This window comes from Ailuropoda melanoleuca, chromosome 12 (genome assembly GCF_002007445.2).
Source record: "Ailuropoda melanoleuca isolate Jingjing chromosome 12, ASM200744v2, whole genome shotgun sequence".
NCBI lineage: Eukaryota > Metazoa > Chordata > Mammalia > Carnivora > Ursidae > Ailuropoda > Ailuropoda melanoleuca.
Genome location: NC_048229.1, coordinates 38,091,892 through 38,163,980, shown reverse-complemented (window position 1 = coordinate 38,163,980; position 72,089 = coordinate 38,091,892). Strand labels below are relative to the sequence as shown.

At 38.7% G+C, this 72,089-nt stretch overlaps 3 protein-coding genes across 8 annotated transcripts in view; 2 read left to right on the top strand and 1 right to left on the bottom strand.

Moving 5' to 3' along the window:
* Nucleotides 1-8,739, bottom strand: part of LOC100473998 (zinc finger protein 383) — a 21,673-nt gene extending 12,934 nt beyond the window's left edge. For 3 of the 5 annotated variants that reach the window (XM_011217406.3, XM_011217408.3, XM_011217407.3), the window contains exon 1: nt 8,390-8,739. The gene's annotated coding sequence lies outside the window, so the exon portion shown is untranslated. Of the gene's footprint in view, nt 1-8,351 lie in introns of all 5 variants that reach the window. The other 2 variants (XM_019793387.2, XM_034638387.1) reach the window with 1 other exon arrangement.
* A 6,128-nt stretch (nt 8,740-14,867) lies between these two features.
* On the top strand, nt 14,868-31,500 carry LOC105234727 (zinc finger protein 566). 2 transcript variants are annotated; one of them, XM_034638428.1, is made up of 3 exons: nt 14,868-15,002; nt 23,275-23,401; nt 30,738-31,500. In XM_034638428.1, the coding sequence occupies exons 2-3, from the start codon at nt 23,284-23,286 to the stop codon at nt 31,235-31,237; spliced, it is 618 nt and encodes a 205-aa protein (XP_034494319.1). In that variant the 5' UTR covers nt 14,868-15,002; nt 23,275-23,283; the 3' UTR covers nt 31,238-31,500. The 2 variants fall into 2 exon arrangements, with proteins under 2 accessions (XP_034494319.1, XP_034494320.1); XM_034638429.1 differs by having other exon boundaries at nt 14,870-14,926.
* A 12,163-nt stretch (nt 31,501-43,663) lies between these two features.
* Nucleotides 43,664-69,485, top strand: LOC100472979 (zinc finger protein 585A). The gene is made up of 5 exons (XM_019793385.2): nt 43,664-43,765; nt 46,476-46,692; nt 57,950-58,076; nt 58,333-58,425; nt 60,183-69,485. The coding sequence occupies exons 2-5, from the start codon at nt 46,615-46,617 to the stop codon at nt 62,513-62,515; spliced, it is 2,631 nt and encodes an 876-aa protein (XP_019648944.1). The 5' UTR covers nt 43,664-43,765; nt 46,476-46,614; the 3' UTR covers nt 62,516-69,485.
* The last annotated feature ends 2,604 nt before the right edge of the window (nt 69,486-72,089 follow it).

Genomic DNA, 72,089 nt, shown 5'->3' with positions numbered 1-72,089 from the left:
AAAAAAAAACCCAAACATACTCTTTTATGATCCAGCAATCATACTTCTTAGTATTTATCCAAAGGAACAGAAAAATTATGTCCACACAAAGACCTGCACAGCAGCTTTATTCCTAATTCCCAGAACTTGGAACCTTTAGTAGGTTAATCGTTAAATAAACTGGTACACCCAGAAAATAGAATGTCATTCAGTGATAAACAGAAGTGAGCTATGGAGCCATAAAAAAATAAAAGGAAGCTTAGATGCATATTACTAAGTAAAAGAAGCCAATATGAAAAGGCTACATACTGTATTACTCAAACTATATAATAATCTGGAAAAAGCAAAACTCTTAAGACAGTAAAAAGATCAGTGGTTGCTGAGTGCTCGGGTAGGGATAAATAAGTAGAACACAGAGGATTTTTGAGGCACTGAAACTACTCTGCATGATCCTATAATGATGGATACGTGTCATTATACATTTGTCCTAACCTATAGAATGAACAATAAATAACAATAAATAATAAATATAATAACAAAAAACAAATAAATAACAATAATAAAAACAACAAATAAATAATCTAAACTGTGAACTTTGGATGGGGCGCCTGGGTGGCACAGCGGTTAAGCGTCTGCCTTCGGCTCAGGGCGTGATCCTGGCTTTATGGGATCGAGCCCCACATCAGGCTCCTCTGCTATGAGCCTGCTTCTTCCTCTCCCACTCCCCCTGCTTGTGTTCCCTCTCTCACTGGCTGTCTCTGTCTCTGTCAAATAAATAAATAAAATCTTTAAAAAAAAAAAAAAAAGAAAGTATTTAAACTGTGAACTTTGGATGATTATGCGGTGTCAGTATAGGTTCATCAACTGTACCAAATGGGGGTGCCTGGGTGGCTCAGTTGGTTAAACATCTGCCTTCAGCTCAGGTCATGATCCTAGGTCCTGGGGTTCCAGCCCCAAGTCAGGCTCCCTGCTCAGCAGGGAGTCTACTTCCCCCTCTCCCTCTGCCCCTCCCTTCCCACTCATGTGCTCTCTCTCTGTCTCTCAAAGAAATAAATAAAATATTTTTTAAAAATTTAAAAAAACTTTTATAAAGAAAGTGTACTAAATGTACCTGGTGGGGGATGTTGATAATGAACGGGGAGGCTATGGGTGTATGGGGGAAATCTTTGCATATTCCTCTTGATTTTTCTATAAACCTAAAACTGCTCTAAAACCATAAAGTCTTTTAGGGGCCCCTGGGTGGCACAGCAGTTAAGCGTCTGCCTTCAGCTCAGGGCGTGATCCTGGCGTTATGGGATCAAGCCCCACGTCAGGCTTCTCTGCTATGAGCCTGCTTCTTCCTCTCCCACTCCCCCTGCTTGTGTTCCCTCTCTTGCTGGCTGTCTCTATCTCTGTCGAATAAATAAATAAAATCTTTAAAAAATAAAAAATAAAAAAATAAAACCATAAAGTCTTTAAAAAAAAAAAAGGTTTAGCTCTGAAGCTAGACTGTCTAGATTAAAAATAAATAATCCCTCATTACTCACCTTCTTCAAGTTTCCTGATACTCTGACTTACTTTCCTATATGAGCATAAATTGTTTAAAAGATGTATTGGTATTTTTCTTGAGGCTGCATAAAATGAATACCTTAACTTAAGGAGTTCTGACACCTTTGTGATGTTGAGTCTCGCTTTCCTAGAACACAGAATACCTTTCTATTTATTCAGGTCAATGTTTGTGTCCTTCAGGATACTGAAAAGTTTTCCTCATATGTATCATGCTCATTTCTTTTTCAGATTATTTCTAGGTATCTTATACCATTTTTATGGCTATTATTAATTATATTTATAAAATTATAATAATTAGTATGTATAAGATGTAATTACATAACAGAAAATTAACATATAAGTATGTATTTATTATATGTAAATGTGTTCTATGTTATTGTTTACTTATAATTGTTATACATTTCCCAATGCATCTTCCATCTATTTTTGTTTTAAATATAAAAAATTCTATTGATTTCTGGATACTGACTATGTACCTTTTTGAATTCTCTTATTTGTAACAGTTTTCAGTCTATAACAGGATGTTAAACTATGCCTCTCTCATTCTTAGTTTAGGAGAAGTCCTGAAGAAAAACAAGACAATAGGGGCCATGAAACTGCGTTCCACAACGAGAACCCTGGCCATCTTTTTTTTTTTTTTTTTGAGATTTTACTTATTTATTTGAGAGAGAGAGCGAGAGAGAGCACAAGTGGAGGGGAGGGGCAGAAGGAGAGGGAGAAGCAGACTCCTCGCTGAGCAGGGACCCCCATGAAGGGTTCAATTTCAGGACCCTGAGATCATGACCTGAGCTGAAGTCAGACTCTTAACAGACACCCACCCAGGCACCCTAAGAACCCTGGCCATCTTATGTATCGTGCAAAAGGAGCTGGCTGCAAACTGATTTTGTGCCCTTGGTTCAATTCAACATCTATTCTAAAGGTGTTTCAGAGATTGGAGAGTGTATGAGAGGAGGCTTTGAAAGAAAGATCTGTTTTAGATCTTTAATTTTTAGAAAGCACTGGTGTGCTCTGTATTCCTCCTACTTCACAGGGACAGAAAAAAGGGACCCCAGTGCTGCAAGGGTTCCAAGTAGAATGTGACAGAAGGTCTTGGGAAATTTTTCCTTGAGTTTAGAAGGCACAAAGACTGGGGCAACATTCCATCTTGGAAGTAGATATGGACCCCATAGTAGGAACTGGCCTGGGTCTGGCTTTATTCTAAGCCTACCAAAAGGATCTCCAGCTCTAGAAAAGAGCTCCGTGGAGGACTAATGCCCAGGCTGTAATCCTGGAGTGGAGCCACTGCCCTCTGCTCAGTGGTTGTGAACATGCCCCAAGGCAACTGAAAACCAGCATCCCTACAATAAGATTTTTCTTTCCCTCTCTTTTTGCTGCTCCCCACTTCAAGGAGTTGTCTAGTGAAACAGAGAAGTTTAGGAGAAGGAAAAAGAGAAGCAATCATCAAGTTTTCTCACTGGAAGCTTCTAGCTCAAGGAGCCAGGAGGTTAAACTTTTAAAACAAAAGTTTAGGGGTGCCTGAGTGGCTCAGTCGGTTAAGCGTCCACCTTCAGCTCAGGTCATGATCCCAGAGTCCTGGGATCCAGCCCCGAGTCGGGCTCCCTGCTCAGTGGAGAGCCTGCTTCTCCTTCTGCCTGCTGCTCCCCCTGCTTGTATGCGTTCTCTGTCTCTCTCTCTCTCGCTCTATCTCAAACAAATAAAATCTTTAAAAAATAAATAAAACAAAAGCTTATGGCATCAATTAGTCAGTGAAACAGATGTTCTAATTACTAAAATGAGACTAATTTTGCGATTGAAAGAAATCAGGGGACTGTTCATTTTCCAACTGTGACTGAAACACTTATCCATAGGCAGGAAATCAACTGGCCCAGAGAAGCTTGAGAGAAGTTATGGGGAAGGGGCACCTGGGTGGCTCAGTTGTTAAGCGTCTGCCTTAGGCTCAGGGCGTGATCCCAGAGTCCTGGGATCGAGCCCCACATCAGGCTCCTCCGCTGGGAGCCTGCTTCTTCCTCTCCCACTCCCCCTGCTTGTGTTCCCTCTCTTGCTGGCTGGCTGTCTTTCAAATAAATAAATAAAATCTTAAAAAATAAAAAAAGTTATGGGGAAAAAATAAAGCAGTTGTTTCCTATGGAGTACTAGTTTTCTAATGGATTTGGGGGAGGAAGGTAAAATAATACTGCTTATAGTGCCTTCTCCCTGATTTTACTGTGAATGCTTCTGGTATCTCACCCTTAGGCATTAGGTTAGTTTTGCCTTTTTTTTTAAATATTATTTATTTATTGATTTGACAGAGAGAGAGACAGCCAGCGAGAGAGGGAACACAAGCAGGGGGAGTGGGAGAGGAAGAAGCAGGCTCATAGCGGAGGAGCCTGATGTGGGGCTCTCCCAGATCGCCGGGATCACGCCCTGAGCCGAAGGCAGATGCTTAACCGCTGTGCCACCCAGGCACCCCTGCCTTTTTTTTTTTTAACCTTTTAATACAGAAATCTCCAAACACGCACAAAAGTAGAGTTTAAACAGTATGAAAATCCTCCATTTACCTATTAACTAGCTTCAGTAATTATCAGGTCAGGTAGCTCAGTCTGTTAAGCGTCTGCCTTCAGTCAGGGTCCAGGGATCAAGCCCTGGATCAGGCTCTCTGCTCGGCAGGGGAATCTGCTTCTCCCTCTCCCTTTGCCCCTCCCCACTTCTGTTATCTCTCTCTTGCTCACTCTCTCTCTAACAAATAAAATCTTAAAAAAAAAAATTATAAGGTCATGGGCAATATGGTTTTATCTAGACTCTCCTCCACTCATTTTAGGTTAGCTTTGATTTTTGTTTAAATAGCTTTATTGAGATATACTTCACATATTATATGTCAATCATTTAAAATACATAAATTCTATGTTTTTTACTATATCACCATGATGTAATTTTAGAACATTTTCACTTCCCCAAAAGAAAACCCATTAACAATCTCCTTTTCCCCCTCCTCCCTCAGCCCTAAGCAGACATGAATCTACTTTCTGCCTCTATGGACTTGTCTAACATTTCATATAAATGGAACCATAGGACATGTGGCCTTTTGTGACTAGATTTTTTCATTTATCACGTTTTCAAGGTTTATCCACATTGTGGCATGTTATCAGTACTTCATTCCCTTTTATTGCTGAATAATATTCCATTGTATGGATAGATCACATTTTGTTTATCCATTCATCAGTTGAATAGACATTTGGATTATTTCCATTTTTGGCTATTGTGAATAATGCTGCTATGAACATTCACGGACAAGTTTTTGTGTGAATATACGTATTGAGTTCTCTTGAGTATATACCTAGAAATGGGACAGCTAAGTCATAAGGCAACTCTGTTTAACATTTTGAAGAATTGCCAAACCATTTTCTAAAGAGGTTGAACCATGTTGCATCCCACCAGTAATTTCTCAAAAGCTTCATCTTGTTATTATCTCTTTTTTTATCATAGGTATCCTACTACATAGAAGTGGTATCTCATGTGGTTTTGATTTACATTTTCCTTATGACTAATGATGCTGAGTGAAATTAGTTTTTAAGAACTCAATTCTTCAGAATTCTTTTCTAAGGTAATATCCAGTATCATCCCTTACTTTCCAGAAGGCATTCCCATTCATGTGGGAAGAGGCAATAGCTCTTATTTCCTATTAAGGACAAGGAAATTGAGGATGGAAGAAACACTGTGAATGGCTAATGGGAGATGGGAACACATCCCCTACTATGATTGTGATTTGTCCACTGCATCTTTTCATTCTGTCAAATATATTTGAAACATTTTACAAAGGTATGTACATTTAGGACTATAGTATCTTACTGGTAGACTAACCTTTTTATTATAAATTATTGCTCTTCCTGGCAAAGCTTCTGTTCTAAAGTCTGTTCTCATACAATGAAGTAGGAATGTAAATTGATAAAACTATTTAGGAAAACTACCAGTGTATATTAATGCTGAATATATGCATAACCTACAACATAAGTATTTCACTCCTAGGGGTATACCCAACAGAGGCATTTACGTGTGCACCAAAAGACATGAAGAATGTTCAGAGTAGCCTTTTCCATAATTGCCCCAATATGAAATCTTGAAAACGACTCAAATGCCAGTCAATGATGGAATGGATAAATAAATAGTGTTATATTCATACAGCAATTTTCATTTCATACAGGAATTTTCAGCAGCAATAATAATGAATGATCCATAAAAACAGGATGAAACATGAATTAATCCTGCATATTCATACTACATAATATTATTATGTATTACAGTCATACCACCTGTGAAAAACAGTGTTAAACAAAAAAAGCCAAGCACAAATTATGTGATACCATTTATATAAAATTCCAGAACAGACAAAATTAATCTATGGCTGTAGAAGACAGAGTGATGGTTATCTTTGGGAGAGGTGAGTAGTGAATGGATGGGACAAGAATTGGGCTTCTAAAATGCTGGTAATGTTCTATTTCCTAATCTGATTTGAGATCTGGTTAAAGGAATATGCTCACTTTAAAAAATTCATCAAGTCATACACTTTGATTTCTGTACTTTTGGAATGTATGTAATACTTTAAAAACAATATGATATATCTTTGTATCAGCAAATAAAAAATGAAAATATCAAGTGACCAAGTATTAGAGAGAACAAAGATGACTACGTTGATAAACTGCTGGCAAGACTTTAACTGGTATAACCATATTGAAAACCAGTTCAGCATTAATCTAGGAAGTTTGAAGATATGGCCTGGCAATTCCATTTGCATGTTTATACCCTAGGAAAAGCATGCATATGTGCACCAGAGTACTTATAAAAATGTTTAGAGTAGCCCTTTTAAGTGAGCCCCAAACAAGAAATAATCAATGTCCAAATACATAGCTGTGGTTTATAGCAATAAGATTAAGCCTAAGAAATACAATACTGTGTGAAAAAAAGACTCAAAACAATATTACTCAGCACAATTTAATTACTATAAAATTAAAAAGACAAAACTATATTACTTAGGGATGTGTAGATATATGATAAATTGTTTGATTGTTTTTTTTAAACACCAACAAGAAAATACATTATCACCAAAGTCAGAATAAAGGTTACCTAAAGAGGTGAAGAGAATAGGTTTATTCTGGAGGCAGGAAGAACAGAGGCTTCTGGAAGGGCTGACACAAGTTTTTATTACATAGAGATTCCCTTTATAATTCTTCTTTTATTAAAGATTTTATTTATTTATTTGACAGAGAGAGACAGAGAGAGAGGGAACACAAGTGAGGGGAGTGTGAGAGGGAGAAGGAGGCTTCCTGAGGAGCAGGGAGCCTGATGCGGGGCTTGACCCCAGGACTCTGGGATCATGACCTGAGCCGAAGGCAGACACCTAACGGCTGAGCCACCCAGGCACCCCTCCCTTTATAAGTCTTAAACTGTATGTCTATATTTTAAGTATTTTTGTGTATGTATGTAATATTCAGAAATTTTTAACCAAGGAAAAATTATATAATAGCTATAAATTTTAGTGAAAACATAAAATATGAAATGATAAATGCTATGAGATTCTGATCTTGAAAATAATGTATATTGTATGTACACAGGAAATGTGTTAGAATGAAATTGATCAATAACAATGGTTATTATCTGTGTAGTAGGAGTTTACTTTTGCTTTCTGTAACTTCCCATTTTCCAAATTCTCTAAAATAATCATGTGTACGTGTGTATGTGTGTGTTTATGTGTGTGTTTAAAAAGAAGCAAAAGCTTAATACATTGGAGAAATTGAGCTGTTTTCTAAATTAGTATGTGAACACTATGTAGAAGGAAATGAGGGGAACTGTTGGGATCTGTGTGTCCACTACTAGAGCTTCCCATCGTTTTCTTTAATGGAAATTTGTCCAGGTCACATAGATGCGTCTATGCTAAACAAGGCCATCTAAAAGAAGAAAAGCCTAAAAAGGCAAACCCCTTGCGCCTTCTATTTGGTTTCCTCAACAGCCATCCCTCCTTCTTCCTCTGGGGACCTATCTGAGAAGAGCAGAGCTGAGAAAGGAGAAAGGAATCCTGAGATACCACCCCTTTATTGTAGCCCAGACTGACCAGAGCAGTAGTGGCTCTGAACTCACACCTACCACGCATGGAGAGGAGGGATGGAGAGAGGTCAGAGTCTAGACTGCTCAGAGCATTCCTGTATGAGCATGTCAGAAGGGACGAAGTCTCTGCTGTCCAAGACCAAAATCTTGTCTTGACCTCACACAACTCCTGGGACAACACACACTGCCACCCTGGCAACAGTTACAGGCACGCTCCAACTGCACACACGGTGCCACAAAAAGTTACAAGATCACACTCACACGTCCTCACAAAGTCACAGATACCCAGTAGGCATAGCGTTGCTAACAATCATACAATCACAACCACGCACACACATAACACCCCTCAGATAACACTCATGGCCGCATAATCACAGATTCTGTGCACTCCCCACCTCCTACACACAATGTCACACAAAACGAACGCACACACTCACAGACCCACAGGGGGGACAGTCACACCTTACACACGCGGAGCCGCACAGTCAGAACCACACACCTACAGCAGGGATATCCAGCCACACCTGCAAACAGAGGTCCGCGCATGGTCAGTCGCAATGACACACCCACCACAGGGACAATCACACCCCTACACGGTGCGCCGCACAGTCACATAAGGTCACAGTCGTGCACAAGGAATCCTGTTCCTCTGGTCCCTTCCCCCGGTCCGACGAACTCACTCGCGCCCGAGACTCCAGACCCGCTCAGACCGCCCCTTCAGGCTGCTCCTCCCCAACCCACGGACGCACCTGCGCAGCCTGGTCGAACCCTCAAGACAGCCGCTCACCTTGTAATTCCCCTTGCTAGGAGGCCGAGGGTCGGGCAAGCGAGTGAAGGAGCGGCCCTCTTCCTCCGGGGGCCTCTGGGAAATGTAGTCCGGAAGCAGGTCGACTCAGACAAGATGGCGTCTGGCGCTTCGATTTCCTGCTGGCGCATAAACCTGGGCCAAGCCGATATCTCTGCTCTCCTCTCCAGATCGTTGCCAGGGGTCTTCTAGAGCCAAGTGCAGTCTTCGAGTCAGGTTCCCACAGGAGACATCCTGGAGATAAGCTTCCTCCATAGGCTCTGCGAGTGCCTGGGACCCACATGTTTCCGAAGAAATAGAAAAATGTTGCCGGTTCCTACGAAGTTCATTAAAGCCGCAAGAACTTCTGGGAAATGTAGTCTAGAGGTGGAACGGGCGAGGCTACCGCCCATGTATCTTGTCTCAGATAACTGCGCTAAGCTTGCCCGCAGTAAAGAGTGGAGCCTCACCCAAGGCTCTTTTGGAACTTGTAACTGTTAACCTTGAAAGTAAAACTGTCAGTTACTTGACCACCAAAATGGGTTTGTTGGGAATAACAGAACTGCAATTCATTAAGTGAAAGCTCTGCCAAAATGGTAGACAAGTCCTGCTAACAAAGGAGAGGAGCAGCTCTTTCACGGAAAAGGAGGAAGTTGGGAAATTATTTTGAAGGAAATTCCACTGGAGAAAACCAGGGTGATGATGGTTTATCATTGGCTAAACTGCAGGGGTAGTCAATTTCTTGTAGGTGACGCACTGTACATCTTTCCCCTTTGGGGCTTGTAATTTACATTACATTCTTTCTTGTTGAGGGTCTTTCTTCCTCTAACTGACAGACCCTCTTTTAGCCTCCTGACTCTACTTTAGTGAGGTTTCCCCTTATTTTCACATAACCTACTGATACTACCTAGGATTGACTGACTACATTGCCATTTTTGCCTTCCTCAGTGGATGAGTGTGGAGCAAGACCTGGACACTGCTCAGGGAACAGGAACCTGGGAGTCTCAGACCTGAATCCCACAAGAGAAACTGAAGATGAGTAATCCAAAAGCCTGGAAAGGGGCTGATGGCAGGTTGTCTGGAATGTCAGGCTGCGTGTGTGTAAGATGATAATGGTGACTCAGAGAATGGCCCCAATGTGTATAAGGTGATATGTGAATTTGGATGAGTTACCTCATTTTCTTCATCTTGAAACTAATGGTACTTGGAGTGCATGTTCTGGTACCATCAATTTTACTTGACTTTTGGAAAATCAAAAACACATAGTTTCAAATATATATATATATATTTTTATAAGATCATATTTCTATTCCTTGCATATGGCTGTGGATCCCCCACCCTCCAATGCCTTAGGGATCTTGTTTTCATGTGTACAATTTCGGTCTCCTACAGCATTTGGAGTTGTATTTTATTTCTCTCCAGTCTTCTATGATTTGATCCCTGACTCCCCCAAATGGGGGGGGGGGTGTTGGACTTACCAGTATGACCAGTACAACAGCTTAGATATGAATCCTACCCCTTTAACCTCTTGGAAACAATTAAAAGTCACAAATGGGGGCCAAAACAGAAAAATCCAGTTTCAGTGAGATTCAAAAAAAAAGCCCATGGGGGCACCTGGGTGGCTCAGTCAGTTGGGTGTGTCCAACTCTTGATTTCAGCTGAGGTCATGATCTCAGGGTTGTAAGATCGGGCCCCATGCTCAGCCCCTTCAGCTTGGGATTCTCTCTCTCCCTCTCTCTCTGTCCCTGCCCCTTCCCCCCACCCCGCTTATGCTTGCTCGCTCTCTCAAAAACCAAAAACCAAAAAACAAAACAAAATGAAAAAAAACCCCAAAAAAACAAAAATAAAGAAAAGCCTGTGAACTCCAAAATACATGTGAGTACTTCCCAATACAGTTGACATAGGCAGAAGAATGTCCAGAGAGTGAGAGCTGGTAAGCAGAGGATAGAAGTGGTGCTTAGAAGCTGGTGAAGCCTATTAGAAAAGACTTCAGGGGTGCCTGGGTGGCACAGTGGTTAAGCATCTGCCTTCGGCTCAGGGCGTGATCCCCGCGTTGTGGGATCGAGCCCCACATCAGGCTCCTCTGCTATGAGCCTGCTTCTTCCTCTCCCACTCCCCCTGCTTGTGTTCCCTCTCTCGCTGGCTGTCTCTATCTCTGTCAAATAAATAATAAATAAAATCTTTTAAAAAAAGAAAAAGAAAAGACTTCAGAAATGGTGGGGATGGGAGGCGGAGCAGAATCACTTCAGGAAGACTAGGAGCTTACCTTGAAGGATGAACTTTGGAACGGGAAATGCCATGAAGAGAGTAGAGGTCAAGCAGAGTGATATAAGGTGGAACTCATGTGCCAAGATCGGGACAGTCATGTTTAAGGGAAAATTGATTTGAAAAACTAAAATATGTCTTTAAGATAAAATAAGACATGTGTCCAGAGAAAACCTCAAATTGCTTAAAGGAGAGAAACATCAACTAGTGTCAAGTTTATACTCAATAATATTTAGTACCACAAATCAGTCGAACAAAACTAAAGGGATAATCAAGGGAGTGAAAGCCAAAGATTTTTGTCCAGAGTCAAGCTGCAATTTAAGTATGGTTATAATTTAGAGTCATCCTAAAATAAGAATGTGAACTAAGGTGATTTGAGAGCCAAGGGTAGTAATATGAAGGTGAGTTTGTGCTAATAGAAGAACACAGAGGATGACAATTAAAATGTAAAAATAGCTAAAAACAAATCAACCCCCCAAAAGATACTAAAGTGTTGGCCTGGTATGAGTAGAAGAGAATGGAGGAAATAAAGTAGAATAAGTAGGACTTAATGGAAGAAGAGTTTGCATGAGAATTATTTAGTACAAGAAAGAAGACTATGGATGCAGCTATTACAGAGATGAGAGTAGAAAAGAACTATGAGGAAGAGAGTAAAATGGGAAATAAAATGGCTGGTTTTCAAGATTGTATGCTTCTGATTATGACAAGCCTGAGATTAAAATCCCAGCCCTGAAAATTACCATCTGTGATGTGTGCTCTGTATACAACATATTCTACATCATCAAAAATCTTGATAACAGTATTTTTTTTCAGGAGTGTCATATGAATCAAGGAAAACGTGTAAAGCTTACACAAAATAAGTCCTCAAAAGCTATTACATTAAACACTTACCAACTCATTCTTTGAAGCCAATATTAAACATAGAGTTACTGTATGACCCAGTAATTCCACTCCTATACATACACCCAGGAACACTGGAAATGTATATTCATGCAAAAATGTGCACACAGTTGTTCATTGCAGCATTATTTCACAATAGCCAAAAGTGGAAACAACCCAAATGCCTATAAACAGATTAATGGACGAAGAAAATATGGTATATGCATACAATAGAATATTATTTGGCATTGGGGAGCCTGGGTGGCACAGTGGTTAAGCGTCTGCCTTCGGCTCAGGGCGTGATCCCGGCGTTATGGGATCGAGCCTCACATCAGGCTCGTCTGCTGTGAGGCTGCTTCTTCCTCTCCCACTCCCCCTGCTTGTGTTCCCTCTCTCACTGGCTGTCTCTATCTCTGTCAAATAAATAAATAAAATCTTTAAAAAAAAAAAAAAGAATATTATTTGGCAATAAAAAATATATGCCTCAACACAGATGGGCCTTGAAAACTTGCTGAGTGAAGAAGCCAGTCACAGAAGACCACGTTTCATTTATAAGAAATGTCCAGAATAGGCAAATCTATAGACAGAGGGTAAATTCGAGTTTACTTAGGGTTGGCAGGGTTAGGACAAATTGGAAGTGATTGCTGGTAGGTCTAGGGTTTCTTTTTGGGGTGATAAAGTTGTTCCTAAATTAGATAATGAGGATAGTCATACAGTTTGGGGGTTACAATTTTTCCACATGCTTGAAAACAGCTGTATTTTTCCATTTATTAAAATTATGGCCATTCTAGTGGGTATGAAGTGATATATCATTGTGAACAAAAGGGTTGATGGAAGGAGGTAAGTGGGGGATGAACTAGATGGGGGGTGGGTATTAAAGAGAGCAGTTGTGATGAGCACTGAGTACTGTATGTAAGTGATGAATCACTGAATTCTCCAGAAATCCATATTACACTGTATGTTAACTAACAAAATTTAAATTAAAAAAACTTTTAGCTCTTGAATTTAGCAGTTTGATCCATTTTGAGTTAATTTTTGTAAATGATGAGAGATGAGGGCCCAACTTCATTCTTTGTAGGTAGCTGTGCTGTTGTTGCAGTATATTTACTTAAAAGCCTGCTCAATTTTTCTCAACTGAATCATCAATATTGATTGATCTTATAGATGTTTGGGTTTATTTCTGGACTCTCAATTCTATTCCATTGATCTATGTTCCCATCCTTGTACCAATATAATAGTGTGTGATTGTCCTTATAGTAACTTTAAAATAGAAAAGTAGGAGTCCTCCTACTTTGTTTTTCTTTTTCAAGGTTGTTTTGGTTCTTCTGGGTCTCTTGCAATTGCATATGAATTTTAGAATCAGCTTGTCAGTTTTTACAAATAAGTCATCTGGGATTCTGATGGAATTGTTTTGAATCTATAGATCAACTTGGGGAGTACTACCATCTTAACAATATTAAGTCTTCCTATCTATAAACTTGGGATGTTTTTCCATTCGCTTAAATCTTTTAAAATTTTAAAATTTATTTAACCAAATGTTTTGTAGTTTTCTAAGTTTTACACTTTTTTGTTAAATTTATTCCTAAGCAGGGGTGCCTGGCTCAGTTGTTTAAGGGTCTGCCTTTGGCTCAGGTCATGATCCCAGAGCCCTGGGATTGAGCCCCATGTTGGGCTCCCTGCTCAGTGGAGCTCATGTTGGGCTCCCTCTCCCTCTGCCCCTCCCCCTGTCTGTGTGCTCTTTCTCTCTCAAGCAAATAAAATCTTTAAATAAATAAATTTATTTATTCCTAAGCATATTATTATTTTGATGTTATTATAAATGAAATTTTAAATTTTATTTTCAGATTTTACATTGCAAGTGTATATAAATACAACTGAGTTTTTCTACAATTCAATATTTGTATATATTGTGAAATGATCACAATAAGTCTAGTTAACATCACTACACAGTTACTAATTTTTTTCTTGTGATAAAAATTTTTAAGATCTATCCTCTCAGCAACTTTCAATTATATAATAACTATTGTCACCATACTGTATATCACATCTTTAGAACTTATTTATAACTAGACCTTTGACCACCTTCACCCATTTTAGCCACCCAACACTCCTCACCTCTGGCAACCACCAATCTGTTCTCCATACCTATGAATTTGGGGTTTATTTGGTTTTAGATTCTGTGTATAAGTGAGATCATACAGTATTTGTCTTTCTCTGTCTGATTGATTTCACTTAGCATAATGCCCTCCAGGTCATCCATGCTGTTGCAAATGGCAAGATTTCCTTCTTTTTGTGGCTGAATAATATTCCACTTTCTAAATATATCACATTTTCTTTTTCCATTCATCCACTGATGAACACGTAGATTGCATCCATGTCTTGGCTATTGTAAATAGTGCTGCAATGAACATGGGCATATACATGTTTTTGAGTTAGTGATTTCATTTCCTTTGGATAAATACCCAGAAGTGGAATTGCTGTATCATCTGGTAGTTCTACTTTTAATTGTTTGAGAAAACTCCATACTGTTTTCCATAGTGGTTAGACCAATTTACATTTCCACCAACAGTGCATAAAATTTCCCTTTTCTCCACTTCCTTGCCGATGCTTATTTCTTGTCCTTTCATAATAGTCATTCTATCAGGTATGAGGGGATATCTCATTGTGGTTTTGATTTGCATTTCCCTGATACGGTGAGCACATTTTCATGTACTTATTGATCATATGTATGTCTTACTTATTAATAAGTTAATAATAACTACTTATTAGTAGCACCCAGCTAGTGCTGTCTCTGTCTGAAATAAATAAAATCTTTAATAAATATATAAACAAACAGGGTTTGAAATGCCCAGTGTTTATCACCTACTTGGCTAAGCACAGATCTCAGCCACCATAAAAATGCCTACCCAGGAAATCAGCCTCTAAGTACCCCTAGTAAGGACAAGTCCCGTGCCCAGACTCAGTGGAGTGCAAAGTGCTTTCCACCAGATTCCTGATGTTTTCATCTCCAGACCACAGTTTTCAGATAGCTCTGCAACTTCCCACATCAAGTGCTTTCAGGGACTTGGGAGTTCTTTCCTGCTTCTTGATGGAGAAGCTCCCACACTAGGCCGGTGGGCCATCTGGGAGCCCTCGCTCGGATTTTAGAGCGAAATTCCTGAAGAGTGGACAGGAATTCAGATCCCTCCCTGCGGGCGCCATTTCTCCCCCCCCCCGTGCAGTCTCGCTCCAGACTACACTTCCCAGAAGTCCCCCGGCGCTATTCAACTTTCCGCGACACCTCTGGGTCGGTTCTCACGGGGGCGGAACTTTAACCTCCCCGCCGAGAGCCGCTGGAGACTGCGATAGGCGTGGCTCCTCTCGGCTTTTTTGGAGCTAACGCTGGAGCGGCTTGAGGTGAAGCAGTCTCAACCCGTGTGGAAGCAGAGCGGATGCACAGCTTTAGGCCTCTGAGCTTGGAGCGGCCTGAGGGGTAGAGGCTGTGGATGTGGGTGGATGTGAGTGTGTGACGGTGTGCGGCGCCTGTGACGCTGGGTTTGACAATCACCATGTCCCCGTGACGGGTGTATGATTGTGACGTTGTGTGACTGAGTGTGTGTGTGTGTGTGTTTAGGTGCGGGGAGCCCATGGCTCTGCTGGTATGACTCTGTGTATCCCTGGTGTGGTTCATCTACGAGAAACCACGTGTGCGAGTGTGTGGTGCCTATGACTGTACAGATGTCGTGTGTGTATGCGAGGGGATGTGCGATTGTGACCGTGACCGTGGCATTGCGTGTATGGTTATGGAGTGCCTTCGACTGCTATTGTGACTCCAATACTCTGTCCCAGGAGAACCCTGTAACTCAGGACGGATTCTGGTCAGTCCTACCTGAGAGCCTCATCGGACCTCCCTCCTCTCTTGATGGGAGGGGCGGAACTGAGAAAGGGCTCGGGCACGGTTTTCGCAGGAAAATTTTAACATGCACTCTTAGCGGCAGCCAGCTCTGGCTTGAGGTTGAGAAGCCTACTCCGTGTTGTCTCGGGCCACATCTACTTGATTCTTGCTGTAGATCACGAGACGTGAAAATATGAAGTAGGTTGTGATGGTCCTTGCACGTAAGATGATGATCAGTGTATTCAAGTGATCTAAAGCAGTAGTTACTAAGATTAGAGTAGTTTCCAGGGGATGAAAATCTCCTTCAAACTTTAAACTACAAATTTTGCAGCTACTTGATTTTGTGCTTCATCCCCCCACCCCAGTACTTATCTGAGAATCACAAGGGAGGGACATGAGCTTCGTACCAAAATAATAATAGTAAAAACATTTGTTAATGAAAATGTGAAAGACCAGGCCCAAAAATCAAAGTCTTGGAATGACCTTTAAGATGATAATATCCAAAAACAACAGTGGGGATATGGTTAAGTTAATCCAGGCCATATCCATGTAATAGAATTTTTTCACAACTAATATATATTGTTTCAGAGTTTGTGTCATTTTTTTAATGTTCTGAACCAAGTCTGTGGTGTTTGCTTCAGTCACATTGATTTCTTAATGACCCATATTCCTGTCACAGGCATGTGTTTACAGTCTATTCGTAATTTTCTTTCCATTTAGGATGCGCCTACCCTATCTCTGGTTACTTTTTTTTTCACAAAATAAAAATAACCTTATAGTCTTTTTCTGATGGAAGTATTACAGACTTAATGAAAAATAATCAGAAACTTGAGATTATAAAGAATCAAATTTAAATTACCTATAATTCCACCATCCAGAAGTACTCATTTTCAAGAATGTATTTCCAAATTTTTACTTGCATGGTTCTATAGTATAATAGGGTAAGATGACTTACCTTCTGTTACTTGCCTGCCCCTCTCAATAATGCAAAATAGAGACATTTTCCTCTTTGTAGATAAGCACTATCATAATTAATAACTGTGTTGAATTGTGATCTTAATGTAGCATAATTTATTTGACTAGTTACCTAATTGAAGTCTGTCGTTTCCAGTAAATTTTTCCCTGTCATACTTCCTTATAAATACAGTTTTGTGCCCATTCATAATTATTTCCTCAGGATTGTTACCTAGAATTTGCAATTTTGCAACATGCAAGACCCTGTTCTAGTACTTGGGGAAGGACATGGTTTTCTTAATACATTTTAGTAATCATCCTCCATGCATATGGCCTCTTAATATACATCTGAAGGATCTCATGACTGAGGTTTTACTAGATAGTAGTAAATGACCCCTCAAGGTCCTGGAAACCTTGCTTCCAAATTCCTTAGAGACTTAAACTATCGCTAACCGCCCCCCCAACCTGAAAGTATATTATCAGCCACTCCTCACAACCCTAGTGCAGCTCTTTCTGCCCATGGGTACTATCCCTGTACTTTCATAAAACCGCTTTTTTGAGCCAAAGACGTCTCAAGAATTTTTTGACTCTTTGCTTTGAATCCCACCATTTCCACATCAGAGAACATATATGATTTTGTTTCTTTTAAATTTATTGAGATTTTTTTCTGACCTAGTATATCCTGGAGACTGTCCTATGTATAGTTGCAAAGAATGTATATTCCGCTGATGCTGTGTGAACATGGACGTATGGATGTCTTTTAGGTCTAATTAGTTTATACATGTTCAGGTCTTCCATTTCCTTGTTGATCTGCTTGCAGTGTTGTTCTAGCCATTATTAAATGTGGGCTGTTGAAGCCTCCAACTATTTTTGTTGAACTATCCATGTCTCCCTTCAAATCTGTCAGTGTTTGCTTCCTGTATGTTTGGGTCTGTTGCTAGTTTTATGTATGTTTATAATTTTTATATACTCCTGAGGGACTTTTGTCACTATAAAATTTCTCTCTTTACCTCTAGTAACTTTTTTGTTTATTTTAAAGCCTATTTTGTCTGATAATAGTATAAGAACACTGGTTTTCTACCAGGAATGTACTGTATGGTGACTAACATAATATAATAAAAAAAAATTTTAAANTTTTATGTATGTTTATAATTTTTATATACTCCTGAGGGACTTTTGTCACTATAAAATTTCTCTCTTTACCTCTAGTAACTTTTTTGTTTATTTTAAAGCCTATTTTGTCTGATAATAGTATAAGAACACTGGTTTTCTACCAGGAATGTACTGTATGGTGACTAACATAATATAATAAAAAAAATTTNTCCCTCTCTCGCTGGCTGTCTCTGTCTCTGTCGAATAAATAAATAAAATCTTTAAAAAAAAAAAAATAAAAATAAAAAAAAAANAACACTGGTTTTCTACCAGGAATGTACTGTATGGTGACTAACATAATATAATAAAAAAAATTTTAAAAAAACCACTGGTTTTCTTACAGTTTCTGTTTGTATGGTATATCTTTATGTCCTTGTATGTTCAGTCTATTTTAGCTTTGAATCTAAATTGTCTCCTGCAGACAGCATAGAGTTGGATCTTTTTTCAATCAGGTCTCAGCCTTTCAATTGCATTGTTGAATCTATTCACACTTAATGTTAATTATTGATATTGATAAAGCCAACCAATCTATCCATAGTCTCTGGTTTGTTTGTTTTTTTGTATCCTAATGAGTGTGAGTCATCCTAATGGAGTGTGAAGTGGTATCACATTGTAGTTTTGCTTTGCATTTCCCTAATGATTGAACATCTTTTCATGTGCTTATTGGCTATTTGTACATCTTTGGAGAAATGTTTATTCAAGTTTCTTGCCCATTTTTGAATCCGGTTGTTTGTCTTTTTGTGTTGAGTTTTAGGAGTTCTCTATATGTCCTGGATATTAGTCCCTTTTAAGACACAGGATTTGCTTGTATTACCTTCCATTCTGTGGGTTGCGTTTTTATTCTGTTGGGGATTAAGGAGTGTACTTGTGATGAGCACTGGGTGTTGTACGGAAATATTGAATCACTACATTGTACACCTGGCAGTAATATTACACTGTATTTTAACTAACTGGAATTTAAATAAAAACTTAAAAACAAACAAAAAAGAGAGTGTGTTTTGATGCACAGAACTTTTAAATTTCATGAAATTCAATTTGTCAATATTTTCCTTTTGTTGCCTGTGCTTTTGATGTCATATTCAAGAAATCATTGGCAACTCTGATGTTGTGAAGCTTTTGTACTATGTTTTCTTCCAAGACACACACTCTCTCTATATATATTTTAAAGTCCTTAAAACACCTACTTAACCCATCCCCCCATCTCCCTCCCCTCTGGTAACCATCAGTTTGTTCTCTATAGTGAAGAGTTTGTTTCTTGGTTTGTCTCTCTTTTTTTTTCCCTTTTATCATTTTTTTTGTTTCTTAAATCCCACATATGAATTAAATCATATGGTATTTATCTTTCTCTGAGTTACTTCGCTTAGCATAATACTCTCAAGCTCCATCCATGTTGGTGCAAATGGCAAGATTTCATTCTTTTTTATGACTGAATAATATCCTATTGTACATATACACTGCCTCTTCTTTATCCATTCATCAGTTGAGGGACACTTGGGCCTTTTCCATAATTTGGCTATTGTAGATAATGCTGCTATAAACATTGGGGTGCATGAATCCCTTCAAATTAGTATTTTTGTATTCTTTTTTTTTCAAAGATTTTATTTATTTGAGAGAGAGAGTGAGCAAGAGAGAGCACGAGTGGGGGGGTAGGCAGAGGGAAAAGCAGGCTCCCCACTGAGCAGGGAGCCTGATGCAGGACTCCACCCCAGGACCCTGGGATCATGACCTGAGCTGAAGGCAGACACTTAACTGACTGAGCCACCCAGGCGCCCCTTTGTTTTTGTATTCTTTAGGTGGATACCTAATAGTGCAATTGCTTGATCTTAGGGTAGTTCTATTTTTAACTTTTTGAGGAAAATCCATACTGTTTCTCAGAGTGGCTGTTCCAGTTTGCATTCCCACCAACAGTGCAAGAGAGTTCCCCTTTCTCCACATCCTGACCAACACCTGTTGTTTCTTGTGTTTTTGATTGCAGCCATTCTGACAGGTGTGAGGTGATTTCTCACTGTAGTTTTGATTGCATTTCCCTGGTAATCAGTGATGCTGAGCATCTTTTCATGTGTTGGCCATCTGTATGTCTTGTTTGGAAAAATGTCTATTCATGTTTTCTGCCCGTTTTTAAATTGGATCATTTGTCTTTTAGTTGTTGAGTTTTATAAGTTCTTTATATAATTTGGATACTAACCCTTTATCAGATATGTCATTTGCAAATATCTTCTCCCATTCCATAGGTTGCCTCTTAGTTTTGTTGATGGTTTCCTTCACTGTGCAGAAGTTTTTTATTTTGATGTAGTCCCAATAGTTTCTTTTTGCTTTTATTTCACTTGCCTCAGGAGACCTGTCTGGAAAGATGCTGTTACAGCCGATGTCAGAGAAATTACTGTCTGTGGTCTCTCCTAGGATTTTTATGGTTTTAGATCTCATGTTTAGGTCTTTAATTCATTTTGAGTTTGTTTTTGTGTATAGTGTAAGAAAGTGGTCCAGTTTCATTCTTTTGCATGTAGCTGTTGAATTTTCCCAACACTATTTGTTGAAGAGACTGTCTTTTTCCCATTGTATATTCTTTCCTCTTTTGTCAAAGATTAATTAATTGGCCATATAATTGTGGGTTTATTTCTGGGCTTTCTGTTCTGTTCCACTGATCTGTGTGTCTGTTTTTGTGCCAGCATCATACTGTTTTGATTACTATAGCTTTATAACTTAACTTGAAGTCTGAAATTGTGGTACCTCCAGTTTTGTTATTTTTTTTTCAAGATTGTTTTGGCTATTTGGGGTCTTTTGTGGTTCCATACAAATTTTAGGAGTGTTTGTTCTAGTTCTGGGAAAAATACTGTTGGTATTTTGATAGGGATTGCATTAAATCTGAGATTGCTTTGGGTAGTAGAGACATTTTAACATATTTGTTCTTCCAACCCATGATATACAGTTTTTGAATGTCATAGACTTTGATGTCTGCCTCCCAAAAGGGGGAAAATGAAACATGTAGGCAGAATAAAGGGACACTGGGCTTTTATTTTTTTAAAGGTTTTATTTATTTATTTGACAGAGATAGAGACAGCCAGCGAGAGAGGGAACACATGCAGGGGGAGTGGGAGAGGAAGAAGCAGGGTTCCAGTGGAGGAGCCTGATGTGGGGCTCAATCCCAGAACGCCAGGATCACGCCCTGAGCCGAAGGCAGACGCTTAACAACTGAGCCACCCAGGTGCCCCGGGACACTGGCCTTTTAAATCTCCTGGACTCTGAGAAACAAACTGAGGGCTCCAGAGGGGAGGAGGATGGGGGAATGGGATAGGCTGGTGATGGGTAGTAAGGAGGGCACGTATTGCATGGTGCACTGGGTCTTATATGCAACTAATGAATCATTGATCTTTACATCAAAAACCAGGGATGTACTGTATGGCGACTAACATAATAAAAAATATATTATTAAATGTAAAAAAAAAAATCTCCTGGAAGTCACTTCAGGTGGAGGGGGAGGGGCTTGCAACAAAGAAGGAGTTGTAGGAACAATAACCTGCTTCTTTGTCTGCATCTCTCTGATAAGAAGCAACAATCAGCAATGAGAGCAGAGATCCCCAATATCTCGGGGACAGGGTCCTTTTCTCTCACCCTGGCTCCTGGAAGCTATGTGCAAGCAGCTCTAGGAACACATGCACAGGAGCCTGCCACTTGCTTGGGGGTGGCCATTGGATATCCACTACTTTGCTAAGAGCTGAAATTGACCAAAAGTGACTAGAATTTATTATACAAGCCTTTCTCTGCAAGCCTTCAATGGACTCCAGAGTTCTTTTTTTTTTTTAAGAGAGAGAAAGAGCGTGCACACAATTGTGGGGGTGGTGCAGAGGGAGAGGAAGAGAATCTTAATCAGGCTCCACGCCCAGCACAGAGACTGACGTCAATAGGGCTCGGTCTCATGACCCTGAGATCATGACCTGAGCCAAAATCAAGAGTAGGATGCTTAATCTGTTGAGCCACTCAGGCACCCCAGACTCCAGAGTTCTAAAAGTTATATTAGATTCTGCCAGCACAATTGTTGTCTAGATGGTGAGACAGACTGCTGGTTCCTCCTACTCTGCCATGTCCCAGAATCTGAGATCTTCTATATTTCTTCATTTCAGGAGTGTTCAACAGCAGATTTATAAAAGCTTCTTTAAAGTGACTGATAATTTCGGGGCACCTGGGTGGTACAGCGATTAAGTGTCTGCCTTTGTCTCAGGGCGTGATCCTGGCGTTATGGGATCAAGCCCCACATCAGGCTCCTCCACTGGGAGCCTGCTTCTTCCTCTCCCACTCCCCCTGCTTGTGTTCCCTCTCTCGCTGGCTGTCTCTATCTCTGTCGAAATAAAATCTTAAAAAAATAATAAAGTGATTGATAATTTCAACCATCTGTGTCATTTTAGCATTTGCATCTATTGGTTGTCTTTGTCTTTACAAGTTGAAGTTTTTCTAGTTCTTTGTATGATGATTTTTTTTCCTGTGTGTCTGGAAGGCCATTCATTCAGGAGGTATAATGCTGGTCCTTATGTAGGAGACAGCCCCCTTATGTTCTACATTCCCTCATATGTCCCTTGTGTTTATGTATGTGAGTAGATGGCATGGGCAAGGAGAGTAGGAATAGGAAGGAGAGTGAAAGTAATAGTTCTTTTTTTTTTAATTTTTATTGCAAAAGGTAACAAGCAGAAAACTGTAGGATGTAAACATATAGCTTAATGAATTATTGTAAGGCAAATACTCTTGTACTAATGGGAGTCATATTTAACCTGATGATTCAGAGAGCTGTTAGCAAGTCTTATTTCTCACTGCCTTTTCTTTTCCTTCTTTAGTTTTTTTTAATGATTTTTTATTATATTATGTTAGTCACCATACAGTACATCCCCAGCTTCTGATGTAAAGCTCAATGATTCATTAGTTGCGTATAACACCCAGTGCACCATGCAATACGTGCCCTCCTTACTACCCATCACCAGACTATCCCATTCCCCCACCCCCCCTCCCCTCTGAGGCCCCCAGTTTGTTTCTCATAGTCCATAGTCTCTCATGTTTCATTCCCCCTTCTGATTACCCCCCCTTTCTTTATCCCTTTCTTCCCCTACCGATCATCCTAGTTCTTATGTTCCATAGATGAGAGAAATCATATGATAGTTGTCTTTCTCTACTTGACTTATTTCACTTAGCATTATCTCCTCCAGTGCCGTCTGTTGCAGCAAATGTTGAGAACTCATTCTTTCTGATAGCTGAGTAATATTCCATTGTATATATGGACCACATCTTCTTAATCTAGTCATCTGTTGTCCTTCCTTAGTTTTGTCTTCTCTGAACTCAGCCTGTCTCCAAGGGAAGAGGGAATAAAGCTGAAGAGAGAAGAAAGAAAAGAGTAGAACTGAATAGTGCTTGTAATCCTGAGTCATGGCTAAGGTTATTGGTGTTTTCTCTCTTTTTCCAGGATTACAACCATTTATTTCCAGGCCATTAAATTAGATTTCCTTAACCTGAAACTTTCACACCGAGCCCCATCCAGGAGCTTGGTTCAAGCTTCTTCCTTCCAGCAGTGGTGGGACTCATACTCTAGAGCCTCGCTCCATTCTCTTCTTTTTACACCTTTACATACTCATTCAATGAATCAATCAGCAAACCTCATGCTCAGTCTTTTAATAGGAGCACTTCTCTCAAGGAACCAGCAAGTCATCCCTCATCAGATTTGGGGTTTAGGGAAGTAGAGATATATGAAGAATTTCATAAGTAATACATAGCTTAATTTTTTCAGCAAGCAGTGATGTTGAGAGCTGTGGCTGTAGACTTCTCACAGGAGGAGTGGGAATTTCTGGACTTGAAGCAGAGGAACTTGTACAGAGATGTGATGTTGGAGAACTACAGCCACTTGGTCTCATTGGGTAAGGATGCTCCCCTCCCCACCCAGTAATTAAGATTCTGCATTATATACAGATCTGTGTATAGGCAACATTTGTATATGCATATATGATAGTTTTTGAATTTACATAACAATACATAAAAATAGTTGATACTGAAAAAAAACCTCTTCTACCTAGAATGCCTCAATCCTCTGCTGTAAATTTTCTGGATGCCATTCTGACTTTCTGCTTTTGAAGAGAGCAATTTGAACTTTGTAGAATTGGAAATGGGCAGTCCTTTTGTACTGTGGCTAAGGCTTCATCCTCCCCATCCTTTAGACAATCTTGACTATTTCTCTGAGTTTTCCACTTCTTTACCAAGGAATTGGGTCTGAAGTTTGGATATCCTTGGCATAACTAAGTTCTATTTCCTTTTTTGTTGTTGTCAACAGGACTCTCTCTTCCTAAACCAACTTTGATTTCCTTTTTGGAACAAGATAATGAGCCTTGGATTGTTGAGAAAAAGTCACCAAAAGTTCTATACCCAGATAGGTGAGGGAAATTTAGAGAGGGGGAAGCTGCTGCAGGAATAGACCACCTGCTCAGTGAGATGATAGCCCTTAGGCAAGATTGTCCAGAATGTTCTTCAAAGAGGGAGGTGTCCTGTTTTTTTCCCCCAGTGACAAGTGTTCTGGCTATAATTAAGATCCAGGTCTTTCCCTGTTCCTCTTTCTCTTTTGTTCTTGTATAGTTTCTCCATCTTCTGTTGTATGGATTCTTTTCTCTAAATATTACTCACATTATTTTAGCTACTTTCCAGTAATATGCTCCCATTTCTTTACTAGTCTCTCTTTTTTTAAACGATTTTATTTATTTGAGAGAGAGAGAGAGAGACAGAGCATGAACAGGGGGAGGAGCAGAGAGAGAGAGAGGGAGAGGGACAAACAGACTTCCCACTGAGCCAGGAGCCCAACTCGGGGTTCAATCCCAGGACCCTGAGGTCATGACCTGAGCTGAAGTCAGACGCTTAACTAAGCTACCCAGGTGCCCCTACTAGTTTCTCTTTGATTCAATGTTTTATTTATTAATTTTTAATTTCTCAGATTATAGATTTTTCTATTGTGGTAGAAAAAAACAACATACATAACAATTTGCCATCTTAACCATTTTTAGGCATTCAGTATAGTATTAGTTATGCACATAAGTTGTCCAACAGAGCTATAGGATTTTTTCATCTTGCAAAATTGAAACTCTATACTCATTAACAATCACTCCCTTTCCCCTCCTCCTTATCACCTGGCAATGATTTTACTTTCTAAGAATTTGACTGCTTTAGATATCCATATAAGTGGAATCGTGCAGTATTTGTCTTTTTGTGACTGAGTGATTTCACTTCATGTAATGTCCTCAAGGTTCATCCATATGAAGATTGTAGCATATGACAGGTTTCCTTCTTTATAAGGCCAAATAATACTCCATTGTATGTATATAACATATTTTCTTCATCCATTCTACTGTCAGCGCATTAGGTTGCTTCTAGGCTATTGTGAATAATGTTGCAATGAACATGGGTGTGCAAATATCTCTTCAAGATCCTTTTTTTTTCAAATATTTTATTTATTTGTTTGTTTGACAGAGAGAGAGACAGTCAGCAAGAGCGGGAACACAAGCAGGGGGAGTGGGAGAGGAAGAAGCAGGCTCAGGGAGCCTGATGTGGGGCTCGATCCCAGAATGCTGGGATCACGCCCTGAGCCGAAGGCAGATGCTTAATGACTGAGCCACCCAGGTGCCCCTCAAGATCCTGTTCTCAATTCTTTTGGATATATACCCAGAGTGGAATTGCTGAATCATACAGTAACTCTATTTTAATATTTTGAAGAACCTCTATATTGTTTTCCATAGTGGGTGCACCATTTAACATTCCCACCCACAGGGCATGAGGGTTTCAATTTTTCCACATCCTTGTCAACACTCATTATTTTCTGTTCTTTTTTTTGATAGCAGCCATCCTAATGAGTATGAGGTGATATCTTGTTATGTTTTGTTTTGCATTTCCCTGATGATTAGTGATACCTTTTCATGTGCTTGTCAGCCATTTGTATTTCTTTTTTTTTTTTTTTTGAGAAATATCTATTTAAGTCCTTTGCTCACTTTTAAATCAGGCTGGATTTTTTTAAATTGTTGTTGATTTATAGGGATTCTTTGTATGTTCTGGATATTAATTCCTTACCAGGTATATGGTTAGCAAATATTTTCCCATTCCATAGATTGCCTTTTCACATTAGGGACTGTTTCCTTTGTTGTGCAGATATTTTTAAGTTTGATGTAGTCCAATTTTTGTGTTTTTGCTTTTGGTGTCATATCCAGAAAATCACTGCCAAATGCAATGTCATGAAGCTTTCCCCATCCTTTCTTCTAGGAGTTTTAAGTATCAGGTTTTATGTTTAGGAATTTAGTCCATTCTTAGTTCATTTTTGTGTATGGTACAAGGTAAGGATCCAGCTTCATTCTTTTGCATGTGGGTATCCAGTTTTCCCAGCACCATTTGTTGACGAGACTATCCTTTCCCTGTTGGGTAGCCTTGACATCCTTCTTGAAAATCATTTGATGGTATATGTAACTCATTTATTTATTTTTGCTAGCCTACTTATTTTTTTAAGTTTTTATTTAAATTCCAGTTAGTTGGGAGGGAGGCAAGATGGTGGTACAGTAGGATACCTCATTTCATCTGGTCCCTTGAATTTAGCTAGATAACTATCAAAGCATTCTAAATACCCATGAATTCAGCCTGAGATGTAAATTCCAGTTAATTAACATACAGTGTAATATTAGTTTGAAGTGTACAGTTTAGTGACTCAGCACTTCCATACAACATCCAGTGCTCATCACAAACAAGTGCACCCTTTAATCCCCACTATTTAAACTGCCCTCCCACACCTCCCCTCTGGTAACCATCAGTTTGTTATCTATAACTAGGAGTCAGAATGGCTAAAATTAACAACACAAAGAACAACAGGTGTTGGTGATGCTTAAAGATGTAGCCATGGGATTTATCAAAGTGGAGCCAGTAGGTGGAGCGTGGGAGTGAGGAGACCGTCAGAGATTGCAAATAAAGGCTCAGTGTATGTTCTGAGGAAGAGGAGGTAAAGTAGAACTTAGATATGAAGGCTGAGAATTAGGAGAGTGCAGAGCCAGAAAACCAAGGCCTAATTTTCAAAAAGGTCAGCAGTGGCACACATCTGTGAGAAACAGATGAGGATAAAGAGCCACCAAAGGCTGTGGCATTTGACATGTCATCTTCAAGAACCATAAAGAGATTACAAAGGAAAACCACCAAATAATTATTCTTCATTTGAAATGTGAGGGATAGAGAAGAAATTGTTTTTCTTTTTCTTTTTAATTTTATTTATTTATTTGACAGAGACAGCCAGCGAGAGAGGGAACAGCAGAGGGAGTGGGAGAGGAAGAAGCAGGCTCCTAGTGGAAGAGCCTGATGTGGGGCTCGATCCCAGAATGCTGGGATCACGCCCTGAGCCGAAGGCAGATGCTTAACGACTGCACCACCCAGGTGCCCCAGAAATTGTTTTTCTTTATTAAAAAAATACATTTCTAAGATCTAAGGGGCATGTTTCAAATATTTTAGTCATAATATATTGCGAAGTTAAATGAGGCATATATTTGTTTAATTATGATATCAAAGGGCACCTGAGTGGCTCAGCTGGTTAAGCATCTGCCTTCAGCTCAGGTCATGATCCTGAGGTCCTGGGATTGAATCCTGCATCAGGCTCCCTGCTCAGTGGGGAGTCTGCTTCTCCCTCTATCCCTCCCCCCTGCTTGTGATCTCTCTCTCAAATAAATAAATGAATAAAACTTTTTAAAAATAAAAAATAAATAAATATGATACTGAGCAGCCATTTTATAACCTTTATGCACATAGGAAAAGAGGGAATAGAAGTGGCATTTTTCTTGCTTAAAGGAAATTTGCAATTTGATAGAAGTAAATCCTTGTTTTTGGAAATACAGTAAAGCATTATTCTTTTTTACTTTAAAAGTTTATAAATATTGGGTTGCCTGGGTGGCTCAGTCATTTGAGCATTGGACTCTTGATTTCAGCTCAGGTCATGATCTCAAGGTCATCAGATCAAGCCCCACATTGGGCTCTGCATTCAGCATGGAGTCTGCTTGAGATTCTCTCTCCCTGCCCCCCCAAATAAATCAATAAATCTTTTTAAAAATTTATAAATATTTAGTAAAATATAAGAAAATGCAAACTTGTAATTGTACCAACTAGAGAAAGCCACAGTATTGTACTGTGTGAACTTCACTGTATCCTGGATAACTTTCCTTATTTGTAAACATGAATCTGGATCCAATTTTTAGTTTCTTAGTATTCTGTTATATGGAATTTTTTCATATACTTAACCAAAATCCCAATGATAAATATGCAGATTATCTTTCAAAATTTGCTATTAAGACAACTTTACCACTTCACAGTTACTAAGATGGCTATAATAAAAAAGATAATAGCAAGTATTAGCAAGGATGTGGAGAAACTAGAACCCTCATGCACTACTGGTGGGAATGTAAGGTGGGGCAGCTATTTTGGAAAACCGACAGTTCCTCAAAAGGTTAAAAATACAGTTACCATTTTACCCAGCAATTATACTCCTAGGTATTTACACAAGAAAATCAAAATGTCCACATAAAAACTTATACATGACTGTTCATTGCAGCATTATTCACAATAGCCAAAAAGTAGAAACAACTCAAATGTCCATTAGCTGATGAACAGAAAAATAAAATATGGTATATCCATGCAATGTATTTGTCACTAGAAAGGAGTGAAGTACACCACAATATGGATGGCCCTTGAAAACATATGTTAAGTGAAAGAAGCCAGACACAGAAGACTATATATTGTATGATTCCATTTATATAAAATGTCCAAAACAAGCAGATCTGTAGAGATACAAAGTAGATTAGCTGTTGCCTAGGGCTAGTGAGATTGGGGACAATGGGAAGTTCCTGCCGAAGGATACAACTTTCTTTTGGAGATGATGAAAATGTTCTAAACTTGACTGTTGTGATGGTTGTACAATTGTGTAAATATACTAAAAATCACTGAATTATGTTCTCTAAGGGAGTGAATTGTATGGAGTGTGATTTGTATCTCAATAAAGCTGTTAGAAAAGAACATGATTTCCATCTTGGATAATTATTTATACCCTTCTCTGATTTTTAAAAATTATTTTTAATTACAAAAGGAATAAATACATACATTTTTCTTTGTAAAAACAGATATTACATTGATTGGCCATCTGTATGTCTTCTTTGGAAAACCCTCTGCCCATTTTTTAATCAGATTGTTTGTGGGGGTTTTGGTGTTGAATTGTATGTTCTTTAATGCTTTTTAATTTATTTTTTTAAAAAATTTATTAGAGAGCAGAGTGCACGAGAGAGAACACGTGTTGGGGGAGGGGCGGAGAGAGAGGGAGAAGCAGGCAACAGCTAATCTACTTTGTATGATGCATGGTATAACCATACAGTGTAATATTATTTGTCACCTAGAAAGGAGTGTACTTTGTTGATGTCTTCAAAATAGTTTGCCTTATCCACTTTCATCATTTTCATGGAATATTTTCTGTCTTTATTACAATCAACACTTACTAAAATAGCATTTAATTTTTTTTCAGGACTTTGCCCAAATTACTCTCTTCTGTTATTATAGAAATTTTCAAATGTTTGCAAAAGTAAAGAGAATAATAATAACATACTTATCACCAAGCTTCAAACAGTTTCCATTATTTCCCCAATCTCACCTTAAATTACTCTTAATTTTAGTAATTAACCTGTGTTAGGTGTTACAGTCATTTTAAAGATATGGAAGTGGGACTTAGAGATTGTAAGTAATTCTTCCAACAACACAAGCCTTGTAATTAGCAGAGCTGAGACTTGAAATCCAGTCTCTGTGATACAGTTCCTTGGATCGTCCCTCTACACCACTTTGTATTTTATTCCGTCATGCTATCCAAAGGTTGCTTTCACTTCAGACTGTCAGTGGCTATTGCCATTGGTGAGTCTACTTGTTTCTTATCCTTGGTGAACATCATCACATGCCAAGCAAATAAATGGTATTTTACACAGTCTCTACTCTAGACACAAAAACTACCTCCTTGTCATCTGCTCATAGCAGACTCATTGATCCCTTTGAACTTTCCCCAGGATATTTTCCACTTTGAACTGCCATCATCTTGCCCCATCAACTAACACCCAACATTCTTTTTATTACAGAATTTCTGGCTCACTAGCCACCGAGACACCCTTTGTCCCATTGGAGGGTATCCTCTAGTTTCCCCACATCAGCAAATCTGTATGTTCATAATCACATGAAAGTTTAGTTATATAATTTTGCCACAATGCACAGACTACCATAAAGATTCTATTAAAATAATGATTATGGAACTTAACTGTTTTCCCTATTAACTTCCTGATATTTTCCTATAATACCCTTCTCCTTCCTTTTCCTTAACCATCACCACTTAATAGTTACTTATTGAACACCTGTTACATGGTAGATATTGTGCTAAAAGCTGATTAAATAATAGTGAAACAGACATGGTGCCTTCCAATAGGAATTTTATAGTCTAGTGTAGAAAATGAGAAATATAAATGAGGGAAAAAATTGTGAGGAGTATGATTAGTCATCCTAGCACTAGGATAAGATTTGGAGTTGTCTGACACTGTTTGAGAGAGGGGATTTTTAGTGTTATCTGTAATTATATTTGCACTGAGAGCAGGATAAGAAGGAGCCAGCCATACAAAGATAGTACCTGCCAGAGCAGCAATGGAAATCACACTAATGTGGAAAAGTTTTTTATTTCCTTTTGGAACAGAGCATAGTGAACTGGGGGAGAGCATGGTTCCATGATATGTTAGCTAGGGCCAGCTCATGACATCACCTTAGAGTTAATGTTAAGCTATTCAAATGTGCAAAGGAAAAACTAAGTGCAAAGGAAAACCTTAGTGATTCTCCTTTTCAGACTATGTCAGAATCACTAGAGATTTTTCTTAAAGTCAAAGCCTATTCCTGTAGATTTTGATTCAACTGCTTTGAAGTGTTACTTGTATTTTTAACAAGCTTCTCAGTAATTCTGATCTGAAGCAACATTTTAGAAACACTTAGTTAACCTGCTTCTTTAATCACCTTCTCTGTCCATGTTCATCTTCCATGGTTATATTTGAGATCTTTCCAAGCTATCAATTTCTTGTAGGTAGTGTGTTAATATTCCTATTGTGTTAATATTCCTATTTCAGAAATCTTGTTCTTCCATGAACTGGAAAAAATGCATATTTTCTTTCTCTCTTTCTTACTTCTCAGATGTGAAATCCCAGTGTGCAACAAAGGAGTTATCATCAAAGGATGACAATTATGAAATAAAGTTATCTCACAGGAAGATAATGGAAAGACTTACAAGCCATGAGTTTGGATGTTCCATTTTTCAAGACAAATGGAAGTATAATCACCATTTTCAGATAGAACAGGGAAATCAAGAAGAGTATCTTAAAGCTGTGACAGTCACCCATGAAAATATGCAAAGTCTCAGTCAACAAATATCCTATAGTCTACATCAGATATATCATACTAGGCAAAAAACCTATGAATGCAGAGAATGTGGGAAAGTCTTCAATTACCACTCACTCCTAATTCTCCAAGGGAGAAATCACACCAAAGAAAAATGCTATGAATGTAAGGATCGTGGAAAGGCTTTTAGCAGTTGCTCAAAACTTACTGGACATCAGAGAATTCATAATGGAAAAAAACTCTATGAATGTAATGAGTGTAGGAAAGCTTTCCACCACCCCTCAAATTTCATTTGACATCAGAGAATTCATACTGAACAAAGACCCTACAAATGTGGAAAGGCTTTTAGACATGGCTCACACCTTACTGTTCACCAGAGAATTCATACTGGAGAGAAACCCTATGAATGCAAAGAATGTAGAAAAGCTTTCAGTTACCACTCATCCCTCATTCGACATAAAAAAACACATACTGAAGGAAAACACTATGAATGCAAAGAATGTGGGAAGGCTTTTAGCAACAGCTCAATTCTTACGGGACATCAGAGTTCACAGTGGAGAAAGACCCTATGAATGTGGGGAATGTGGGAAAGCCTTCTACCACCACTTTGATGTTTATGATTTCATTTCTTCTTTTTTTGAGTTTATTTTTGAAACTATTAAAATAGAAAACTGCTTTATTTTCGAATTTTCTTGTAGTTAATGCATTTAAGGCTATTAATTTTAGATCCCCATTTTAATATAAAGTTCCTTATTTTTTAGTTTTAAATGTTTCCTGATTTCCATTATAATTGCTTTTTAACATATGAAAAATTTAAGATTGTTTTGGGTCTCCAAATATAGTTTTGATTTTATTTATTTACTTATTTACTTATTGCTTCTAATTTAATTACCTTGTAGTCCAGCAGGTGGACTGTAGGACATTTCATCTTTGAAGTATGGGCAATTTCAGGGAACTATTCTGTTTGTATTGTCAAGAAGTATAAAAAAGTATTTTTGCAGAGAAGCTTTCAAAATACAGCTTATAAATCAAGATAGTTGTTAAATTTTAATATATTCTTACTGCTTCTGACTAATTAATCAATTGATGGACCTGTTATTTTAAAAAACCTATGATTGTAGATTTGTTAACTTTTTAAAGATTTTATTTATTATTTTTTCGACAGAGAGAGAGCAAGCCCAAGTGAGCATAAGCAGGTGGTGCAGCTGAGGGAGAGGGAGAAGCAGGCTCCCCACTAAGGAGAGAGCTGAACGCGGTACTTGATCCCAGGACCCTGGGATTGCGACTTGAGCTGAAGGCAGGCACTTAACCGACTGAACCACCCAGGCACCCCAGATTTGCTCATTTTTCCTTGTAATTCCCTCAAGTTGTAATGTATATATTTTGAGACTATATTATTAGAGCCATACATGTTCTTCCTTGTTCAATCTTCATGGTAGATTTTTTTATTATTTAGTACCCATTCTTCATCCCTATAAATGTGTTTAGTCTAATGTACTATTTTGATTGGTATTAACATTGCCGTATTTACTTTATTTTGCTTAGAGTTTGCATGGGACAGTTTTTCCTTTATTTTCAGTCCTTTTTTTTTCAACCCTTTCTTAAGGTTTATCTCTTATAAGCACCATATACTTAGATTTTGTTTTGTCACCCATTCTATAATCTCTGTCTTTTAATAACTGAGATTAATCTTTTTATACTTATTGTAATATTGATATTTGAATAATTTCTGTCATCTTGTTTTTTGTTTTCCCCTTAACACTTTCTTGTTTCATTTATTCTCTTCTTATCTTCTATGAGTTGATAATATTTTCTCTTGTACCCTTTTAAAAATCTACTCCTTTATAAGCTGTTGATTGTTTCAAGTACAGATTCTCAATCATATTAGACACAAGTTTCCTTTTCACAACAAATATTTTATTACAACTCTTTTGCTTTCCTAAAATTAAGTATACAGGTAGTATAATCCCTCACCATTCATAATGTTTTAAAACTCACTATAATGCCCTAAGTTGACATAAATAGGAGCATTAAAGGAAAGAAAATTATAATACAAAATGCCCAAAATGACAGCTACAAATGCAGACTTCCACACGCATTGGTGATGTGAATACTGTAAGCAGTGTTGCCACTGTTGTGATTTTTCCAAAATGATAGGGTTTATGATAAAGGTCTGAATATAAAGTGCAACTTTGCCTCAATTGTCTTGATAGTTGCATATCTTGAAAATTTGGTATGTATTAAAACCATCTAAAACCACTTTGTGTTTATATGTAAAATAGGTTATAGGCTCAGGTAATCATTAGTAGGTTTTTCACCTACTTAAATATCCAGCATGATATTAAAAAATTGTTGTGGTGATGTAAGACAATTCTTCATTGTACAGGGCTGTTTTTTGCATTTCAGGACATTAGCATTTGTGGCCCCCACATATTTAATGCCAGCAGTTGTCCCACAAATATCCAGCTGCCTACTCCTGGAGTCGTTTCACCCTCACTGAGAATCCCTGACCTTTATGAATGTTCAATAACATATTCAAAGGCATTCAAGACATAGGACAATTCTTCCATGTTTAGCAGACTTCTAGCATCCCCCCAACTAAATGCCAGTAGCATTTCCAATATCAATATTATAGCTAGAGGAGTACCTGGGCGACTCAGTTGCTTAGCGTCTGACTCTTGGTTTTGCCTCAGATCATGATCTCTGGGTTGTGGGATTGAGCCCCACATCAGGCTCTGCACTCAGGTCAAAGTCTGCTTGAGATTCTCTCCTTCTCCCTCCCCCTTTGCCCCTCTCCCCACTCACTCACATGCTCTCTCTAAAATAAAATAAATAAAATCTTTATTATTACATATAATAATATATATAATATTATATATAAGAATAAAATCTTTATTCTTATATATAATAATACATAATATAATAATGTATAATAATATAGCTAGATGATAGATGATAGATAGATAGATAGATAGATAGATAGATAGATAGATAGATATAGATATAAAACAACTAGAAACATCCTAGAAATTTCCAAAACACTCCATAGGAAGCAGTACTGCTCCCACTGAATTTTAATGATTGCTGTTATATTTCTTACCCGCAAAATTAGTCAAGAAAATTACTAACAACACTTAATGATATTCAGTATATTTATCCTCCTCCCAAATAAAGAAGTCAAGTGCTTGAGTGTGCTTTAACTACCTTCTGAACACCCTCTCCAAATTGTCAATGTCTAAACAGTGCTCCAGTGAAAATAAAATGTGAGCCACAGGTGATTTTAAATTTGTTTGTGGAGATATTTAAAAAGTTAAAAGAAACACGCAAAATAAATTTTAATAATACACTTTAACACAACATGTCCAAAATATTATCATTTCAACATTTAACTAATATAAAATTGTTAATAAGATATTCTATTAAGTTCTCAAAATCAGATATGCTTTTTATACTTGCAGGACATCACAGTTTGGACTAGCCATGTTTTAGGTGCCCTACAATAGCCACATATTGCTGATGGCCACTGTACTGGACAGCACAGATACAGAATGTTAGTTCTACCTTGTAAAAAAGACATGCATTAAACAGACATTATTTAATCTGTAGTTAAACTTAACAAAATATTTTGTAAATTTCTATGCTCATTTCTTCCTGATTTTTCTTCTTTACTATTCTTGCACTTGTGGTTTCTTGTTCATTCACACTTACTTACCCTTCTACCTGATATATTCCTCACCCACGGTATCCTCATAACTTGGTCCCTCACAGTCAGGTTTCTGTTCTTACCTCAGAATGGCTTTCTCAGAGTGCCTGGGTGGTACAGTTTGTTAAGTGTCTGACCTTTGGTTTCTGCTCAGGTCATAATCTTGGGGTCATGAGATCAAGCCCTGTGTTGGGCTCCATGCTCAGTATGGAGTCTGCTTCTGATTCTCTCTCCTTCTGCCCTTCCCTCTTGTACTTGCTCAAATAAATAAATAAATAAATAAATCTTAAAAAAAAAGAATGACTTTCTCTTGGTCAGTCATCAATTAAGAATACTTTCATCTGCTATAAACTACAAACCATGGTGACTTTTCTTCTATAACAAAAAATCTGTAGACAGACACCCCAGGTTGGAGCAACATGACCATTATGTCATCTGTGTCCCAGGCTCCACCATTTCTGCTCTGTCATCCTTAATGTGAAGTGTAATTTCTCTTTTACCGTGTCCCCATTTCCCCAGGCAGTAATTGTGGCTTTATTTTTTTTTTTTACTCCCCTTTCTTGGGCAACATCCCACCCTGTACTTCCACACAGAGTTTCCCTTTCCTTTCCCACTGGAGAATGAGATGCCATGCAGAATTGATCCTTGCGAGACTGATAGAGAGGCTTTCAGCATTCAAGTGCAGCAGGTCTCTGTAGTACCAGCTTCATGCTGTGTACCCAGCACTGGGTTGAGCATCCAACTCTTGATCTCAGTTCAGGTCTTGATCTCAGGGTCATGAGTTCAAGCCCCACACTGGGCTCCATGTTGGGCATGGAGCCTACTTAAAAAAAATTTTTTTTATAGTTTGCATCCTACTTTGTCATAGATTTGACCCACAGTGACCATTAGCACTGAACAGACCACTAAAGCCAACTTGACCTGTACAGCAGTCAAAATATAGGGGCGCCTGGGTGGCACAGTGGTTAAGCGTCTGCCTTCGGCTCGGGGCGTGATCCCAGCGTTATGGGATCGAGCCCCACATCAGGCTCCTCCACTGGGAGCCTGTTTCTTCCTCTCCCACTCCCTCTGCTTGTGTTCCCTCTCTCACTGGCTGTCTCTATCTCTGTCGAATAAATAAATAAAACCTTTTTTAAAAAATCTAGATTTGGTCATAAAGGCTTTTCCCAGTTTAAAGCATGCCAATAAGAACTGGAGAGTAGAAAATAGAAGCATTTTAGATGCATTGGTTATGGTAAATGCATGCAAAAAGCTAGGGAATAAAGCCCCCAATGACACAGGGACTTGTATTCATGGACTTTCTGGGATTCAGTGATCTGCTGTAGCTCTCCTCCCAAGGTGAAAGATAAGTTGCTGAACTTTACACCATATATCAGTTAAGACAGAGAGGCAATGCTTGTTCTCTTCGGATTTTGGAGAAGAGCATGCATCATATTTAGGTCTTGGGTCTATTTAGTCTGTGCTTTAGAAGGCTGTATGGTCTGAGTGGAGACCAGAGAAAGAGAAGGCTCTGCAGATGCAGGCTGCATTAGAAGCTCTTTGACCATTGGATCCTTCCAATGGTACTGAGAGTGTCTGTGGCCAATCATGATGCTGTAAGGAGTTTGTGGAAAACCCATGTAGGATAAACTATGGCAGAGGCCCCTAGGATTTTAGGGCAGATCCACACTCACTTTGATAAGAAATCATCATCCTTTTTACAAAATAGCTCTTGCCTTGCTATGGGTCCCTAGTAGAGACTACACACCTGATTATTATGGTACACAAACAACTGCAACCTGGGTCCCCATTATAAGTAGAATGTCATCTGGTCTACCAGGTTATTAAGTCAGGCAGGATCAACATTTCGTCATCAAATTGAGGGCTATAAATAGGACAGGCCCAAGAAAGTCCCAGATGTCTTATATCCCCAGTGTATATTACTCTCATTGACACTTCTACGTCCGTCCCTCAGAGCTTCAGATTCATGAAGAGTTCTGTATGACCAGTTGCAAAAAACAGTTGCCTGATCTCTAAATAACAGCACAAAATGCTGGCAACCACTAGAAATACATTGCTGGAGCTTTAAAACCTCTCATGGGGGCTTTATAGACTGACTGGGAAGGAAAATTCACCCAATGAACAGAACTTTAAGATCTAAATCTCATGCATGCTCTAAGTTAAGAGAGATAACATGAGGTATCTACACTGATTCTTATCCAGTGGTTAGCACTGAGGGTCAATGACTTGAAAAGAGTTCACTTGGAGTGTTGATAGCAAGTAGGTTTGGAAAGAAGTATGTAGAAGGACCCTTTGAAATGTATCCAGAGAGTGACATATTTGTATCTATTCTCTTTGTCTTACCACTGTAAAAGAAGTGCTTTGTGATTAAGAAGTGAGGGTGACATGCTCTATGGATATTAACTTCATCCAGCCACCCCGATGCTTGCTCATTGGGCTCATGAACTATGTAGTTATTCACAGTATTAAAAATGTGGATTTACCCTTACTAGGGATGGCTTCACATTTGTTGGTACCCAAGCAGTTTGCCACAGTATCATCATCACCAGGGTTATGCCATCACCAGGTTGACCAGTTAGCTAGATTTCATCCATTATGAAAGAGGTAAATTTTTTTTCTTTACTGGGATAGATACTCCATGGGGATTAAATTTGCCTGACATGCTTATGGCAGCAATACCAGCTATGGATATTATGAACTCCTTATTCATAATCACACTTCCCATATAGCACTGCTTTGGATCAAAGGACTTCTTTTATAGTAAAAAAAGTAAAGAAATTGGTTGATGCTCTTGAGATTTGCTGGTCTTATTCTGTACCTCATCACACACAAAGTTCAGACATTTTAGAACTCTATAGTGTTCTAAAACTGTTAAAAACTAAACAAGAGTACCATCAGGAAGACCATACCTTATAATGGTGGGTATTGTCCTCACATCTAGTACATGGTCTCATCAGAATGATTATGTGGTAGTTTTTAAGGGTCTAGGTACACAAAATGGAGACCGGGACAGCACTTATCAGTATTACATCTAATGATCTACCACCAAAATATTTGTTCCCTCCTATTTAAAAAATTATCATCTCTGGGCTTTGCTGGTTTGGAGGTCTTAACGTTCAGGGAGAAACTATTCCATCAAGTTCATTCCACTGAATTAGAAAATGAGAGTTCCACACAGCCATTTTGGTATTCCTCAAATCACTGAATAACATGATATAAAGAGGGCTCTGTATTTAATGATTAATTCTGATTTGTACGAGGAAATAAGGCTCCTGCTACTCAAATGACAGGTAACAGATTTTCCAGGTGAGGTTTTATTTATTTTTATTTTTTTAACTTTTAAAAAAAAAGACTTTATTTTTATTTGAGAGCAAGAGCAAGAGAGAGAGAACACAGAGAGAGAGAGGGAGAAGCAGACTCTCCACTGAGCAGAGAGCCTGGGGAGAGACTGCAGGGCTCAATCCCAGGACCCTGGGATCATGACCTGAGCCAAAGGCAGACACTTAACCAACTGAGCCACCCAGGTGCCCCTATTTTTATTTTTTTAAAAGATTTTATTTATTTATTTGAGAGGGGTGGGCAAAGGCAGAAAGAGAGAGAGAGACGATCTCAAGTGGAGACTCCTCACTGAGTGCAGAGCCTGAGCTGAGTCTTGATCCCAGGACCCTAAGAACACAACCTGAGCTGAAACCAAGAGTTGGTTGCCCAACTGACTGAGCCACCCAAGTACTTCAGGTGGAGTTTTAAAAGTTGTTGGCTCTACCTATATTTTCTTTCTTACTTTGTCTTATGCAGATTCATAATATATTAGAAGTTTTTTATTCCCTGTCACCCATCCCTCTGTTATTTTATAAGGGGCATACTGTTCATTGGTATCTTTACCAATTATTCCACAAGATACAGGACATCAAGATGGGATTGTGACAGAACCAGAAAATGAATGGACATCACCTAAATGTGAATTCAGATGCATTTACTAATATTACCTTGGACTCACTCTTTTGGAGACTGCATATTTTGACTTGTACAAGTTACAATTGTATTATTTGAGGGAGCATTTTTGTGTGTATATTTGGTTGTTTGTTTTATGTTGAGAAGGAGAGTACATGCAGATGCTGGGCAACAAGGGATGGACTGTAGTGGACATTTGCCATGCTTTCTGGCTTCCTGGCATATTTTGCCCACCCTATATTCAGGGGGCTTGCTACATTATGAGACCCATCTCCCAAAGTTCCTAATTAGAAACTCCCCTCAAAGTTAGGTACCTTTGACTCAGAGAAGAGTGATGTGGAGAATAAAGACATACATGGAATTGATTCTGGTGAGTGTCAAAGAGATGCACTAGAGGCTATAGTCCTAACTGCTACATCCCATATCTCTGTTAGCAACACAAGCTGTGGTACCTGTGCACAGTGGAGAAGAAGGTGGCTGTAGGCAATGTGGGCTATTGTAGAATCTTCCAAAATTATCTTGCTTTTTCCTTTGCCTTCCTCCCACCAATTCTCAAAAAGGAGCAAAATGTGTCCTATTAAAAAATGAATCAGATGATGTCACTCCTCTTCTCAAAACCCTCCCATGGGTTTCACCCACAGTAGAAGCTGATGTCTTTAGAATGGTCTCCAAGGTCTGCAACCTGGCCCCCTCAACACCTCTTTGACCTCATCTCCTTATCCCTTTTATCCTGGCTCACTCTACTCCCACCACACTGAATTCCTTGATATTCCTAGAAGTCTTTGCAAATGTGGTTTCTTCTTTCTGGACACTCTCTCCCTAAATATTCACATTATTCATATATTATTCATATTTTATAATATTCATGTTATTGACTACATGATTTTCCTCTTCTATGAAATGCCTCTTCATATTGCTTGCCATATATCTATTGGGTTTGTTATGCTTTACTCAATGATTTGGAGTTGTTCCTGCTACCAGTCTCCTATAGGCTCATGTTCTGTTAATCTGTTCCAGTTTATAACATCTTTTCTTTTTTGACTGCCATTTGATGAATAAAAGTGCTAATTTTAATATAGTCAAATGAATCACTATTTCTTTTGTGTTCTGTGTAAGAAATCTTTTACCACGAAGTCTAAAAAATATTTGCTGATATATTTTTTACTAATAGTTTTATTAAAGTTGTGTTTTGACATTTGAATCTTTAATCCTTCTAGGGTTGGTTTTTGTATATGGTGCCAATTCCATTTCCTTTATAGTTTTTGGCCTATCCACCTTTCCTTCATGTGGCAATTTCTTCCTCTAGGTTATCTTAGAAAGACTTTCAAACAAATTACTCATTTCATTAAGGCTTTCAAACACATTACTCAAAATAACCATAGAATTCTCTTGAGTTTCAAATTTTCTTTCTATAGAAATGTCCCATTTTCTTTCTAATGTTGTTTGTGTTTATCTTCTCTAATTTTTTTAGTCCTTCTTTAAAAATTACTGCATTCGGGGCATCTGGGTAGCTCAGTCATTAAGCGTCTGCCTTCGGCTCAGGTCATGATCCCAGGGTCCTGGGATTGAGCCCCGCATCCGGCTCCCTGCTCAGCGGGGAGCCTGCTTCTCCCTCTCCCTCTCTCCCTGCTTGTGTTCCCTCTCTTGCTGTGTCTCTGTCAAATAAATAAAATCTTTAAAAAAAAATGACTGCACTCTTTTACAGAGAACCAGCTCATGGTTTTATTAATTATCTCTACTAGGATTTTTTTTCCTACTTATTTTACTAACAACTGTTTATCACATTACTTCCTCGGACTTTAGTAGAATGTGATTGAATTAAACCTTAATTAATTTGTTTTCACTCTTCCTAGTTTTCTAATTTTAGGTGAGATTTTTTTCTGAGTATCACTTTGGCCCATCCCTTAGATTTTTCATATGCAAGTACTATCTATCATTTTCCTCTTCATTCTAAATAGATTGCAATTGCTGATGTTATGTTGTCCTTAACCCACAGATTATTCAGATGTGTATATTTTAATGTACATGCATTTGGAACATTTTACATATTTTATTGTCTGTTTTCAGTTTCTATTTTCATTTTTATTTTTTTTAATTTTTTTAAAAGATTTTTTTAATTTATTTATTCGACAGAGATAGAGACAGCCAGCGAGAGAGGGAACACAAGCAGGGGGAGTGGGAGAGGAAGAAGCAGGCTCACAGAGGAAGAGCCTGATGTGGGGCTCGATTCTATTTTCATTTTTATTTTNCATTTGGAACATTTTACATATTTTATTGTCTGTTTTCAGTTTCTATTTTCATTTTTATTTTATTTTTTTTTTATAAAGATTTTATTTATTTATTCGACAGAGATAGAGACAGCCAGCGAGAGAGGGAACACAAGCAGGGGGAGTGGGAGAGGAAGAAGCAGGCTCACAGAGGAAGAGCCTGATGTGGGGCTCGATTCTATTTTCATTTTTAAAATGTAGCCTGAGAGTATGACATATATGATATTAGTTTGGGGACTTTATAATCTCTTTATGGCCTACTTTTTGGAGAATTTTTATGACTGTTTCATGTACATTTGAAATTTTTTTCTTTTTCTGGTTAAAAATAAAAATAAAATGTAGATGTATATCAAGCAAATTACTTATGTTATCCCAATATAGTCTTACACCTACCTTCTTCTATTTGATCTGTTTCTGAAAGATATGTTAGTTTGTTACTGTGATTGTGGGTTCCTGAAAATTTCCCTATTTTACTAGTCTTTGCTATATGTATTTCAGAGCTATATTGTTAGATAACTATATTGTTAAATACTCTTGGTAGCTGTGTCTTATTAAAATATGGAACATCTCTGTTAATATTGTTTGCTTTGAAATCTGTATAATCTAATATTATCAACACACCTGCTTTCTTCTTGGTAATATTCCCTTGTAAATGATTTTTACATTCCTTTCCTTTTAGTTAAATTTTTACTGTAAAATGTTCACACAAATACTGAAGAAAACATTATAATGAACTTTATGTACCTATCATCTGCTTTCAACATTTACCAACATTCTGTTATTTTTCTTTTATCCATCTACCTCTCCTCAGTGATGTTTAAGCTAACATTTTGCTTGTTAGTATTTCTATATAAATATTTAAAAGATAAGTCTTCTTTCTAACATAATCACATTACCAATAAAATTAACAGTAATTCTTAGACCTCTGGTAAAAATGTGTGTTCAGTAATCGAATTGCACAGATTTTTTCCTTCAACCAGGCTTTAGGAGAATAAGGAGAACCTGGTGTAAGCATAGTCCAACCCTCTAACTGGACCTATTTTTAATCTGAATCCCAGAGAGGGACATAACTAGCCTGAAGGTACCCAGCAGGCCCTCACAAGAGCTTAGGTCTAGTTCCCTCAAAAAACTTCTGGGATGGACAGACTTTCAGTAGTTCATAGAACCTCCTACCACTGTCAAATATAAGAACTTCCTGGCAGAGGCAATATTTAGCGGGGTTTTGAAGAATGTTTAGGAGTACACCAGATGAAAGGAGTTGTGTCTTCACACACCCCCCTCCTATTTAAAGCAGCCCCCCCACCCCGCCTCCGGCCTTTAGGCTTCATTTACATCCCAAGGACATTATTACTTACGTTTTAATTTACAAATAAACAAAAATAGTTTTCTTTAGGTGCTTTTTGTCACACATTGACCATATTAAAAACCATTATTATTTTTATAATTGTTGCCTACTATTGGAGATTGATGGGGATTCAAGGCTCCATTTCCCTCCGCCAGCCCTTCAGAAGGTGCCGTCTTGCCCTGGTGGTATCCCTCAGGAGAGGACTGGACCACCTCGACTTGTACCCTATTTCCTCAGGTGGTTCCTCTCAGAAAAGGCTAAACTACCCTTCCTGCAGCAGATTGCCCATTCTGACATCTATCTTGCCAGGTAGTTTTGTCCAGGATGGGGCTCCCATTCTGATGTCTCCACATTCTCCCTGAGTGGTTTCTCCAAAAAGTAAGACTGTACTGATGAGGGAACAGAAGGCAACCCGAGGACAAAGCAGAAACTGACGCCCGCTACCCCGCCCCCCCACCATGGGATGTATGTGACATTCCTCAGGCACTCCTGGCTGCCCTCAAGGACAAAGAAATAGTTAACCTATAGATACCACAATCCCTCAGTTTACAAATGTCTTAGCAGTCTACAAAGACAAAGCATCTCTGTTGGTAACCTAGCTTCCAGAAGGGAATGTAGATACAATTGAACGTCCTTGTAGTCTGCAGCCTCCAGGAAGTTCCCGACTATCTTCATGTTAATGACTTACGAGAGGGAGGGGTAAAGGGCCTTGACTTGACAATGGCAAGGCCTCGGTATCCTGTGAGTCTTCTTTAACATATGAAAGTCCTTTCTCAACCTCCCTTTTTCCTTTCCTCCCCCAACCCTAGGGTATATAATCAGCCACCCCTCACAACCCCGAGCAGCAGCTCTTTCTGCCCACGGGTCCTGTCCCCGTGCTTTAATAAACCACCAATTTTGCACCAAAGACGCCTCTTGGTCATTGGCTCTGGACTCCATCCCACTGAACCTCACGTGTATTCCGTAACCTCATCAGTACTGTCCTGATTTCTCCCCTCATCCCCCATTGACTCCTCCCAGGATTCAGCCCTAACATATAAGACGTTTGTCCGTCTCCCTTGGTGATTTTTCTTCCCTGGCTTCCCTCATCCTTGTGGTTTCCCCCAGCAGATAATTGCTCTCAGAAGAGCGCCGTATACCTAGAGGCAAATTAGGTTTTCCAAATACAACACAGAGTACCAGACCCCATCGCCAATACCTCTCCCTCCCTGAAGGCTACCTCGACATTCCGTGTGACAATCCCGGCCTCGCTCTATGAAAACCCGCGGGAGGCCTATTCCTCCACTGTACGGAACGGACACGCCTCAGGGATGGCGGCTCGCGCGCAGAAGCACTACTGAGCGAGGCCATGTTCTCTGCCCGACAGCCTCTCTTATAGGAACTGCGCCATGTTAACTGTTGGCATATGAGGCTTCCGACGTACTCAGAGCATGCGCACTAGCTATGGTCCGGGAGAGGAGGTCCTACAGGCCAGACCGGAAGCGGAAATGGTCCTCAAAGGCTTTTCGCCGCTGGTGTCTGGAGTGTTTTCGCATTTTAACTCCGAGAGGTCTCCGAGGTAATTTTGGTCGCTCGTGATAAGGGATTCTGTGGGGTCAATGATGGGGTTGTTGTCCACAGAGTGAGTGATGGCGGTTTGGGGCTCAGTGGTGAAGAGTCTGTGGCGTCTGTTGCTGTGAGAGCAGTGATGGGAGTCTCTTGGGTCAGTGATGGGGATCTTTGAGATGAGTGTGGGATTTGTGGGCTCAGTGATGGGAGTCAGTTGTCATTGAGCTGTTTAGTCAGTTATGGGGGTCGGTGGGGTCTGTGATGAGCTTGCTTTCTAAACATTCATAAGTTTTGATGTGTAGCATATTGTTCAAAGCTAAGTACTGGGTTTTTTAAATTTTTAGTTATTTTTTTCCTTTCATCCATGAGTTATTTAGAAGTGCGTTGTCCATTTCATATAATGCCTCTGGGTAATGCTCGAGTTTAAAAATTACTTTACCGTCTAGTTCTTGGTCGGTTTTCATAAATGTCACATCTATTAGGTGAAAACAATGTGTGTTCTCTATTGTATTATTTCATGTATATTCTCAGTTTATTTTGTCTGCTTAATTAATTCCAGAGAAAGGTAAACTCACTGGAGTGGTGATTTGTCTACTAGCCCTTCCTTCTGTCAGTATCTGCTTTGTATATTTGAAACTATTATTGGGAACAGTTGCTTTTTTTTTTTTTTTAAGATTTTATTTATTTATTCGACAGAGATAGAGACAGCCAGCGAGAGAGGGAACACAAGCAGGGGGAGTGGGAGAGGAAGAAGCAGGCTCATAGCGGAGGAGCCTGATGTGGGGCTCGATCCCATAACGCCGGGATCACGCCCTGAGCCGAAGGCAGACGCTTAACCGCTGTGCCACCCAGGCGCCCCACAGTTGCTTATTTTTAATAATATATATGAGTAAATAAAGATACCATAACAATTCAAGCTCCCACCATTAATTTTTAAAATGGGTCATTTCCTAAATGCTTTCCAGCACTGGATTTTTTAAAATAAGTTTTTACTGGGCACCTTCGTGGCTCAGTCGATTGGGCTACCGACTCTTAATCTTGGCTCAGGTCTTGATCTCGGGGTGGTGAGCTCAGACCCTGCATTGGGCTCCACGACGGGGTTGGAGCCTACCTAAAAAATAAAATAAAATGAAATAAATAAGTTTTTACTATTCCTAGGAGAAATTATATGTAATTGCTGTAATGCACTTTTCCTGTTAGTAAAATTGGCATCTTTTTAGTAATTACCTTTTAAATTTCCTTTTTGTGAATTTTCATGTACTCTGTTCAGATTTTTTTTCTGGGCTTCTTTTTCCATATTGATTGCTAGATTTTTTTTAAAATTTAGAGATAACTTACTGTTACATATTGAAATTTTATATGTATATTTCTTCATTTTTATTTTTAAAGTGTACTTTAGTATATAATTAAGAAATATCACCTAGCCAGAAATACCTGTTCTTTCTTTAATAGCTTCTGGTTTTTCTCACATGTGTAATAAGGATCTCTCCCATCCCACCACAATGTTCATACAAACATATACTACTAAAATTTATTTAAATATATTTTGGGGTTTATAAAATACATATACTTAAATGTTTAGTCCTACTGGAGTTCAGTCTAATGTATAATGTGTGATGGGGATATAGGTTTTTTTTTTTCCAGGTGGATGGTCAGTTATATCAGTGTCACTTACACAATAAATGTCCTGTGCACACTCAGTTAGATGTTATTTTTGTTATATATATGTCAGTACTGTCTGAGCTGTTGTTGTCTCTGTTTGATTACATTGTTTTTATATTAAGTTTTAATATCTAATAGAGAATGGTAATTGCTGATATTTATTACATGCTTCTTGTGTGCCAGGGAGATGTTGAATACTTTATGAGCATCATCTCATTCAATTTTTATAACTCTATGAAATAGATACTTCCATCCTCATTTTTGAAACTAGCATGGAAGGCACTTCTTCATATTCTCATAGCTGAAAGACAGCAGAGCTGCAGTTCAGATTTTAAGTAATATTACTCCATATCTCATGACTAATTCCCATCACAGGTTTCATTAAACTTTATGTTCTCCACAGCACTGGTTCTCAAGGTGTGGTGCCTGGACTAGCAGCATCAACAGCACCTGGGCACTACTTAGAAATGCAAATTCTTAGGCCCTGCTATGGTCCGAATGTTTGTGTTCCCCCAGAATTTTGATGTTGAAATCCTAATCTTCAGAAATATCATATTAGTTGGTGAGGCCTTTGGGAACTGATTAGGTCATGGAGGTGGGGCACTCATAAATGATTAGTGCTGTTATAAAACATCCCACATAGCTCCTGAGCCCCTTATACCAGGTGAAGACACAGTGAGAAGGTGCTGGCTATGAACCAGGAAGAGGCCCCTGACTAAAAGGTGACTATAATGTCTCCTTGATCTTGGACTTTCCAGCCTCTGGAACTGTGAGCAATAAATTTCTGTTGTTTATAAGCTACCCAGTCTGTGGTATTTTATTACAGCAGCCTAACTGGACTAAAACAATTGCTACCCTAGGCCTATTAAATCAGAAACTGGGAGTGAGGTTCAGGATTTTTAACTGTATTCTAAGAAGTCCTCCAAGTGTTTTGAATGCACACGTAGGTTTGAGAGCCTCTGCTCTGTGTCTAGTTCAGGGACCTTCACCTTGGTGTTCACATGAAGGTTTGTGTGATGGATATCTAGTATCTGACCATGTGGACATTGTCTTTCTAGGTTTTTTTGGTGTCTCTGGGGAGCCCCTGGATTAGATCTTTCTCCAGACTCCAGCTTGCCTCTCTCCAGCAGCTCTGCTTGAGTTTACAGATGTCTACAAAGCTTTAGGCTCCTGAGAGAATAAAGTTTGAGACCTACCATGACCATGTCAGCTAATCGGACCTCTCCCCAGAAATCCCTGGTCCTGGATCCAGAGGAACGTGACAATTCATATGAGGTGAGAAGGATGAATTCCAGGGGGAAGGGATTCATCCTGGGAGTAGATATCTCCGATATGACACCAGAGCCTCTGGGCAGCGGCAGATGGGTCACAGGAAGCAACCAGACTCTTTTACTTCCCTGAAGCAAACCTTGATCTTTCTGCCAAGAATGAGCAACACATGGGTGTCTCCAGATCCAGAGGCCAATTGTATGACAGTGGTGAGGTGGACTGTCAAAAATTGCCTTTTCTTTTGTTTTCATGCTATGTTGATCTTTGGCTGAGGGTAATATTCCTGATTAGAAATCATTTTTGTGCACAATTCTGAAAGTATTTCTTTATTTCTTCTTAAACTCTTTCTCCCCACATAAGTAAATATTTCTCTGTTCTTTTTTTTAAATTTGTTTTTTAGATGTTGGTTCTTCATTGATCTATTTTATGAACTACTTCCAAAAACATTAATCCAGGCAGACAAAAAATATGAAACTTTGCTATAATGTTGATTTTCCTCTGTAACCAAGAGCATTAAATTAGAAATACAAAGTAAAAGACTTTTTGTACAGCGTTGGGAATAGACTTAATATCTGAACTGTACATTTTAAAGTGGTAAATTTTATGTACATTTTACCACAGTTTTTATTTTTTTTTATTTTTTATTTTTTAAAGATTTTGTTTATTTATTCGACAGAGATAGAGACAGCCAGCGAGAGAGGGAACACAAGCAGGGGGAGTGGGAGAGGAAGAAGCAGGCTCATAGCAGAGGAGCCTGACGTGGGGCTCGATCCCATAACGCCGGGATCACGCCCTGAGCCGAAGGCAGACGCTTAACCGCTGTGCCACCCAGGCGCCCCTTACCACAGTTTTTAAAAAATAGTTTAAAAAAAATAAAAGGCTAGCAAAAGAAACCCTCGTATCTGAAAACTTTAAATTTTTTTCTACATAAATATTCTTTAAAGGGAAAACCATAAAGGATCTTAGAAAATTCCTTGAGTTTAATTTCAATTAAATAAAGAATTACATTTTAAAGTTTATGTAGCAAAGCTAAACTCTAGATAGAGGGGAAAAATATAGATTTAAAGGCCTTTTTAAGGAATCCTGGAAGTTTTGGGGAGAAAGACCTAAGGTATGAGTAACATTTAGAACTGAAGAAGTTAGAAAAAGAATTCAATGAATATAAAATAACAATAAGGACTAGAAAATAACAATAAGATAAAGGAAGAAATTAGTCACGTAGAGAACAAACATAATTGATGAAGATGTTCGACAGAAGCATAAGTGGCTTCTGAATGTGGTGATCAGGAACAGGGAGTAAAGATACACTGGGGTATGTAACAAAACAGGAGAGATGGTTACTTCTTTATCAAAGATTAAAACAATCTTGAATGAATATTATACAAAATCGTACAAAAATATGAAAACCTAAACAAAAGGGATATACTTTTATAAAAAAATAAATGTCAAAATTGGTAAATACAGATGGTTCAGAAGGCCTTGAAGAAATTAAAGTGTTTATCAAACAATTCCTACACAGTCAAAAATGGTGGAAAACGTCATGTGGATTAAGTTGATCTTTATGCCAAAGTTTTAGGTAAAGTTGATATCTAAAATTATTCCCAACTTTGTTTGTGGTGTTTGTTTTATTTTGTTTACTATGTTAGTCTTGATGCCCAAACCAGTCAAGAACAGTAAAAGAACTGGAAATTATGAACATAGATTCAGAAGCCATAAATGTATTAACTAACTGAATTCAAGAATACATGAAAACAGTGGTCAAATAGGGTTTATCATAGGGACACATGTGAAACAGACATTGTTTTCTCAGCAGTCCACTCCAAAGTTAAAATAATAAAATATATCAAAAATAATAAAACTGCTATATATCAAAAGATAAGATATACAGCAAAACAGTGTTCAGAAATAATTTAGAAAAATAATTTGTCATATGCAAATAAATATAAAAATCTAGATGGAGTGGGTGAATTTCTAGGAACATATTAAATTTCTCACCAGATCTTCACTATTTACCACATTTTCACTTTTAGATATTAAGATTGTCATTTAAGCTAATTCTACTTTTAATAAAATTATGATTGCAGCTTTGGAGAGATTTATTTGCCCTGGTGTTAAGTTCTGTGTAAAGTGTGTGTGTTTGCAAATTTTATGTTCAATATTTCTGAATGTTATATAGGGATGTGAATGTTTCAGGATACAGAATTTGCTGTCTTATCAATAAGCTATCTTACATAGTTGTGAGGTTTGTACAGTGTGTTTTGTTTTGTTTCATTTTGTTTTTACTTTACCTGTTGGAGCTGAGAGAGATTGTTTCCCACCACAAATATATTTCTGCCTATATTTATCTGTAGTTTCTGTTCATAAACTTCGATGCTATGAAATTTGGTGTGGTGATAGTAATGACGTCTGAAATTAATTTTGGATTGTTTAATATTTTTTCCCTAAAATTCAGCTCTGATATTAAGATGGAGGTTCTTGTTTCCTTTCAGTTGGCATTTCCAGATAAGTCTTTTGCTCATCCTTTTACTGTCATCCTTCAGAGTCCTTGTGCACTTGTTCTGTATACCAGTTTGGAAAGATGTATTTTGCGTACATTCCTGATAAAGATACTTTTTATGTATCTTTCACCTTATACTCTGTATTCTTGCTTGGGTTCTGTGTCCCTTCTGGTAATTTTGAAGGTTTGGATTCTTTTCTATATGGTTGGTTCTTTTAATGTGATCTTTATCACATTAACATCTTGAACTCAATTTTTTTTTTTTACTATTTCAAGTTTTTATTTAAATTCTAGTTAGTTAACATATAGTGTAATATTAGTTTCAGGAGCAGAATTTAGTGATTCATCACTTACATGTAACATCCAGTGCTCATCACAAGTGCCCCCTTAATCCCCATCACCCATCTAGCCCATCCCCTGCCCTCCTCTCCTCCAGCAACCCTCAGTTTGTTCTCTATAGATAAGAGTCTCTTATTGTTTGCCTCCCTCTCTTTTTTTTTTTGAACTAAATCTTTTAATCTTTTGTTTTAGACAATATCTATTAAATTTATACTGTGACTGGGGCGCCTGGGTGGCACAGTGGTTAGGCGTCTGCCTTCGGCTCAGGGCGTGATCCCGGCGTTATGGGATCGAGCCCCACATCAGGCTCTTCTGCTGTGAGCCTGCTTCTTCCTCTCCCACTCCCCCTGCTTGTGTTCCCTCTCTCGCTGGCTGTCTCTATCTCTGTTGAATAAATAAATAAAATCTTTAAAAAAAATTTATACTGTGACTAATGATAAAAGTTCTGTGCTTCCACTTCCAGGATTCTTTTGTTTGTTAGATGGTTTTTATTGAGCTCTATTTTTTTTCTATTTTCCTTTAAAAGTCCTTATTTCCATTTCATGTTGCTCACTTGTCTTAATCTGCTCCTTGCCACTTTTTGTGTTTTCACATGGTGTTTTATTGCTTTCAGAGAGACCTCCCATTTCTGTGTTGCTTTTCATTTGCACTTCTTTACTGAGTTCTGCCAATTTATTTTTTTTTAATTTACATAACCATTTTCTTTAGCCTGTTTGCCCATTATTTCTTCCTTGGACTCTTAGATTCCTATTTATTTTAGGTACTTAATTGTTTTAGTGAATTCCTTGAAATCATGGTGAATGTGTTTTCTTCTATATTGTGGCAATTTATTTCTAGCATGTTCCTTTTAATTTCTTTTTTTTTCCTCTCATTCTTTTTGCTATAGTATTGTTGTACATCAGGAGATGTTTATTATTATCTTTGAGGAGATTTTTTCCTGGACAAACTGTTTATAAGAAGCTCATTCGGAGGGCGCCTGGGTGGCTCAGTCATTAAGCATCTGCCTTCGGCTTGGGTCATGATCCCAGGGTCCTTGGATTGAGCCCCACATCGGGTTCCCTGCTCAGTGGGAAGCCTGCTTCTCCCTCTCCCACTTCCCCTGCTTGTGTTCCCTCTCTCGCTGTCTCTCTCTGTGAAATAAATAAAATCTTAAAAAAAAAAAAAAAGAAGCTCATTTGGTAAGGAGTCAAAGCTATTAATATGACATCTTTATACCCCATTAAATTCTGATGACATTGGGTTTGAGGGCTGGGGTTTTGGTATATGTAGGGTATCAGTATGAAAGTGTGTGAAAGAGAAAAATTGGAGCACATGTATTCTTCGCAAGTATATAGGGAACATTTTCAAAGAAATGACAATGTTTTAAGCCCCATAAACAGAATCAGCACATCACAAAGAAGCAAACTCATTTCTGACCGCAATTAAATGAAGAAATAAAAAAATCATAATTTTAGATATTAAAAAATCTAAGATATACCTTCCACAGATATAGATATACTTTCTCTATCCTTGCCCTTCCTGTATGCTCTTTCCCTCCCCTGAATATGGTGGCCTGCCCTGTATGTACAACTCCTGAATCTTCATCTCCATACTAGCTCTCTATTTAACTACTTAGCGTACATCCTCGTATATGTCTTATCACCTAAATTTCAATATGTACAAATCAACAGTTGTACTGAATAACTGATAATTGAGTCCCTTTTTCTCACCTTCACACCTGATAAAAATTTTATCTCATTATAATCCCTTCTATAGCTTTACTACTCCAGCCTTAACTTTGGGTAAGTAAGAAATTCATATTGTCTCACATGAATTGTGCAGGGATCTCATGACTGACTATCCACTCATGCCTATTCTGAAATGCTCTGTTTTGAGAATACACCTTCTTCAGTATATTTTTTAAATCTTTTTTATTTTTTTAATTAATTATTTATTTATTTTTTGAGATTTTATTTATTTATTTGACAGAGAGAGAGAGACAGCCAGTGAGAGACGGAACACAGGCAGGGAGAGTGGGAGAGGAAGAAGCAGGCTCCCAGCAGAGGAGCCTGATGTGGGGCTCAATCCCAGGACCCTGGAATCATGCCCTGAGCCGAAGGTAGACACTTAACAACTGAGCCACCCAGGCGCCCCTCTTTTTCATTATTTTGAAACAAGTACAGATCCTCAAAAGGCATTGCAAAATATAGTATAGTGGTGGTGCATGATTCTTTTTGCTCATTACTGGTTGTAATTTGTTAATATTTTGTTGAGGATGTTTGCATCTAAGTTCGTGAGATATATTGTCCTGTAGTGGTCTATTTTGTGTTGTCATGTCTAATTTTGATATCAGAGTAATGCTGGCCTCACAAAATTATTTGGAAAGTGTTCTCTTTTACTTTCTAGATGAGACTGTGTAAAAATGACTCTGTGTAAAAAAACAAAAACAAAAAAACCTCTTCTTTAAATATTTAGTAGAATTCTCTGGTAAAACTACCTGGGCCTGGAGATGTCTTTTTTCAGGAACTTTTAAATTAAGAATTTAATTTAATGGTTATAAGATCATCATCCTTTCTATTCCATAATAGTTGTCTTCTGATAGTTTGTAGTTTTTGAAGAAGTGGTACAATTCTACATTGTTGGGTCTATTAGCATAGAGTTTTGATAGTCTCTTATTTTCCTTTAAATGGCTGCTGGATCTGTATTTTTTTTTTTTAAGATTTTATTCATTTATTTGAGAGAGAGAGCATGAGTGGAGGGAAGAGCAGGGAACTCTGTGTTGAATGTGGAGCCTGATGCAGGGCTTAATCCCAGGACCCTGAGATCGTGACCTGAGCTGAAACCGGAATTGGACGCTTAACCGACTGAGCCACCCAGGCGCCCCTAGATCTATATTGATATTTATTTCATTACTGACACTGGTGATTTGTATTTTCTTTTTATTTTTGCCAGTCTCTTGACTACTAGGTCAGTCAAGAAAGCTTACAATTTTATTGATTTTTGTCAAATAACCGAATTGTGTTTTATTGATTTTTCTTGTGTTTTTTAAAAATTTTTTTCAATTTCATTGACGCCTGCTCTTTATTATTTTCTTTCTTCTGCTTGCTTTGAGTCTGTTTTGCTCTTTTTCTAGTTTCTTGAGGTAGGAATTAGATCAGTGATTTAACAATTTTCCTCTTTCCTTTTTTCAGTTGATTTGTGCTTGACATATAACATTATATTAGGTTCAGGTATATAACATAATATGGTGCTTGTATATATTATGAAATGATCACCACAATAAGTCTAATTAACATATATACAATATAACATATATACAATATAGTATTACTAAGTATAGTCACCATGCTGCAACATTATAGCCCCGTATTTATTTTATAACTGGAAGTTTACCTTTTTGACTGCCCTCACCCATTTTGCCAACTACCCATCCCCCACCTCTGGTAACGACTAATCTGTTCTCTGTGTCTGTGACTTTTTCTTTTTTTAAAGATTTTATTTATTTATTTGACAGAGATAGAGAGATAGAGACAGCCAGCAAGAGAGGGAACACAAGCAGGGGGAGTGGGAGAGGAGGAAGCAGGCTTCCAGTGGAGGAGCCTGATGTGGGGCTCCATCCCAGAACGCCAGGATCACGCCCTGAGCCAAAGGCAGACGCTTAACGACTGAGCCACCCAGGCGCCCCTGTGTCTGTGACTTTTTAAATTTTGTTCTGTTTCATTTTGAGATTTACATATAAATAAGATCATATGGTAATTGTACTTCTCTGACTTATTTCTCTTAGCATAATATCCTCAAGGTCCATCCATACTGTCACAAATGGCAAGACTTCTTTCCTTTTTTACGGCCAAATATTACATTTTGTGTGTGTATGTGTGTGCATGTGTGTGTATGTATGTGTATCACATTTTCTTTATCCATTCATCCATTGATGGACACAGGTTGCTTCCATGTCTTGGCTATTATAAACAGTGCTGCAGTAACATGGGGGTACATATATATTTTTAAGGTTTATTTATTTAATAAATGAGGGAGAGAGAATCGCAAGCAGATTCCATGCTGAACACAGAGCCCAATGCAGGGCTTGATCTCATAACCCATGAAATCATAACCTGAGCCAAAACCAAGAGTCAGATACTTAACCGACTGGGCCACCCAGGCATCCCTGCATATATCTTTTTGGGTTTGTTTTCATTTCCTTTGGGTAAATACCCAGACACGTAATTGCTGGATCATATGGTAGTTCTAGTTTTTGAGGAACCTCTCTACTGTTTTCTATAGTGGTTGCACTAGTTTACTTTTTTTTTTTTTCCTAAAGTAGGCTCTATACTTAGCATGGAGCCCAGTGTGCAGGTTTGAACTCATGACCCTGTGATGAAGACCTGAGCTGAGGTCAAGAGTTGGCCACTTAACCAACGGAGTCACCCAGGCACCCCTCCCCCCAAGTTACATTTTTACCTACAGTGCACAAGGCTTCCCTTTTCTCTACTTCCTCATCAGTAATTGTTATTTTGTTTTGTTTTGTTTTGTTTTGATAATAGTCCTTCTGACAGGTATAAGGTATCTAATTATGGTTTTGATATGCATTTCCCTAATGTTTAGTGATGTTGAGCACCTTTTCATGTACCTTTTGGCTTCCTGTATGTTTTTGGGAAAATGTCCATTCAGATCCTCTGCCCATTTTTAAATAGGATTGTTTTCCCTTTTCTAATGTAAGCATTTAGTGCTATAATTTCTCTTTCAGCATTGCTATATCTGCATCCCACAGATTTTGATACATTGTATTTTCAGCTTCTTTCAGTCCTGTGTATTTTCTAAATTTCTTCTGAGAATTCCTCTTTGACATACAGGTTTAGAAATGTGTTGTTTAATTTCCAAATGTTTTGTGACTTTCTAGATAGTTTTTGTTACTATTTTGTAATATAATTCCAACAGATTTTTCTGTTGTCTTTGTTACTGATTTTTAGTTTGATTCCATTATGGTTGGAGATACTATGTATCATTTCCATTCTTTTAAATTTGTCGCCATTTGTTTCACAGGCTAGGTTATGGTCTGTCTTGGTCATTGTTATATGGGTGCTTGAAAAGAATGTGTACTTGACTGCTGTTAGTTGGAGTATTCTATAAATATCGATTAGATCCTATTGTTTATTCTATATCATTGATTATTTCCTGTCTGCTGTTTCTGTAATTGCTGAGTGTGGGTATTCAGCTCCCTATAATCCTTTTTTTTTTAAGATTTATTTATTTATTTGAGAAAGAGAGAGGAAGTGTGTGGGGGGGTGAGTGGGGGGAGGGGCAGAGGGAGAGAACCCCCAAGCCGACTCCCCACTGAGCACAGAGCCATCATGGGGCTCCATCTCATAACCCACAGGATCATGACCTGAGCTGAAACCAAGAGTTGGACACTCAACTGACTGAGCCACCCAGCGCCCCTTCTATAATCCTTTTTTAAAAAAACGTTTATGACTCCAGGTAGAAATAGCCATTCCTTCAATTATGCATTTACAGATTAAACTTTTTTTAATATGGAGGATCATGTTTTTAAAAAATATTTTATTATGAAAAGAAATAAATGTATACAAAAGTAAAGAGAGTAGTATATGGAGCCCTTTATCTGTTGTGCTTACCATCTAGCTTTAGTAGTCATCAATATTCTGTCATTCTAATTCCATCTAAAACCACCCTCCTGCCCCTTTAGCTGCTGGATTATTTTAAAGCAAATCCCAAACACCTCTCTTATCTGTAAATACTTTGACATGTATCTCTAAGAGATAAGAATTCTTTTTTCTTTTTTTTTTTTAAACATAACCAGTAAGTCATTATCACACCTAAAACAACTAATTTCTAGATATCATCTAGTACCTGGTTATTGTTTGAGGCTTTTTGTGTTTTTTTAAGATTTTATTTATTTATTTGACAGAGAGAGAGAGACAGCCAGCGAGAGAGGGAACACAGGCAGGGGGAGTGGGAGAGGAAGACGCAGGCTCCCATCGGAGGAGCCTGATGTGGGGCTCGGCCCGAGGACTCTGGGATCACACCCTGAGCCGAAGGCAGATGCTTAACAACTGAGCCACCCAGGCGCCCCTATTGTTTGAGTTTTTAAAAATGCGTCATAAATGTCTTTTTAATGTTGGTTTGTTTTAGTGAAGGGCCAAAGTCTACAAGTTGGATTTGTTTAGTATGACTCTTAATTCTCTCTCTCTCTTTTTTTTCCAAGATTTTATTTTTAAGTAATATCTACACCCAATGTGGGACTCAGATTCACTATCCTGAGATCAAGAGTCACCTGCTCTACCAACTGACCCAGGGCACCCCTTAAAGTCTCTTTTAATAAAGAAAAGATTCCTTTCCACTGTTTTTTTATTGTAATTTATTTTTTGAAGAAATGAGCCATTTGCTGCCTTCTGGATTTAGCTGACATTTCAGTCTTAATATTGTTCAATATGTTCTTCTTTCACTTTATGTATGATTTGTTTCATCGGAGGCTTAAAAGATTCAGGTTGGATTTTTCTTTTTCTTTGATAAGAATACTTAATGGATGTTACAATGAAATCAATTACTTTATCATTTCAGGAGGTACATAATTTTTGATTCTCTCTCTTTTTGTAATGTTAAAATTGATCATTGGATATAGATGTTATTAGCTGGTCCATCCATTGTAAACTTCTCTTCAGCCTTTCACTTGAAACAGTTAAGCAACCATTAATGATTACTGAATAAATTCATTATTTCATAGGAATTACAAAATTATGATATTCTAATTCTGTCCTAACTTATTCATTTATTAGCTAGCATCATTCTATAAGAAACTTTTCCTCATCATTTATTTGGTTATCCTGCAATAGGGATCTTACATGAAAAAAAAATAATATAAATCTAATTAATTATGTTTACTGAAAGTAAAAAATCCTTACTTGTTCTGTGATCAAACTGTTTTTTCCATAACCACCTTCTAGACATAACACGTAGACTTCTCTCCATTATATAGAGCTATTTAGTGTTCCCCAAACTGATCATGTATTTTCCTGTCTCCTTACCTTTACTTGTTTTCTCTGGGAAATGACCTTCCCTACCCTCCATTTTGTATTACATTTATCATGTTTCTTTTTTCCTTTTTTTAAAAAAGATTTTATTTATTTATTTTTGCGAGAGAGAGCAAGAGTCCACACACCAGTTGGGGGGGCAGAGAGAGAAGCAGACTCCCCGCTGAGCAGGGAGCCCAGTGTAGAACTTGATCCTAGGACCCTAGGATCATGACCTGAACCATGGGCAGATGCTTAACCGACTAAGCCACCCAGACACCCTACACTTATCATCTTTCAACTTAAATTCAACTAATAAAAAGTTATAGCCCCATGTCAAATACACCTTTCCCTTTTTTGGGTTCTCAGTGTGTTCTACGTAAGAGATTTACTTTTTGACACTTTAGTGAACGTGTGTCTTCTTTTTTCCTCCTTTTAAATCTTAGGACTTTTAAGTTGCTAGAAGATTAGAAAAATAATTCATTTCTTTGTTCCCAGGACTAGCATGATGACTGTTCCTAAATTGCTCAGAAACTGTATCACGGGTCATTCATCCACTTGCTAGAACACTAAAAGAGAGCCTATTTCATTCTTCAGTTTTGAAAAGTAATAAACTGACTGTAGTGTAGAACAAATGACAAATTCTTTATTGGATTTCTTTCTTCCACAAAATATTGTGTAAAACTAGATATTCAATATGCACCCTGTATGAAAAACCATTTTTTAAAAACTCCTGTATTACACAGATGTATGTATTTATCAAAACTTCAAATGATATATTGTGGATTTGTACATTTCATTGTGAGTAAATTTTACCTTAAGAAAGGTAAACAAATATTGCATTCTGGTTAATGATTTGCATTCTTAAGTATTTAGGACAAAGTGTACTGGCATTTACAGTTTACTCTGAACTGTATATAAGTAGGGTGGATTGATGGATGGATAAAAGGATGGATAAATGTGTGATAAAACAAATAGACTAAAATGTTAATGATAGATCCTGAGTGGTGGATATACAGTTTTTACTATGCAGATTCTTTTAAATTTTCCATATGTTCAAAATTTTCCATAATAAAATGTTAGGGAAATGGGAGGTGAGTTTTTAAAAAGAGGAAGTAGGGGCACTTGGGTGGTGTAGTCGGTTGGATGTCCGACTCTTGGTGTCGGCTCAGGTCATGATTCCAGGGTCATGAGATCAAGCCCCACATCGGGCTCTGCACTCAGAGTGGAGTCTGCTTGAGAATCTCTCTCCCTCTCCCTCTGCCCCTCCCACTCTTGCTCTCTCTCTCTCAAATAAAAAAATATTTTAAAATTAAAAAGAGGAAGTAAATTAACAACAAAACCCACATTCCATATTCCTAAATATAGTCTTTCCATCCCCCAAAGCTAACTATTCACATTGAATAGGAATGTGCCCTTACAGGGATCGGTGTCCTTCAGGGATGTGGCTGTAGATTTCAGCAGAGAGGAGTGGCAGCATCTAGACCTTGCACAGAGAAGCCTGTACCGGGATGTGATGCTGGAGACCTACAGTCACCTGCTCTCTGTAGGTAAGCACAGTCACTTGGGTCCACACAGAGTGTTCCCATTCTCAGTTGCTGAATGCTGTGAGACATCTGAAGTATGATGGTTTTGTCCTTGATTTGTCTAGGATTCTTTATCCCCTTGGGCATTCTGAATGTTACTCTGTTCCCAGAAATATATGGTTACGTTACTGAAGAACAAACTTCATTGAACAAGACTTTATTGATTGCGCTTTGAAACACAATTAGCTGGATCCAGTCCTTTATCATTTCTTACAAACAGGGTTTGAAGTTCCCCAACCAGAAGTTTTCATGTTGGAGCAAGGAAAGGAGCCATGGGCATTGCAGGGTGAGAGCCCACATCAGAACTGTCCAGGTGAGTGAGTGTGACCCAGACAGATGGGAGAAAGGGAAGCAAATCTCAGCTGCCTTGAGAAAGACTGTCATCTTTGAAATGCTATTAAGGTGACTCTTTTGGAAGGCTTTAATTTTTTTTTGTATTGCTTGAAGACCCTTGACATTGGCCTCTCAAATAACCAAATGGCTTCATCATGCCTATTCATCTTTTTCATTAGCTTTTTGGAATCTGGATCACATGCCAATCTGCCTCATTACAGGTTTTCTTCATTATGCTCCTTTTCTCAAACATTCTTTATCTTTCTGCCTTCCCCATGGTCCAGGATTCTTTATGCATTCAGGCATTCATGGATCTTCTTTCTTTCAAAGTTACTATAAGGCACACACTCCCACTTCTGGTAGTCCCCTGTCTTTCTTTCCACTATGGAATGCTTCAGAACATTAACTCCAACCAGCCTCTCTTCCTATTTCCTCCATAGGCACTGACATAAGATTTCTTGTTTCCTTATTCCCCATGCCTTTCACCCAACTGATGACTTGGGGGTAATTGTCTCTTAACCTTTAGGAGTACTTTTCTGATCTTTCCTTCTGATGTGGGTTGACTTCACCCTAGCTGGGGTCTCTTTGCCTCATTGATTTTTGTAATTGTTTTATTTCTATACTTCGCATGATGAAGTTTGAGCTTAATCATGGTCCTCATTCAGGGCACACTATCATCATCAGTCTGGGTAAAGATTCTCTATTACAGTAGTTGGCCCTATTTGTAATTTCACTTTCTGCAGTTTCAGTTACCAATAGTCACCCATAATCTGAAAATACTAAATGGAAAGTTCCAGAAATTAACAATTCATAAGTTTTAAATTGTGTGCCTTTCTGAGTAGCATAATGAAATCTCTTGCCATCCCACTCCATCCTGCCTGGGAGTTGAATCATCCCTTTGTTCAGCATATCCATGCCCTGACCATTAGTCAGTTAGTAGCCATCTTGGTTATCAGATTGACTCTTATGATATTGCAGTGCTTCTGTTCAAGTAACCTTATTTTACTTAACAGTGGCCCCAAAGCACAAAAGTAGTGATGGTGGCAATTCCGACATGCCATAGAGAATCCATAAAGTGCTTCCTTTAAGTGAAAAGCTGAAAGTTCTTGACTGAATAAGGAAAAAAAAATCAGGTTCATTACTTTCTGAGGATCCAGGCATCCACTGAGGGTCTTGGAACATGTCCCCTTCAGATAAGGATGGAACTCCTGTATTTTCTTTTTTGATTTATTACCATTTCTTTTCCCCATACCCATCTCACTTCTCACCATAGGCAATTACTTTATATGATGGAGACATAGTTCTTAATGTATGCATATTTTAAAATTTAAAGTGACTTCGGGTATTATTAATTTATATAAATGTTGCTGTGCTGTATATCTTGTTCTTTGCCTTGCTTTTTCCACTTCTGTCCATGGTGGGTTATGTTCATAATGTTTATTTACTCTAGCCAGTGAATTATATCCCAGAATGTTTCCTATTGCCACTGTCACTAGCCTCTTCATCAGATGAGTCACCCTCACCCTTTTCTCTGTGTTCAACATGGATGAGCCATATGACACTCCCCTCTAGCCTCTGCTAACTCAAAGACTAACTGGTCTTCAAGCTAAAACATCATTCTCCGTTGAGGAGAGTTTAGGTTTTAAATGTTACAGCAGAGAATTTCTGAAAAAGCTTCTTTCTACATTGAGAAGGAAGATGATGCTACAAGTGATATTTTGTTGTATTTCATTCTAGAAGAATTGTGGCAGATTGGTGACCAGAGAGAGAGCTATCAGCAAAGAGAAAACAAAACTTTAAGAGATGTTGCTTTCATCAAGAAAATTTTTACTACAAAGGATTATGAATATAAGGACATTAGAAAAATAATTCATGTGAGCCAAAACATTCTTCCACCAAAAAGACCCTATCAATGTGACTCATTTGGAAATGCTTTGAAGCATAATTTAGATTTACACAGTCATTATAGAAACAGTGCATCAAAGAACATTAATAAGATTACTGAATATAGTAAAATTTCTTCCTATACTGACTCTGAGTGTTCTCCAACAGGAGAGAAGTTATGGGACTATAATCAATATGGAAAAATCCTCAGCTATAAACAAGCACCCTCTCAACATCAGAAAATTCATACTGGGGAAAAATCTTATGAATGTGCTGAATTTGGAAAGATCTTCACCCAGAAGTCACAGCTCAGGGTACATCTGAAAGTTCATACAGGAGAAAAACTCTATGTATGCATCGACTGTGGGAAGGCTTTTGTAAAGAAGCCAGAATTCATTACACATCAGAGAAGCCATACTAGAGAGAAACCCTATAAGTGCAGTGAATGTGGAAAAGCTTTTTTCCAAGTATCTTCTCTCTTAAGGCACCAGAGAATTCATACTGGAGAGAAACTTTATGAATGCAGTGAATGTGGAAAAGGATTCTCTTATAACTCTGATCTCAGTATACATCAAAAAATTCATACTGGAGAGAGACACCATGAATGCAATGATTGTGGCAAAGCATTTACACAAAAGTCCACACTCAAGATGCATCAGAAGATTCATACAGGTGAGCGATCCTATATATGTATTGAATGTGGACAGGCCTTCATCCAGAAGACACACTTGATTGCACACCGAAGAATTCATACTGGAGAAAAACCATATGAATGCAATAACTGTGGGAAGTCCTTCATTTCTAAGTCACAGCTCCAGGTACATCAACGAATTCACACAAGAATGAAACCCTTTATATATACTGAATATGGGAAGATGTTCAACAATAGTTCCAACCTCATTACACACAAGAAAGTTCAAATTAGAGAGAAGTCTTCCATATGTACTGAATGTGGTAAGGCCTTTACGTACAGGTCAGAACTAATTATACACCAGAGAATTCACACTGGGGAAAAACCTTATGAATGCAGAGATTGTGGAAAAGCCTTTACTCAGAAGTCAGCACTCACAGTGCATCAGAGAATTCATACAGGGGAAAAATCATATGTATGCATGAAATGTGGACTAGCCTTCATCCAGAAGGCTCACTTGATTGCACATCAAATAATTCACACAGGAGAGAAACCTTATAAATGTGGCCACTGTGCGAAATCCTTTACTTCCAAGTCACAACTCCATGTACATAAACGAATTCACACAGGAGAGAAACCTTATATGTGCACTAAATGTGGGAAGGCATTCACCAACAGGTCAAATCTTATTACACATCAGAAAACTCATACAGGAGAGAAATCCTATATATGTTCTAAATGTGGAAAGGCCTTCACGCAAAGGTCAGACTTGATTACACATCAGAGAATTCATACTGGAGAGAAACCTTATGAATGTGGTACCTGTGGAAAAGCCTTTATGCAAAAGTCACACCTCAATATACACCAGAAAATTCATACTGGAGAAAGACAGTATGAATGCCATGAATGTGGGAAAGCCTTTAACCAGAAGTCAATACTCATTGTGCATCAGAAAATTCATACAGGAGAGAAACCTTATGTATGCAGTGAGTGTGGAAGAGCTTTTATCCGGAAATCAAACTTCATTACCCATCAGAGAATTCATACTGGAGAGAAACCTTATGAATGCAGTGATTGTGGGAAATCCTTCACCTCCAAATCTCAGCTCCTGGTGCATCAACCAATTCATACAGGAGAAAAACCATATGTGTGTGCTGTTTGTGGGAAGGCCTTTAGTGGCAGGTCAAATCTCAGTAAACACCAGAAAACTCATACTGGAGAAAAGCCGTACATCTGTTCTGAATGTGGGAAGACCTTCAGACAGAAGTCAGAGTTGATTATACATCATAGAATTCACACTGGAGAGAAACCTTATGAATGCAATGACTGTGGCAAATCTTTCACTAAGAAATCACAACTCCAAGTGCATCAGCGAATTCACACAGGAGAAAAGCCTTATGTATGTGCTGAGTGTGGGAAGGCTTTCACAGATAGGTCGAATTTAAATAAACACCAGACAACACACACTGGAGACAAACCCTATAAGTGTGTAGTCTGTGGGAAAGGCTTCGTCCAGAAATCTGTGCTCAGTGTCCATCAGAGTATTCACACTTGAGAGGAACAGTATGAGAAAACCTCAGTGAAATCGGATCTGATTGTACATCATTGAATTTGTTCAGCAGAAAATATGCATATTATCATAAGTAGAAATACCCCATCAAAATGTCATGCATTACTCTATAGAAGAGGGCCCTGAATGAAGGGGGCCCTTCCCACATTGTTAACACCTTCATTAAGTCTTGAGGCAGTCATACTGGAAGAAAAGTAATTTTGTCAATTTGACAGATTAGAAGAAGGCTTTTCATGAAAAATATGATGGAACGGGCACCTGGGTGGTTCAGTCGGTTGAGGGCCCAGTTCTTGATCTCAGCTCAGTTCTTGATCTCATGGTTGTGAGTTTGAGCCCTGTGTTGGGCTCCAGGCTCCGTGCTGGGTATGGAGCCTACATAAATATATATATATGTGTTGGAACATTGTTACCAAATTCTGCACAAGAAAGTTTATGTTATGTCGTGTTAATGATAATTCTGTTTACTGTGGAATAGGTAAAGTGCCAAAAAGTTGAATGGTAGAACAACATAATATATACAATAGTGACAGACCCTAAGTTCTGTGAGATGTTTGCTGCAGAACACATTGTCTAACAGTGTCAGGTGTTTTTTTTTTTTCATTCTTCTGTTGAATCTAACATGGTTGTGTGTATCCAGCCCCCACTGAGTATTTCCATCAAGAAAGAGATAACTCAGTAAAAAAGTTCTTTATGTATACAGACAGATCTCAAAGTGTATGTTGACCCATTATCCTCTAGCATCATGACTTGTAACCCCCCTTTATCATCTACCAGTAAAGTGTCTTTGACCCTCATGAGTCCCTAGCACATTGTCTTCTGACACCCATAAGTGCATTAGTGCTAAACACTGTGTCTGCTGAGGATGCTGTGTTTGCCAGTATCTCATTTAGCTCCCAGCATAACATTTTGTGAACCTCCCTTACCCTCAGGAAAGTTTCTGAAGTAAGAATTTTCATGTCATTTTGGTCAACTTTTCATCCAGTCTCCCTTTTACTGTCATAGTTCTTCCAGCTCATTTGCCTTCCTTAATGACCTGACATTTATAATAATAACAAATCAGTAACTCATATTAAAAAAAACCAACATTTGTTCAGTCTTTTCTGTGTCCATCTTCATGCCATGGGCTCCACAAGCACCTTCTCCCCGTGTGCCTCAAACATATCAGTTCAGGTCCTGCCTCAGGGCCTTTGCACTCTCTTTGAAGAAAAAGGTTCCTCATATCTGTGTTGTTAGCTCCTTCATGTCTTCCAATGGCACCTTTTCACAGAGGCCCCTGTGCTTTCCTGCCTGGTATAAAATTTTGGCCCCCTTCCCTCTATCCTTTATCCTTCTCCATAGAACTTATTGCCATGATACCTTGTATATTTTGTCTCTGGCTCCCAAACTAGAATGTTTTTCCCTGTTTTGTTCACCACTGTGAGCCTTGACCTGTGCCTGACAACAAGCATTGCATAAATGCACATCGTGGAGTGTTGACCCTGTTCATCACAACTTCCCTTTGATCTTTTCTATATTGCAGCATAAGATGCTGCAATGGGGAGAACCAACTTGCCTAAAACACCATCTCTAGTTTTTACCTGGGCTGTGCCTCCTTCCTGGCCCTAAAGCTGAAACATCACCATAAACCTTTTGGCCTGATGCCAGCCACTTTAAAGAAGGGAAAACTGATACAGTGGAAATCCCACATAGATGCTTGGTGTTCCAGGATTTCTTACCATGATTCAGAAATACCACAGTGAGCTCTGAAATCATTGTAGAAGAGCCTGCGCACTTTGCCCTAGTGTGCATAACCTTACCCCACCCCAGACCCTTACCTATGGACCCACTCCTCATGCTCTGACAGGCCCAGAGCTAATGGTATGAAGGGGCTGAGAGCAAACAGGGCATAGGTGTTCAACCCAAAACTGGCAGCAGTGGCCTCTCAAATGCAGGCAGAGTGTCTGACTGAACACTTAGCTGCTGGGCAGCCAAATTGGAACCAGCAGAATGGTTCTTCCAGGTCAGTCCACTGGTAACAACTGGGAGTGGGAAGTAGTGGGGTTGTACAGAGATGCTCTCGCCTTTGTGAACAAAAGCATAGTGGTTGAGGATTGGGACAGAACCTGGTCAAGGGGGCAAGCCTGGGAATTCCCCCTTTAACCCTCTCACTTAAATTTCATAGTGCTTTGTGACACATCCTATTACTCCACTTTAGATCAGTGTCTGATTCATCTTTAGGTCCCTTTCACAGTATCTGATGATTCCCCCATACACCTTTCTCTGTCTATGAACAGTGTATGGCGGGCAACCTGTTAACCCCTTTATCTCATCCAATACTGTATCTGGGGCTTCTCTAAATGTCTTGCAACCCACAATTCTGCCCCAACTTAGGACAATGTTTGCTGACCCCTCAAGAGAGTGTCTGGAGACCCCGTTATCCTACCCTAGCACAGTATCTGGACACCCATTATCCCTCTTTTACTCCACTACTATGTTTATCACCCCTCCTTAATTCCAGGAAATAGTGTCTGGAGATTTTCTCATTGCCTCCTCTACAGTTACCTCCAGCATAATGCCTGTTACTTCACTTGTGACAAAGTCTAGCAGCCTCCATACTTCACATTTATTCCTACTTTCATGTAAGTTAGTGACGGATGACCACTTACTATAGTCCTTAGAATAGGGAGCTGTGTTGATACACCACTCCCCATCCAACTACTAATAATATCTTCTGATACTTTCTCTATACTTCTAGTAGGATGGTTTATGATCTCCCTCCATTACTTGTCCATCACAACAGTGGTGACTAATTACCTCCCATTTCCCCACCTAGCAGAGTCTGTAATGATCCCCAACTCAGCATGTGGTGATGCCCTCAGTAACTTCTCTGAACACTGGTAAGTGCCATTAACCTGCTTCCCTCCCCACAGGTAAGGGCAGTGACTGATAATGCACCATAAACTCCACATTGACCTGCGTTTTGGAGCCTCCACTCCCCCCACTTTCTGTAGGACCTGCATTAGTAACCAGCAAAAAGTCTGTTGATGCCCATTACCCAGTAACACAGTATCTGTGACCCGTCTGTTAAATCCTGGTAGTATTTGCTTTTCCCCTATTGGTCCCCACTAACATAATGCTGATTCCCCATTGCCTCCATTGCTTCATGAGGCCCCTGAGTGGCTACTGCAAGTTCTCCAGCATTGCTTCTCCACATCCCCACTGTTTGCATGGACAGGAGACCTGGAAGAGGGAGAAGGGTTGAGGATGAGGTTGTAGCTTCATAGATCCCTCTGGGGGAGTTAGTGGCCCAGAGTGGGCTAGAGAGGATCTGAGGGCATCAGGAGACCACAAGCTGAGCTTCACATGATGCAACCAGAATAGAGAAGGCTATGGATGTGGATCCAAATCCTGGTGTCAACACTGATCTGCTGAGGGATTCCGGGCCAACCCAGCAAACTCCCTCTGGACCTCCATTGCTTCACCTATAAAATGTACTTATGGAGAATGAAGTGACTTAATATAAGTCAGGGTTTATTAAGGGAACAGGGCTAGTGGAGGCCAATGAGGGTATCCTGTTACTGTTAATAACATTACTAGTTATAAATTAACAGAAGCATCTGACCAACATCTGCATGGCTGGGCCCAAACCTCACAGAGGGAAACATGTTATTTTATCGTGAGTTACTTTTAATTATTTCTCTTTTACATGTATTTATGATACTGTAGTACTGAGATATTTTTAAAGTCAGGTATATTGAGGTATTTATATAAGATAATATTCACCCTTTTTAGTATGCAATTCTGAGTTTTGACAAATGCATACAATTATGTAATCAACACCATAATCAAGACAGAGAACGTTTCCTTCACTCCCCAAAATTCCTATCCGTTTTTAGGCAGTTTCCCTATTTCCACCCTTTTGCAGTCACTAATTTGATCTGTTTCTTGTCTTTATATTTTTGCCTTTTTCCACAATGTTATAGAAATATATGTGTATCCATATGTATGTATGTACATATGTATGTATCTACTTTTGAGTCTGACATCTCTCATTTTATGATGTATTTGAGATTCATCCACATGGCTGGATGGAAAATAAGCTGATGAAAAGATGCTCAACATCATTAGTCAGGAAAATGCAAATTAACACCATGCTGAGATACCACTACACTTATTAGAATGGCTTTAAGAATTTTTTAAACCTAGTACCAAAAGTTGTCAAGGATGCAAAGCAATGGAAATGTTCATGCATTGCTGTTGGAAAGGTAAAGTGGTTTATCCACCCTGAACCAAAATTTGGCAAGTTCTTATAATTAACCATATACTAACCCTATGATGCAGCAATCCCACTCCTCGGTATTTAACTTATAGAAGTGAAAAATTATATGTGGATTCGAATGTTCACAGAAACTATATTCAGTTGCCAAAAAAACTGGAAACAACTCAAATGTGAGTTGTGGGTGAATAATTCAACAAATTGTAGGATATCTACACAAGGGGATACTACTCACCCATAAAAAGGAACGATTTATTGACACCAGCTACAACGTGGATGAATCTCAAAAGTATTGTTTTACCATGTGATAATTTAAATTATATTTGATAAAAGATTAGATATTAGATTATAAGTATAAATAGGTTTGTATAATTTTATATGTGCATATCATTACATACTATTATAATATTGTATGTTTACAATATATAGCACATTATATTTATTGTATATTCCTTAAAATAAAATGTTTATTTTATGATATATAATATGTATTGTACAATTATTGAATTATGTAATTTTTATAATATATCAAACTTCCACATAACACTTCAGTTATTTATATTTTGACATGTTTACATTTAATGTTTATAGTATAAAGTTATAACTATAATAAAAGGGAGCATATGGTCTGGAGAGCCTGCAGTTGTAGCTGGTCAACATTTTTATTATATGTCAACAGCTCAACACTGGCTGTTCTTAACATCAAGGAAGCTTGCTCCACTTTGCCCAGCTGTGTTCTCTGAGAGTATTCTGATTTCCCAATGCCCATGCAGCTTGCTGTCTTTTCCATTCTTTGGAGAATCCTCTGCTACCGTCCCTCAACCATTGTATGTGAAGTAACACTTCTTATGATCATTTTGTGTTTTGTACTATATTTGTGTTGCAAGTACCACCATCTGACCTGATGTTAAATGTTTGTTTTTGGTTTATCATTCACCCCTCCCCACTGAACTGTCAACCTCGTGATGCCCAGACTTTGTATTGTTCCTACTGTGTCCGAGGCACACAGCACTAGCACAAAATAGACACTCTGTATAAGTTTTTTTTTTAAGATTTATACATTCATTTGCAAGAGAGAGAGAACTTGCTTGAGTCAGGGGAGGGGCAAAGGGTGAGACTCTTCAAGCAGACTCCCTGCTGAGCATGGAGCCTGAGGTGGGGCAATCCCATGATCCACCATATCCTGAGCTGAAACCAAGAGTCAGATGCTCGACTGACTAAGCCACCCAGGCGCCCCTCTGTGTAAGTTTGTTAAATGGAAGAATGAATGATAGTAATAGCATCAAGGTTGACCAAGTGCCCCATACCGAATGAGCTAAATGCATGGGGGGTGGGGTTGAGGGAGGGAGGGTAGGTTGGTTACATGTCCTCTGATTCAAGATTTAATGCCCCTTCCCACACCTCAGCACATCTAAGCCCTAACCCTTCCTCACCCAACCTCAACCACCCCATCCTTCCCCCTCCCCAGTGTATCTGACCTGCATCTTCCCCAGCGTCCACAAGGTCAATGCTATGTCTCCTTACTCAGACTCCTGGTTGCAATAGGCAGGACATGTAGAGTGAAGAGGGACAATAGCAGGGAACCAACAGGCAGGGGCCATCCTGTTAGCATCCACTCCAACAGTTCTTTATCCCATCATCCCATGTGGTCTGCCCTGCCTCCTCCAGGACCAGAAGAACCACCAGAGGATATAAAACCATGGGGACAAGAGGAAGGTGGCAGGGCTGAGGCTTCCCAGCCTCAGGCACCTTGCTGGACGATAAATATGACACAACTTGGCAGGTGTTGACCCTGTGGCAAGGTCAGGTTAAAGCCATGATTGTCATGGGCACTTGCCCTAATAGCAGAATAGGCTGAGCCCTCCACTCTCAGCCATCAATTGGGGGTACTAGTGCTGGTATGACTATTATCTATATTATACCCTACCACACCCCACCCCACTTCCCATGCCATACATCATACGATACCATACACAATACCATACCAATTATTAACCATTTTACTTAATTCCACAATTACATTGATTCTGTTATTGAAGTATAATTAATTTATATCAAAATTTCTCTCATTATTTATACTTTGCCTGTAATTATTAAGATATTGTGAATAACACAAACTCTGATGCTAAGAAATCCTGTATTCCCTTTTGCTTTCTGCCACCTTCAGGTCAGTGGTGTTTGGACTATATTAACACAATGATAGTGCCACCTCTAGAGGTGAAGTTTTTTCCCCCTCTGTGAAACGAGCTCAATTAGATTACTCCTTTAGTGATATTATGATTGTACTTTTTAAATATTTATTATAATAATTTATTATATTAAATAATTTATTAAAACAAAAACTGGTGTTCTGTTTCCATCTGTGAAACAGGACAATGTAAGCATTACTTTATTACAATCATTTGAATTACATTAAGGTTATGACTATATTTGGGGTGCCTGGCTGGCTCAGTTGGTAGAGTATGCAACTCTTGATCTCAGGGTCATGAGTTCCAGGTCCATGTTGGGTGGAGAGATTACTTAAAAAGATACGACCATAATTAATGTCAATTCTGAGAACCCGTGGTGTGTTCCATTACATTCCGGAAAATGGCACGTTTATAATACATTGCTGACTACAGTATTTATTGCCATGTAACAAGCTACCAAAAACATAATGACTTAAGGGCACCTGGGTGGCTCAGTCAGTTAAGCATCTGCCTTCAGCTCAGGTCATGATCTCAGGGTCCTGGGATCAAGCCATTGGGCTTCCTGCTCAGTGGGGAGTCTGCTTCTCTCTCTCCCTCTCCCTCAGTCCTTCCACCTGCTCGTGTTTGCTCTCTTGTGCTCTCTCTCTTAAATAAATAAAATCTTAAAAAAAAAGAACCTTAATGGCTTAAAACAACAATAAACATGGGGTGCCTGGGTGGCTCAGTCGGTTAAGCACCTGCCTTTGGCTCAGGTCATGATTCCAGGGTCCTGGGATCAAGTCCTGTGTCAGGCTCCCTACTCAGAGGGGAGTCTGCTTCTCCCTCTCCCTCTTGTCTGCCACTCCCCCTGCTTGTGTTCTCTCTCTCTTTCAAATATATAAATAAAACCTTTCAAAACCAAACAATCAACATTTATTCTCTCAGTTTCTGAGGGCCAAAAAGCTGGGACTAGCTTAGTTAGGTGGTTCCAGCTTAGGAACTGTCATGAGGTTACAGTCAGGATGTTGGCCAGAGTTCCAGTCATCTGAAAGCTGATTGAGGCTTGTGGGATCTGATTCCAAGCCAGCTCACATGACTATTGGCAGGCCTTAGCTCCTCACCACATAGGCCCCACTTAGGGCTCTTGAGTGTATTCACAAATATGGTGGCTGAATTTGTTATATTGGTCAATCCATTCATTGTGGAAGAGTTTGAATACAGAAAGCAAGATTCATTAAGAGAAATCTTGGAGACTAGCTACCACAGAAACATTGTGATTGTTTGCATTTATGTTATTATCATTGCAACTGATAACACGATTAGGAATCATAACAATCTTGTAAACCAGAGGGAAATAGTCCACATATTACAAAGCTTAAATGACAGAACCCAGTACACAGTACTAATAGTGATTGATGATGAGGATGATGATGGCAGCAAATTTTATTAAGTGTCTGAGTGCACCAGTCAGTCCCTGTTCTAGGCACTTTATAAGTCAATCCACACAACAATGCTTAAGATGGGCTCATTATTATTCCCATTTCACAGATGAAGAATGTGTGTCATAAAGAAGTAAAGGAACTTGCCCAACGTAAAAAGCTAGTAAATAGCACAGGGGGATTCAAAGTCAGGCTAGTCAAACTGTGGAAGAAGCCAAAATGCCCTTCAACAGATGAATGGATAAAGAAGATGTGGTACATATATACAATGGAACATTATTCAGCCATCAGAAAGGATGAATCCCACCGCGTGCATTGACATGGATGGAACTGGAGGGGATTATGCTAAGTGAAGTAAGTCAAGCAGAGAAAGACAATTATCATATGGTTTCACTCATATGTGGAACATAAGCAATAGCACAGAGGACCATAGGGGAAGGGAGAGAAATCTGAAGGGGGAGAAATCAGACAGGGAGATGAACCATGAGAGACTATGGACCCTATGAAACAAACTGAGGGTTTCAGAGGAGAGTGGGTGGGAGGATGGGGTAACAGGGTGAGGGTATTAAGGAGGGCATGTGTTGTGATAAGCACTGGGTGTTATATGCAACTAAGAATCACTGAACACTACATCAGAAACTAACGATGTACTATACAGTGGCTAACTGAACATCATAAAAAAAAACCCACAAAGTCAGGCCAGTTGGCTAAAAGATCTATTATATTAATCCCCATGCAATGCTGCCCCTCAAAAGTCATCATTAGTATAATCACTTACAGTCTCAATTATTATTATATATAATATATATATTATAATATCTATACACATACACACACACTCTGGTTTTTACTATAACATGGTTGTAATACTTCTCTCTGAATAGGCTGGTTATTCCTATACCCCCACTGCACCCCATAGAAATAATACATCATTAACATCATTATTTTAATATTATAACTATCCTACCATAACTGATTAACACTTCAATCTTTATATGGTGTTCAATTATTTATTCAATAATTTATTTACACCTGTGTGTCTTTCCCTATCTAAGCTTCATGTCAGCACTTAATGACCCATGAAGCCAATGGAAAGAGTAGCTCCAAGGGGTCCTATCTAATGAAAGTCCCAGGGGCACCTGGGTGGCTCAGTTGTTAAGTGTCTGCCTTCGGCTCAGGGCGTGATCCCAGGGTCCTGGGATCGAGCCCTGCGTCGGGCTCCCTGCTCTGCTGGGAGCCTGCTTCTTCCTCTCCCGCTCCCCCTGCTTGTGTTCACTCTCTCGATGTCTGTCTCTATCTCTGTCAAATAAATAAATAAAATCTTTAAAAAATGAAACAAACAAAAATAAAGTCCCCTCTGTCTTAGCTCAGTCTGCCATGACAAAATACCATAGACTGGGTGGGTGGCTTAACAGAAATTTATTTTCTCATAGTTCTGAGAGCCTGGAAGGTCCAAAATCAAGGTGACAGCTTTGATGGGTTCTGATGAGGGCTCGCTACCTGCCTGGCTTCCTTCTCCTTGTGTGCTTACATGGTGTTTCTTTGGTGCATGTACATAGAGAAAGGGTGATGATCTTGCCTCTTCCTCTTCTTATAAGGCTACCTACCAATCCTATTGGATTAGAACTCCATTCTTATGACCTCATTTAACCATAATGGCCTCCTAAAATCCCTATGGCCAAATACAGTCACATTGC

Bases quoted from the DNA above. Each gene is read 5' to 3' on its own strand.
- LOC105234727 (XM_034638428.1), top strand. From the start codon at position 23,284: ATGTTGAGAGCTGTGGCTGTAGACTTCTCACAGGAGGAGTGGGAATTT. The intron at 23,402-30,737 runs GTAAGGATGCTC...CTTACTTCTCAG, and splicing joins CAGCCACTTGGTCTCATTGG to ATGTGAAATCCCAGTGTGCA.
- LOC100472979 (XM_019793385.2), top strand. From the start codon at position 46,615: ATGACCATGTCAGCTAATCGGACCTCTCCCCAGAAATCCCTGGTCCTG. The intron at 46,693-57,949 runs GTGAGAAGGATG...GTGCCCTTACAG, and splicing joins AACGTGACAATTCATATGAG to GGATCGGTGTCCTTCAGGGA. The intron at 58,077-58,332 runs GTAAGCACAGTC...TCTTACAAACAG, and splicing joins CAGTCACCTGCTCTCTGTAG to GGTTTGAAGTTCCCCAACCA.